The sequence below is a fragment of the Xyrauchen texanus genome, chromosome 39 (assembly GCF_025860055.1).
Source record: "Xyrauchen texanus isolate HMW12.3.18 chromosome 39, RBS_HiC_50CHRs, whole genome shotgun sequence".
Taxonomy (NCBI): domain Eukaryota; kingdom Metazoa; phylum Chordata; class Actinopteri; order Cypriniformes; family Catostomidae; genus Xyrauchen; species Xyrauchen texanus.
The window spans coordinates 7,383,955-7,456,043 of record NC_068314.1 but is presented as its reverse complement, the minus strand read 5'-3'; the positions used below and the strand labels follow the sequence as shown (position 1 = coordinate 7,456,043).

The 72,089-nt window shown below is 38.0% G+C and overlaps 2 protein-coding genes across 4 annotated transcripts in view; one reads left to right on the top strand and one right to left on the bottom strand.

Moving 5' to 3' along the window:
* LOC127632859 (EF-hand and coiled-coil domain-containing protein 1-like) overlaps nt 1-14,998 on the top strand; it is a 16,590-nt gene extending 1,592 nt beyond the window's left edge. The window contains exons 2-8 of one of the 2 annotated variants that reach the window (XM_052111670.1): nt 715-1,282; nt 3,796-3,908; nt 7,003-7,123; nt 7,221-7,368; nt 7,441-7,557; nt 13,128-13,197; nt 13,279-14,998. In XM_052111670.1, coding sequence (XP_051967630.1) covers nt 715-1,282; nt 3,796-3,908; nt 7,003-7,123; nt 7,221-7,368; nt 7,441-7,557; nt 13,128-13,197; nt 13,279-13,430 — 1,289 coding nt within the window. In that variant the 3' untranslated portion in view covers nt 13,431-14,998. Of the gene's footprint in view, nt 1-714; nt 1,283-3,795; nt 3,909-6,999; nt 7,124-7,220; nt 7,369-7,440; nt 7,558-13,127; nt 13,198-13,278 lie in introns of both variants that reach the window. The other variant, XM_052111669.1, reaches the window with a different exon arrangement.
* A 3,101-nt stretch (nt 14,999-18,099) lies between these two features.
* LOC127633043 (solute carrier family 41 member 1-like) lies at nt 18,100-58,641 on the bottom strand. Of its 2 annotated transcripts, XM_052111910.1 has the most exons (12): nt 58,474-58,641; nt 56,874-57,382; nt 56,325-56,797; nt 41,669-41,776; nt 34,209-34,280; nt 33,738-33,882; nt 32,246-32,392; nt 27,095-27,242; nt 26,837-26,916; nt 25,633-25,767; nt 25,290-25,444; nt 18,100-22,557 (listed from the first exon to the last, which is right to left on the bottom strand). In XM_052111910.1, exons 3-12 carry the CDS (start codon nt 56,787-56,789, stop codon nt 22,372-22,374), a joined length of 1,641 nt encoding a protein of 546 aa, XP_051967870.1. In that variant the 5' UTR covers nt 56,790-56,797; nt 56,874-57,382; nt 58,474-58,641; the 3' UTR covers nt 18,100-22,371. The 2 variants fall into 2 exon arrangements, with proteins under 2 accessions (XP_051967870.1, XP_051967869.1); XM_052111909.1 differs by having other exon boundaries at nt 56,325-57,382.
* Nucleotides 58,642-72,089: the final 13,448 nt, after the last annotated feature.

The following is a 72,089-nucleotide window of genomic DNA, read 5'->3' as shown; positions in this document are numbered from 1 at the left end:
CCTCAGCATCTGAGACCGTCAATCCGCGGTGGCTTGTTGAGTGGAAGCTTCACGCTAATCTCTGCGGCATCCACGCACAACTCACCACGTGCCCCACCAAGACCGAGGACCACATTATTGCAATCACCAGGAGGTTAACCCAACATGATTCTACCCACCCTAGCAACCGGGCAAACTGGTTGCTTAGGAAGCATGACTGGAGTCACTCAGCAATCCCTGGATTTGAACTTTGGTAGTCAGTGTCTTTATTTGTTGAGCTACCCAGGCCCTCAGAATTAAATTATTATTAAATAATGTAAATCAATTATACATAAATACATTTTTGTAGTTGATTCTAATTAATAATTTAAAATAATCATTAATTTATCTGTGTAATCTTTAACAAAATTAAATTAACAAAGCTTAAATTTATTCAAGTTGTATTAATTTAAATTTGTTACAAAATTACACAGTTTTGTGTACTTTGAATATTTAAAATTACATGTATTGTTTTTATATATTATATTATAATAACCAAATTAATGCAAAATCTTTATTTTAGTATTTTGTGTTTAAAAATACATATATATTATATTATATTATATTACAGTTAAAATAGAAAATTATTTCAGATCATTGATTAATAAATAATCTGTGTTTTTTAAGGTACTTTTTAAAGTATATTTTCAAATAGTAAATTTAGTCATAACTGAAGTTCTAATTTTACTATTGCAGTGTTGGATATTAACCCTCAGAGTAGATGGCAGGACCAGCTAGAGTTGGAAAACGGCAGTCTGAGAGAGCTGGTGGAGGACTTGCGTTCAGCTCTACAGAGCAGCGATGCACGGTGCATGGCACTGGAAGTGGCATTACGCCGAAAACAAATTCCACCACAACCAACTGCTGCAACCACACCTGGGAGAAAAGACTACAGTGTTTGGGCCAAAGCAAAAACCCAACAACCCAAACATAAGGAATGGGACTACAGAAGAAGCACGAAAGACCTCCAACGAGAGCTGGAACTGATTCGAGCGTCTCGTGATGGACAACTTGAGGAAGCCATTAGGTTCAACCAGAGGTTAGAGGAAGAGCTGATGGCTGCTTATAGAGAGCTCAGCAGGATGTGGGAGATGGTGGGTAGTGTCAAAAGAGAAAATGCCCGAATCAAGAAGAGGGCAGAGGAGGCTAGAGGGGCCCTGGCTGCAGGACTTGAGGGTGTAAGGGCCTTACAAGACCAGGCCCAACAAGCTGATCTGCTTCGAGACAGAGTACAGAATCTAGAAGTCCATCTGGAGAAGTTCAGGTTGACCTTTCATTTATTCACTGCCATAAATTCAGTCACACATATATATGTTAAAACTATGTGTTTTAAAAACAGACTGATCTCACTGTAAATTCAGCCTCAGGCGGTCGAAAGTTTTGCTGCTTAAAGGGGTCTGTGTTTACCGAAATTCAAACCACTGCCCCCAGTGGCCTAAGCTGGAAGTGTTGTTGAACAAATGGTGTGAGCTTTAGTTTTCGGGCAAAATGTCCACAGGGTGGCACCAAAAGCGTGTTGCTTTAAGTTGTAAATGATTTCATATAGCTTATTTTATTAAACCTACCCCCTAACCCAAACCCAAAACCAAATCATCAGTGGAGTAAAAATGTAATTTTAGAGGGAAAATGCAACCTCCGAATCACACTCACTTTGTTTATGTGAACGTGATTACTTCCTTATTTTCACTGGACCAATTACTAAAGACCATTTCATAGGTGGCCCCTACACTTTGGGACCCTATAGACAACTGCCAACTGCAAATATGAACCAATGCAGACCACAAAGGCGTTCCCTGCAGAGAAACCATAATCTACATGTAATCTTGAACAACTATAAGATATTTGACTACACTGATACTCCAAAGTGGCTCCTGGCTTTAGTTTGTGTATGATGAGTCAAGAATCAGGGGATGGTTACAAACATATTAGTAAAGATTTTAAAGCTTTGTAGGGCATGTTGCAAACATGTTTGATTTTCCATTGACAGATGTTAATGTCCTACCTTAATGCCATAGGACTGCATGGTTTCTTGCAGTTATTAGTCATTTGCTTTCAAGTGTATTACTGTAATCATAAAAAGCCTATATTACATTTTACTGTAACCTGAGCCTTAATATATTCTATTGTGTGTTTTGTGTGCTATATCCTAGATGGAAGTATTTGTTACACAAGTTAAAGCAGGAGTGTTGGACAGTCAAATCACAGAGTTTTTTTCAAGTCTAATTTTTGTCTCTTACACCTAATCCAGTTAAATAATGTGACAATCTAAATTATGCAGGCAATCCAAGGAATTATATACAGGAGGCTTACGCATACCAAACACAATTGTATGTGTAATTTCTGTGCAACTAGCATAACCAAACGAAAAAGCAAAAATAGTTTTGTCAAGCAGGTTTCCCAAACCCCCACTCTGTCTGTCACTGGTCAGCTAAACACATAGCCCCGCCCCAAACTCAAGTGATTGGTTGATGCGTTGAGCCATTGTTGCTATGCTAAGCAGTTAAAACGAACAGATAGATGTTTTGAAAAACACAAATCCAATGTTTACTCTTTTGGGAGAAAATAACTTACAAATGCCTTACTTATCTCTTCTGGGATAGTTCACCCAAAAATGAAAATTCTCACATCATTTACTGACCCTCATGCCATCCCAGATGTGTATGACTTTCTTTCTCCTGGTGAACACAAAAGAAGATTTTACAAGAATGTCTCAGCTCTGTAGGTCCATTTAATGCAAGTGAATGGTGATCAGACATTTGTAGCTAAAAGTAATCCATATGATTCAGTGGTTAATTCCATATCTTCAGAAGCAATATAATAGGTGTGGGTGAAAAACAGATACACATATAAGGCCTTTTTTTACTCTAAATCTCCACTTTTACATCTGAAAGTCACATGTGGTGCATGTTTTTTTTACGTTCACATCTGAAAGTTAATGTGAAAGTGGAGGTTTAGAGTAAAAAAGGATTTGAATATTTTTCTGTTTCTCACTCACACTTTTTATACCGTTTCTGAAGATATGGATTTAACCAGTGGAGTCATATGGCTTACTTATATGTTTCCTTTATGTGATTTTTGGAGCTATAAAAGTCTGATCACAATTCACTTGCATTGTATGGATGTACAGAGCTGAGATATTCTTCTAAAAATCTTCTTTTGTGTTTTGCTGAAGTAAGAAAGTCATACACATCTGAGATGGCATGAGGGTGAGTAAATGACGAGAGAATTTTCATTTTGGTGTGAACTATCCTAAGTTTGACACAGCTCATTATTCTCTATGTTCTGTGAGCTTTAAAGAATCCTAGAACCAAAATGATAATCTGAATTGAATAAGATGATCTGAAGAACCTATAATGTTACAAGTTTTTTAACCTCCAAAGAACCATATAGACAAATATTGTTAGAAACATTTTTCCTGGCCAGATGCCAGTGCTAGTAAATTCAGTTCCCATTTATCCTGCAGTCAATCATGTAAATAGATGGCTTTCAGTAGATGCTTAGCAGATTAATGACTGGGTTATTATTTCATTATTTCCTACTCTCTGTGTTGTGATGTAATACTCATTTCCTCACCTGAAAAGGCACGTTGAAACCTGCAAGATTCCTTGCTAAAAAAAAATCCACATAGTCTGCAGGGGCAATATCCAAACTTGTTCATGCGTCATCATCTTTTGCCATGTGATCATCAGGTTTTAATTTCAGGGTCCTGGCTCACCTGATAGAAGTTAATATTTGGTTATATCAAAGTAACTGTGCATTATTTTGGTTTGCTTTTAGGGCCATGTGCACCTGCAGGGAGCTGAATATGAACAGAACAGACATACTTGTAGAGCCATGTGAGTCTGGATTTCCTTCCTCCACCAGTCTAAATGATGCCTTCATCAGAAGAGGTATGAAGATTCTAAAATAAAATGTTTGTCCACTTACAGTAGCATTGGTAGTCAACCCCTGATGGTAGATGCTGTAATTACCTTCCTAGTCTCATAAAATCACATTCTTTTAGCAAAATTATTTTTACATGGCTTGTTGTTCGTATATGAATGTAACCAAAAACGGAAGTCCTTTTCAATTGTTCAGGAGTGAGAACTTTATTTGTTAAATGTGGTTAACCAGTTAATAACTGGTTAATTTAGTTCTGATAACTTTTATCATGAAACCAAAGTCTAAATGGTTTGTCAAAGTTAATTTTAGGAATTACACAACTTCCTGTTGCCCAAAAAAATAGGCTTCTTTCTTTTCAGTTGAACATGATAAGCATATGCTTTGATTCTGAGGAAAACTCCTGCAACACACATTTCTTTGCCTTAATGCATATTGTGGTTAGCGTTCTATGATTCATGAAGGCCTTTTAGACTACTATACATGATTACTATGTATACATGCATGGTTAATCCAGATACAAAGAAAAATATCAAGTAAAAAGTATATTTCTCAGTTGTTTCCGAGTCTTCACTGAATTATTGTTGGATATGATGCATAAATACAGATTGATGCTGATGGATTGTAGCCTAGAAGCATATTAGTCTTTAAAAAATAATAAAAATAATTAAATAATTATTCAATGTTTAAAATAAAATAATGTGGTCACTTTGGGAAAAATCAAATGGCTTATTTCCACTTATTTTGGTTGAGGCATGTCCCTTAATTTGAACATGGCCAGGCTAGGTCCTTTTTTTTCTTGAGAGATCTGGTAACACTGCAGTTGGTATGTCACCCAACCTTAGCACAGTGTACTGTCATTTACAAAAAAAAAAGAATGTTATTTGTCGTTCTTTAATTTCGCTCGTACTGGTTACCAATTAGAAATGAGGCAGCGGAATGCCAGAACTGGAGCAAAACACTTATAGTTTCTGCTCAGATGGACCCTTATGAAAACATAGTTTGTAGTCCCTGCACACAAATCACAGCTAAAACAGCAGATTCTCAGTTCATAAACACATACTTTTTTGCCCTGTCCCTTACACAAAGCTATCTTATGACATCAAAGCACTATAATGTATAGCTTGTAAGATGATACATTTAATGTTTGCATTAGAAAACCAACTACATTTACAAGCTTGTTCATGTGTAATAGAAAACTGCACGCTAGCTGAACTGATAGAGTGTGTGGAAAGGACATGGGTATGAGTCCCGAAAAGCACGCAAGTCGACACATGAGTTAAAAGTGTCATAGAAGCAACACAAAATTATGCGATTGCTTCAGCAATTGCGTCTTTCATCTCACATTTGCTTTTTATGACACTATCTTTTAGCTTTAGGTTTAAGGTTTAGGGTAGGGAGGAAGGTTTTGTTGATTTAAAACTCGAAAGAGCATTAAAGAGATTAAAATGTTTACTTCTCTCATAATTTACTCATTCTCATACATTCCAGATGTGTATGACTTTCTTTCTTCTACAGAACACAAATTATGATTTTTAGAAGAAAATTTCAGCTCTGTTGGTCCATACAATGCAAGTGAATGGGTGCCAAAAATGTGATGCTCCAAAAAGCACATAAAGGCAACATAAAAGTAATACATATGACTCCTGTCTTTTTATCCATATCTTCAGAAGTGATATGATAGGTGATAAGAAACAGATGAATATTCAAAGTATTTCTTTGTTTGAAAAGGTTCTCCCTGCCCAGTATGGGGCGGTATGCATGAACAATGTGAATCACCAAAAACACAAGAAGAAGAATGTGAAAGTGACCTGTTTCTCACACACACCTTTCATATCGCTTCTGAAGATAGTGATTTAACCACTAGAGTCTTTGGATTAATTTTCTGCTACCTTATGTGATATTTGGAGCTTCAAAATGTTGGCACCCATTGCATTGTATGGACCAAAAGAGCTGAGAAATTGTTCTAAAAATCTTCATTTGAGTTCAGCAGATGAAAGAAAGTCATTTACATCACTGGGATGGCATAAGGGTGAGTAAACGATAATGATAATGATAATTAAATTTTTTAGGTGAACTAGTTCTTTAACCTAAAAATATTATATTATATCTGTTTCGAGAAAATATAAATCGCTTTTAGTGCCACACATGGGAAATGTCACCTTGGAACTGGCGCGGTATTTGTAAGGAGCCACGCAGTATCATTTTTCATGAATGTCATCACAGTCATGTAATTTGCTGGTGTTAACTGCACCATTATGCCGGCAAAAGGTATGTTTTTCCATTGATGGCAATTCAAAAGTAGCTGTGCTTTCTGATTAAATAAATTCTTGCATACAACATAAGTCACAAAATTTCATTATATTCTGGTAGATATTTCACCATTACTCGATTTTTGGGAGGGTTCTTAACAGTGTGAAATAGACTTGTTTATTTCCTGTTTGCTTCAGGGGGTTCTGAATAATAAAGGTATCCTTGTTGTAGTCCAAAATCTCAGAAAAGGATTAGAATTTACAAACTTTTGGGTTCCCTTTGGATTGTACTATAGGTTTTTATAATGGCCCTTTTTGATTTATAAGTAAAATAACGTCTGTGGTAAAGATTTGTGAAGATACTTTGACATAGATGTTTTTTTCTTCAACATAAATTACAATCGTAACCCAAACGTGAATTTTAAAGCCGTGGTGTGTTTTAAAAAAGCTTATTCTGAACAAGTTACTAAATAAGGACTACAATGGTTTTCCTTTTTTAGGCATGTCCTCTCATCTGCTTGCGCTAGTTGTAGTCCTTATTTAGCAACTTGTTTTATTAAACCACGTGAGCTTCAAACTTTTTTGAGGTATGACCGTGTGTAATTTATTTTCTAGGACAAAATATCCAAGTATCGTCATGTAATGTTTACCAAAGACCTTATTTTACTCATAAATTATAATAACTGGAAATCCAGATGGAACCCATGGCAAATTAGCCTATCGGGGTGGCCTACAAATTGACATCACGACTGAACAGATCTATATTAGTACTGTATTAGAATAATTTGGTTGAGGCATTAATGAGAGTGGTCATGTGATGTTTATGTGGTCATGTGACATCTCTTTACAGAAGAGGGCCTGCAGAGGTCAGTTGAAGGTCGGGCTGCTTCTGATGAGGAAGAGGAGGAAATAGGGGTGGATGAAGGACAGTGCTGTCTCCTGGAGGTAAAACGATTGATCAACAGATTGCATGGGTGAATATATTTTTGGTTTCTTTTCCCCTTTGTCACAAACACAAAAATTTACGTTTGGGATCATCCGATGTGTTCACATGCTCATGTTCTCCTACAGGTGTCAAAAAACTGCTATTTGTCACTGGCTCGTTTCTCAGAAGACTTCTTCTAACAGCAGAGAACTCCACGGATCTCCTGGACTGAGAGAAACCAAAGGACAAGTGTGGATTTCTCAAGCAGATGAAAAGGCACACAAACCTGTAAAGGTGAGAGCTGAAAAGAAACGAATACTATAACGTCTACACTGTCTTCTCTAATGCCTGTCTGTCCTCTCTCAGATACAGCAAAAAGACAGGAACAGTTTAAGACAGGAAGTTCAGATGGTGGATACAGAGAGAGAACATAGATCACTGCTGGATGAGAGACTCATTTTACCACTGCATCTACGAGATAAGGTAAGAATGAAAGGAACAGTTCACCCAGAAAATTAAAACTCATTATTTACTAACTCTCAAACCTGTATGACTTTCTTTTTTATGTTGATTTTCTGTCTTCCGGATCCCCTTGCATAAGTTTAAGCACTCTGAGTATACTCTTTTTACTGTGAGCAAATATGAACACGTTATGAATATGAATCTCTCAAAGCACTTCATTGTGATGGGTGTGAGTGCCACTGCCCTGTAGTCAACTGCCTTTATGACTACAGACCAGTGCTTTGACAGGCTGGTGCTTAAGCACATTAAGGACATCACCCCAATAAAGCTGGACCCCTTACAATTTGCCTACTGCATAACAGATCTACTGAGGAATCCATATCTCTTGCATTGCATACCACACTGGCTCACCTGGAAAACAGAAACAGCTATGCCAGAGTACTTTTTGTCAATTACAGCTCAGCATTTAACACAGTCATTCCATCAAAACTCATACAGAAGCTGCTTAATCTAGGACTCTGACCCACTTTATGCAACTGGATACTGGACTGTCTCACTGGCAGACCCCAGCATGTGCGAACAGTCCTCATCTCTTATCCTCAACACAGGGAAGTGTGCTGAGCTCACTACTGTACACCCTGTACACCCATGACTTTGATGATGACACCACCGTAGTAGGCTTGATCACAAACAAAATGAGACAGCCTACAGGGAGGAAGAAGTGGTGCCAGAGTAACAACCTTGCTCTCAATATCAGCAAAACAAAGGAGCTGGTTATTGGCTTCCGGAAACAGGGAACATTGCATGCACCCATCTACATAGGAGATGATGCTGTTGAGAGGGAAAACAGTTTTACATTTCTTGGTGTCACACTAACTTCTAACCTTAAGTGGACTGACCATGTAAAGGATGCCATCAAAAAAGCTCACCAACATCTTCACTTCCTCAGACGTCTGAGGAAAACTTGGTTGTCCACAGCAGTCATGACCAGTATCTTCAGGTGCGCTGTTGAATCCATTCACACCGGAGGCATTACATCCTGGTACAGCAGCTGCTCATCACAGGACAAGCCTGCTCTACAAAGGGTGGTGAAAACAGCTCAAAGAATAATAGGTACACGTCTCTGCGCAATCCAAGAAATCCACTCTAAACGCTGTCTCAGGAAACATGAAAGCATCATGAAGGACATCATTTTTCTCCTTTCTCCCCTTATGGAAGCGGATCAGGTGCATCAGCACACTCACATAAATATACAGGAACAGCATCTACCCCACTGCTATACCTCCCTGAAATTTGTTTTTTCAGGGTGGGATGTCTGGCAAATAATCTTCACAGATATAGTGTAGTTATTCGCATTTACATTATACAATTTAAAAAAAAAAGCATGCATCAGCTCCATAGTGCCAATATTTTAGAGAGTTGAGATGACCGTAATTTGACAGTGCCCCACCCATCAATATTTAACAAGTGGGTGCATGACATGAGGCTATGAACTGAGGTGAACTACATTGATATCATAAACTACTTTAAATTGTTATGACAGCCAGCAACTGCACAAGTTGAGCCTGAACTAATTTTTACTCCAACTAACTCTTAAAATGGTTGTTATTCTCTGTCTGGAACACTTGTATCGGTAGTTTTATCCTGCTTCTTATGGTGAACGAAACCAGCAGAGATTAGAATTATCATGGCAGGTAATTATTATCGGCAGGAAAGCTGTCAATACTTTGGTCTTTATGCGAATCACAAAATTAGATATTTTAATGAATAATCGCAGGCAATCAAATAAATGCAATGGCAGTGGAAAGTGACTCAATTTAAAACTTAAAAAAGGAACCAAAATTACCTGTGACAGGGCAGAGGGCGGGGCGGGGTTGTGCTTATACACACCGGTCCCTTATCAGGCTAATTAAGCCTCCGAGAGGGATAAAGGCAGATTGCGGACGGTGGTGCGACGAGAGAGAGATAGTTTACGGATATGTCCGTCATGTGTGTGTGTTTGTCTTTTATCTAAGTTAATCATTCAAATATTGTTTATATTGCCAAGCTGGTTTGCACCTCCTCCTTTCCATTGAACTGCTTTGCAGTTTAAGCAACTAATACGCCACATTTTCAGTCCTCTGAAGGCATACGATAAGTCTTGGTGAGAAACAACATGAAATGTAAGTCGTTTACCCCTATTAGAGAAGCTCGTTCGCAGTGAGCACGTTCTTTATTGTTCAAAACAACTCACATATTGCCTGAAATTAGCTTTTCCCATAGTGCTCATGAACGTGCCACAACATCAAGATTTTCGCTGAATTTTTTTTAACTAAAAAACCTATCATATGTCTTTAGGAGACTTGGAATATACTGTAATGCACAAAAGCTACAGTTAACACTCAAAAATATATTTTAGCCTATTTTTTAAATTTGTACATTTCAATTTCATAATAGTTCCATAAAATTAACAATTTGTTTTTATATTATTTTAAGGATTACTCAATTCAATTGATGGAATTTTGTTATGTGTGATGATGCTGATGGCAGTGATGAAGATGATGATGATGATGATGATGTGATGAACCCAAGTGCAATTTATTATCAAAAGTGAAATCCAACAACCCTAACTACAAACGTGAAACTTAAACATAAACATGAACTTGACTAAACTAGACTTAAACCTGACTTGACTTGACTTAAACCTGACTTGACTTGACTTGACTTAAACCTGACTTGATTTGACTTAAACCTGATTTGACTAGAACAACAAAGATACTCACAATACCTGACAAAAGACAAACACAAGGGCAAACACAAGGGCTTAAATACAGTGACATGTTAACAAGTAAACAAGACAACCAATCACAAGACTAAACTATAAACAAGATAACAAGACTAAATGAACTTAAACCAATAAAAAGACAAGACTAATAACAAAGTAATCAACCAATGAACAGAATAAAACATGACATTATAAAATTGAAATGTGTAAATATTAAAATGATGATAAAGTGATAGTTAGAGGTTATTTAAGACCATATTGATGTTCTTAGTTATATTCTAGGCCACATACTGTACATTATAAAAAGTGTGTTGTTGATTTTCTTCTTCAGGTAACCTAAAAATAATGTGCTTCATGTAGTAACAAGTAAATTAACTGGTTTGTGAAAATTCTTTTTATTTAATATGGCTAAATTACCTCACAAGTTAAGTTACACCAAATAAGGAACTTTTTATGGCTTAGATCAAGTATAGGTACTTGAGGTAACACTTGCAGATTGCTTTTGTGATGAAATGACTTGTCAAGCAAAACCACACTTGCTAGCTTGTACCATATATGAAAACAATGAAGACGCTATCAAAATTATTAAATTTTATCCACTTCTTTTACAACCAATTGATGATAACGAAAGGAAGCAAAGTACAAGTGTTAATGCAGTTAAATAAAGACATTCCGACTCACCATGTTTTGCTACTTCCTTTTGCTAGTCAGTGACAGATGGTAAATTTAGAATTTATGGGGAAGGGGTATTCTCATTCAAGAGAGCATAATATTACATTTTAATACACCAGTGGATCTAAAAATAGTCATCAATATATTTCCCAGAACAGAAAGACTGTACATGTTAAATGTTTACACTGTAATTCACTGTGAAAAGGGGTAACCAAAATGTTTTTTACCATAAGGAGCTAATTGTACTTACGTAATCTTACCTTTAAAATGAGTTCAGCCATGACAACTCTGGAAAGATTTAGCATGGTAATGTGTGTGTGGCACATTAATAGGATATTGGTCTGAGTGGACTATCGACTGATAGAACATTCACTGACATACCGAGTCCTGTTATTTTACACTTTCACTCATTGGTTAAAGCAATCATGGCTGATTGTGAATGCTAAATTTCTACAATATCAACTGAAACTGAAAACTATTGATTTTAAATGTTGCTGCATCCAAGCTACTAGGTGTCAGTATAAGTCCAAATTGACATAAAGACAAACACAAGACATAGTGCATCGAGCATGTATGACATGCTGCTGCACAATCAGATATGAATACCATTCCCATGTAGCAGATCTAGACAGATGGAGCTGGGGAGGTGGAGGGTTTTAGAGAAAACGGTCAGAGTGCACTGCATTTAAACTGGCTTTAAGGGGATTCAGATGGGCAAGGAGGAGGTGAGAACCGGCTTGGCAATATAAATAATAGTTTTAATGATAAACTTAAAAAGACACAAACACACACATGACGGACATGCCCGTAATTCTCTCTCTCTCGAACGGTCGTCACCGGCCGCCTTTATCCCTCGCTCGCCCCATCAGGCTGATTGGGGACCGGGCGTACGACATTCCAGCCTGGCCCCGGCCCCCCTCGAAGGAGTGCTCGAGGACCGTCGCGTGGTCCTCGAGCACTCCTCCACCCTCTTCGGTGGACAACAGCCGCTCCTCCCCAGGCGGACCGGAGTCAAACCTCCGACCCCCAGTGGACAGAACGCCCCTCCGCTTTTCTGGTGGTACATGAGGACATTCCTCTGCCCCTGGCAGCGGCCCTACAGCTCCAGGCGATCGGGGAGCTACTTCCCTCCTCCCCTCGCGGACGGCGGTCTTCCCTCGACCCCTCCGCGTTTCTGGGGACGGCAGGGCACTCCTCCGCCCCTGGCAGTGGCTCCATCGTTCCAGGTGGTCGGGGAATCCAGTTCCCACTCACCCTGCGGACAACGGCCGTTCCCCACGTCCGGGAGGTCGGGCTACTCCGTCACCCGGCAGATGGCAGCGGCGCTCCCCGGGTGGACGGCAGTGTCGAGGAATCTGCGACGGGCATCCCTCCTCCTTCCCGGGTTTCGACACCAATGTAAGGGGATTCAGATGGGAAAGGAGGAGGCGAGAACCGGCTTGGCAATATAAATAATAGTTTTAATGATAAACTTAAAAAGACACAAACACACACATGACGGACATGCCCGTAATTCTCTCTCTCTCTCGAACCGTCGTCACCGGCCGCCTTTATCCCTCGCTCGCCCCATCAGGCCGTTTGGGGACCGGGCGTACAACATTCAAGCCCGGCCCCGCCCCCCTCCACTCCATAATAAATGTTAGGCAAAGAGAGAGTACACAAGTTGATTGGCTACACGATTACACGTCAAAAGACCAAACAGCTTACACCATGTGAGCCGATTATCTTAACATGTCACATGTGATCGAGCTGATAACAATTTCAAAGAACCTATCATCTTGCACCATTTAGAGTTACATGCCTAAACTTAGTTATATTTGTTGGTTTATATAATGTGTTCAGGATTATTTAGTGGTGTCAATTTATATTTTTTACTTGAATCAAACCATTTCATTTAGATGTTACCACAGTTTTATTTTCAGTGCTGCTAAAAGTAAATGTGGTCAGCATTTTGGAGTACACTTACATAGATGACCGCAAAGCTAACAGACAAAAAAAAGGTATAACTCAACATAAAATAATCTCTGAAGCATGTTTGTTTAGTTATTTATAAAGAGTTTATACACTTAGGGGAATGTCCATTCTGCCACCTTGTGGTTTAAACTGCTTAATGCACCTTTCTTTCCTAAACAAAGTTTGTTTTGATCCCTCACAGAGAGTCTCTCACAAAGTTTTGGGGAAAATTCTAATCAACACGCTAGACCTGTGTACCAGAAAAGGCCCCGGTAAGCTCCTTTCCTTTCTTTTATTTATACTTTTATCCTAAAGTCCTGGATAACACACTAATTCCCCTCTTTGTACTATAGACTGCACCCCAGTTTTCATTGTAGTGGACACGCTGTGCCAGCAGCTCCTTTCCAGTCAACTCCTAGATGGAGAGGAGTTCAGCGCCGGGGCTCGACCTTCTGTGACCCTAGGTCACCGAAATATGTCCAACCCCCTTCTGATGTCCTGTTGAGAGTGGTACAGATGTCACATCACCGACAAAGATCTTCACTTAAACCATTGTACGTCTGTGTTTGTGCGTTTATTTACATAAACATCTGCTTCAGATATGAGCATGTGCTCACATGGTACTTCAATTGTTTGAGAAACAGTTGACACTTATGACTTTCTTACAAAATCACTTTATGTTATATTGATTGCTAAGCTAATAACAATAAAACATTTTGTACAAAATTAAGAAATAAGCATATTTATTCCAAAATTACAGTATTTCAATATTCTTATTTGACCTATTTTCGAATTATTCAGCTTGTAGATAAATGTGAATGAGTCACTGATATCTGTTGAATGCCACTGAAACTTAGATATGACATCACTGCATGTGACAGTGTCACATTTCCATTCCCCACTGTTACAATGCTTCGGCTCATTGAGACAAGGGAAAAACCAATGCATTATATATAAGACTTTCCTTATAAAAGTCAGACACACTCTGTTCAGGACACAGCATTTCTATGTGGATGTCAGAGGGTAAACTATCTAAATCATTAAGATTCTTTAAGAAAAATCTGGAAAGTTTGTCTCCTTTCATCTCCCATTCATTGTCCAGACAAGCTCATTGTCAGACATACTCATTGTTATCCATGTCAATCCCATTTATTCCTCCCAATCCGACTGAGCCTCTCTTGTTCTGGAAACATATCTGCTGAGTTATGCATCTGGTTAATTCACTTAAATCATCTGCACTGATTGATAAGGTTCTGAACATTATCTCTTTAATACACTCTGATAGTAAAGAGCCAATAGATTTGGTGACATTGTGATACACCGGAGAAAATACCTGATGCAAGGCCATGGAAAATGACGTCAACTGAATTGGTTCTTAATGTGTGAAACAACACTTTAAATGGAAGATTACAAGTTTTCTCTTGTAATCATGTTGAAATGTTTAGTTTGCACGGCTTCCTGGAATATTTGATTTGGATAGGCTAATATTAGCATTATGTGGCCAAATATTTGTGACTGCTGGACTGTACCCAATGACTGTTGTGTCCCCACTGTAAAAAAATATTTTGTCAGTGAACCTAAAAATGTGTCTCATGTGGTAACGTCTAAATGAACTGGTTTTATTCACATCAAAAATGTTATTTAACATGATTACATAAACCTCACAAATTAAGTTACACCAACAAAAGTAGTATTCCACAACTGCAGTTTACTTCTTTTTCCAACAGGCAACCAATTTCCTGTATAATGTAGCTGTGCTATTTTAATGTTTTTCATATTACTCTGAGGACTTTTTCAAACTGAATATTTTAAGTTGTTTTACAGTACATCTTGCTAAGTAGTTGTGTAATAAGCAGAATAATACAGTCAGTCGGTCACAAAATCACAAAATAAAACCCTTCAGACCCTTACATTGGGGCCTATGTAATTATTGATCCCTTAACAATGAGCTGTAAATATCAGTAGGATACATCCCTCTTTGTCCTAGTCAACTTTCATGAAAAGTCTGTGGCAGTGTTAATTTTCATTAAAGTGTTTCATTAAAGTCATAGTTTTTGTCTTTTGATGAAACTGTCTTTAAAATAAAGTCAATATTTCAGCACGTCGTTTTCATTTGTCAATTTTACTTGGCTAAAATGGCATATCATTTTAGTCAACAAAAATAACATGTTTTAGTTGACATAAAAATGACTATAACATGTATCAATCTGTAGTAGATGAAACTTTAACCAAATATTGAAATATTTAAAAAATGTATAAACACATTTTGTAATAATTAAACTGATTAGCACGCTAAGCTAATGCTGCCTACAGCTAACCACTTGTAATCAATTAGCCTTAAAGGGGTCATGACATGAGGCGTAACATTTTACATAAAGGAGTTCATTGTGCTATAAAAACTTACTCTAAGTTTCAGAACTCAAAACTTTCTTCTCACTGCAAAAAGAGCATTTGTTGAAACCAAACTGCCAAAATGACTTTTTCTCTACTGCATCTACATTGTGACGTCACACTGTGGTAGATATTTCAATCTGACTGCCTCCATAACAAGGCAGTTTGCATAACGCGGTGGCTCATTTCAGCTCATCGGCCCGTTGTGGCAAGAAAAATGCCTGGTATGCCAGATTACCAATCCAGCCCTGGATGAACCCTGACTTCAGCGAGTAGCCTCATTTCATTTAATTCCTAGATGACGTGAACTCCAAGCATAAAACGGAGCTGGACATTTAAGTATTTTCACTGCAGGATATGTCTGTATATGCAATATACAATAAATGTACAAGAGGATGTTAAGAGGAATTCTTTGTGTATCAATCAATGGCTATGATTTCACAGACCCTAACCACATCCTCCACAGTTTTAGCCTTAAATGTGTTGAGTTAATATGTGTTTTTAATAAAAATTGTATGCCCTTTCTTATATGCTGAAATTAGAATTTTCCTGACCACTGACTTATATTTTTTTTTTTTCTTTTTGATAATTTGTCCTTTATCTTATTTATGTACACATTTTGGTTGGTTTATATGTATTTATTTTTCCTTCCTTCACCTGTAGTTGATTTTATGACTGATTGTATTCATACATTGTTTGATATTATCGAACATTAATATAGAAAAAAATCCACAGTTTTAGCCCATTTGTGGACTTTTCGGTCCTTTATCCACCATAGGCACATTTTCCAACTTATATCAATGTTAAATTAGCGATCTGGAACGATTTCAACCTGAGGCCATCTGACCGGCTTAAATACAGGACTCATAATTTTATCTTTAAATACGGGACAATCCCATATTTTACAGGATGGGTGGCAACCCTAAAACACCCTACAGTTAGCATGCAAACTGACTGTGATGTATAGCTATCATAGCATGTGATATGCTAACTATGCAAAACAAACCATTTTCTTTTGAACTATTGGTGGCGCTGTCACAAATCTGCTTGGGTTTCCTCAGAACGTGATGTCGATGAATTTTCGTTTAAATTTAACAAAGCGTCTAAAAGATACTAAACTTGATATTAAATTTCAAAATGGTGGAAGGCAATATGGCTGACTACTAAAAATTGTGGTAATGCCGAAATCCTCATGACCATGACCCTCATAACTTCATGATTTTAGGCAAAACTGTTCAAAAGTTATGTGGAAATATTTTTTGCATTTCTTGATGAAAAAAAGTGAATATTTATACTTTATACCTTTAAAGGCTTTGGTCAAGAGGCTATTAATTCTCACCTCTATCAGTGTGCCAACATCATCATTTTCCAATGAATGGATCATAGAGCTGCCATAGACTCTCATGGCAGAGGAAGCTAAGAAAAACACTAAGGGCCTTAAGTCCCCATATGTTTAAAAGATCAAATTTAACATCAATGAGACATAATATATTAACTGTCTAAACATGAGGAATTCACAGTAGAGTAACTTCTAAAAGTAAATAATACTTAGTTATATTCATAATATGCTATTATTTCAGGAGCGTTTTCAGGACAGTTTTTTCATTGTCCTCTCATTTATCCTTGATGACAGTGGCAAATTCTACGGCAATAGACAAGCAAAAGGCAGTGGTATGAAATATAATCTTTTATTTCCAGCAATTTACAGGTACCTCTGGTTAAGTCTCTTTGACAGTGTAAGATTGAAGAAGCTGTGGCAAAATTGTTGGGGTAGGGTTGTAAAACATGGGAAAAACGATGTACATGCAGTGGAACACATCAGATAATCAGGCAGCTACAATTTCTAGCAGGACAGTCTGTAACTTTCTTTGGATATTTTTTTCCACTTCTTCTAGTTGGTCATAAAGGGGCTCAATTTAACTAAACGAAGGTTAAATGTTCTTTTAGGATGTTCAAATATCATCCATTTTAATCTGGTCTAAATATAAATTATGTGGAAATATCTGACAAATTAGACAACCCACAAGCAAACAATCCTATTTTTATAATCCCTCATCTGGGGTTTTCAGTGGTGTTGCTTTGAATAACTTTACCACCGATACATTTGCCCTACGAGAATACAGCAGACGGTATAATTAAATCAAATGAATACAGTATGAAAATCAACTCAGTTAATTAATAAAGCTCAAAAGAAGAAACCACTAATCAGAATTTCTATAAAGTCTATGCGGCAAGCCTTGCTTCTGAGTGGTTAAGGCATATTAAGCTCAAATTCACTGAACCAGGTTTGAGTGTGAGGTTGTGCTGGAACTTAGGCACCAAACTTGTATATATTTGTTAAAGTTTACCAAAGAAAAATAATTACTGATAAACAGACAGTAAACAACTCTAGTGGTCCAATGCAAAAAAAACAAACAAACAAAAAAAACACACTGAACAAAATAAAACAATAAACAACTTATTTATAGAATAAATATATTATGTACAAATAGCTTTGTCACATCTATAGAAATAAATAAAACAAAGCCTCCCATCCCCTGAAGAAATATTCTAGAGAGCTGTCATTATACAATGGCAGCACCAGTTCAGTTGCACAGTAATATTCAGGATGTTTGAATGAATAATTAAGAACATTTCTATGCACACAACACACAGAACTTTGCACAAGTGCGACCTCTTGTGGCAATTTATGACATTAAAGTACATCTTGTGCACAGTGATCGTCTGTATAATGAAATTAAACATGCCTGTCAGAATGGATATGACACTAAATCTCCCAAAAAAGAGAAACCAAAAAAAAAAAAAAAAAAAAAAAAAATACAAATACAAAATAAAAGGTCATTTCAGACAGTTTTTGAAAGGAACAAACAAGGATTTGTCTTTACAGTAAAAATAAAGTTAAATTTAATTCAAACAATTGCATTTTTAATGCTACGTGCCAAGCGCAATCCATTTTGCTGGCCCCGTATACAATATCAGTCTAACGATGATGTGCACTAATTGGTGAATACCAACCAAAGGAGCATTTTTTCTATTCAGCTCTTTAACAATGGGAGGCTAACATGACACAAACACATTGAACATAACTAGAGGTAATTTGCTTTTATAAGGCCTGCCAAGTTTTTAAAAGAACCATATTAGCGTACTTGCAGCTTCTATTTTTAATGGCCATCTATACTAACAAAGTACAGATTAGCTGTTAGTTATTCTGTTAGCCATTCCAAGTGTTTCAGACGGGCATTAATGTCATAGAAACATTCAAACGCAATCAACTCTGCCCTCTCCTGGTATGAAAGGAAAACATTTAGGGCTTTTATTCCAGCTTTGTTTCAAAATCACATTCTGAGGGAGTTTAAAACAGCATTTCTGCAACTAGCATGTAGCATGCAGTGGTACAGTGGTATAAACGTCAAAATAGCCCTTTTGCTAAAAAGCATTTTTGCATAATTAGTAAATTCTTCATTCTTGATTAAAAAAAAAAAAAGCTTTTAAAGCATTGTTTCATGTTTCTAGAGCCAGTGCTTTTTGTTCCAAGTAACTCAGGCCTGTTTCACAACGCATACGTAAGCTAGCCCGCAAGTGGTGCATATGTATATTGGTAAAGAAATGCACTCTAAACCTATTTATTTACAGATTATTTGCAATATAGGCTTTAATAAAGCAACATAAAGAAGTATGGAGTAAATTACTCACCATTTGAAAACAGACATCTGTCAGGCTTGATGCAAGTTACACATGCAACGACATTGCTTATGAGAGCGGTGTGAAAAGTTTACCAATCGTAGGGATGTTCTCCCTGGAATAACCTTCGAAGTCTTGCTTAAGGTTATGATGGCAAGAAGGCCTCAGTAACGTTTTATTTCATAAACTATCCTTTTAACTGTCCCAGTATTTTGAGTCCACAAAAGATTTTTTTGAGATTTAACAAACGCAAACTTCAAAATAACAGCCTGAGAAGCTTACAACTACCATGCTGACATAGAAGGCTTCAGAAAAACTTGTGCATACATGACAGAAATGTACCTATGCATTGATGCAGTGTCTGTTATTTTATCCTTTAGGAGGTGAGTGCAAACAACTCAATAATGTTTCTTTTACGCAACTTGAGGATTTTAGGTATTTATAAAAACCAGTGAAGCACTTACAGAGGTTTTGGTTATTATTTCTGTCTCTAACTGCAAGCAATTTTAGATGACAGGGCTGTAGGATTTCTACTGTACTCATCAAGAGAAACAAACATCTTGCAAGAAAGGTTATCCAAGTATATTCAGGTTACTCTGTGATGGCCAAGATTTATTTTTTTCTTTCTTTAGTAAATGGTGAAGTGTGTAATTTCTGTGGCATCAAAAGGAATTGGAAAAATAATGACCATTTTCAAACAGATTTCCTGGAACATTCTCCTTGTTTTCCAGTGGTTGTAATATTTGCTTGTTTTGGGGTGACAACACATCCTTCCCCTCTGAGGGTCCTTAAAAAAGTAAAACCGGGATTTTTATTTGCCTAAAATGCCCAGGATTGGCCTGTTTTCATATTGAAGTGCTCTCTGGATTCATACATGGATACATGTCATATCCTACATTATGTGTTCGTTTGCCATTTGAACCTAGCATATCAGTTTAATTTCAACCAGCTTTGCTTGTCTCCCTCAATCTCAACACCCACTGTGTGTGTGATAGAGTGAGAGAATGTGTGCTCTTATTCAAGGGACCTCGAGAAAAAAGATACAAAAATTAAAAAGATGAAAACATAAAATAAGTAATTCTGAATAAAAACTTGGATGCAATAAATATGTCTGATAATGTCTGCTTGTATCTTACCTCATGTTTCAGTGAACTTAATTACATTATGCTGATCTGTTTGCCACTGAAGTTTGTTAGAGGTAGACTGTTTGATATACCTGTACATAACTCACTCTGGATTTCAAGTAACCGGAAATATTCCTGACTTTAAATAAATAATTACATGTGTGGGACTTTTGCATTGTAGGGATGTACAGGCAGATTTCCGGTGATTGAATGACTAATGTTTACTCACTGAAATGAGATGATTTTATATTAAGCCAATAGGCACAATGGAATGTTTGAGCAAATCAACATGGCGGCACAGTGGCTGCTGTTATGACGCTATCAGTAATACAGTTCTATGTTAAAAATCAATGGTTAATGCACTTTCTCTTAACATCCATTAATCCCTTAAATGGCTGCAATCAATGTTATATTACATTTCAGAATGCTGCTTTCTGCAAAACCCTGAATAAGTATTTTTTTAAATGCATGAAAACGTGGTCAAAGTGTTGACAGAATGAAAATATTTATTGAATGAAAGATAAAGAAGCCCAGGGAAGTCAAATGATGTCCACATGGCAAACCCTTACAAAAACTAACTGCAGTTTTTTAACTGTAGTAAAAGTGTGGTAATTTAGACGCAGTATTCCTGCAGTTTCCAGTACTGCAGTAAAAGGGTGTTCATTTGAACACATTATTCCTGCAGCTTTCTGTACTGCAGTAAAAGTGTGGTAATTTGGACAAAGTATTCCTGCAGTTTCCAGTACAGCAGTAAAAGTGTGGTAATTTGGATGCAGTATTCCTGCAGTTTCCAGTACTGCAGTAAAAGTGTGGTAATTTGGACACATTATTTCTGCAGTCACCAGTACTGCAGTAAAAGTGTGGTAATTTGGACGCAGTATTCCTGCAGTCTCCAGTACTGCAGTAAAAGTGTGGTAATTTGGACACATTATTCCTGCAGTCACCAGTACTGCAGTAAAAGTGTGGTAATTTGGACGCAATATTCCTGCAGTCTCCAGTACTGCAGTAAAAGTGTGGTAATTTGGACACATTATTCCTGCAGCTTTCTGTACTGCAGTAAAAGTGTGGTAATTTGGACACATTATTCCTGCAGCTTTCTGTACTGCAGTAAAAGTGTGGTCATTTGGATGCAGTATTCCTGCAGTTTCCAGTACTGCAGTAAAAGTGTGGTAATTTGGACGCAGCATCCCTGATGTTTCCAGTACTGCAGTAAAAGTGTGGTAATTTGGACGCAGCATCCCTGATGTTTCCAGTACTGCAGTAAAAGTGTGGTTATTTGAACTCAGTATTCCTTCGGATTTCTGTACTGCAGTAAAAGTGTGGTAATTTGGACGCAGCATTCCTGCATTTTCCAGTACTGCAGTAAAAGTGTGGTAATTTGGACGCAGCATTCCTGCATTTTCCAGTACTGCAGTAAAAGTGTGATAATTTGGATGCAGTATTCCTGCAGTTTTCAGTACTACAGTAATACTGTGTCCAATTGATCACACTTGTACTAAAGTTAAAAAACTGCAGTTATGTTTTGTAAGGGAACTAACAGGAGCTATGCTTCTCCACAGGTTAAGAGCTGTTGTTCCAACCACACAAATTTGCGATGTTGTTTGTGAATGTTTGTTGGAACTACAGTTTAGGGTAACACCAAATCGTTGAACTATGTTGGTAACGATGGAACTTACGACCATAGTTGACTAACAATGCTTTTGGGAAATGCACTCATGGTCAGGATGCTCAAACAAACAGAGCAATGATTTGAAAGCTCTTCAGAGCCTTTTTGGGGAAAAATTGCTTAATTTTGGCTGTCATTTTATTTATGTTAATTATTTTATTGTTGGAAAAATTACACACATCACTTTTAACAAAGGTTTTAAGTGCTGCCCTAAAAACACATTCTTCACATTTTCATTTATACCACTAAACCATTTTATAGCACTTGGTGATTAAGCTTTTTGTTTTCTTTTTTTTTTTCTGGAAAACTTCAAGTTTAGGTTGATCTCGTCTTTACATGCAGCCAACGCGACTGGCCATAAAACGGAACGAACATCCCCATTGAAAAATAATGAGGATTCTTGTTCTCCTAGTAACTAAACAACAATGTAATTACATCTCAATACTAAAGCAGTAATCTCTTAAGTCATCAATAGAATAATGGTAGCCCATTGTGGCCATAGTAATATAGATATTATTTCTCTGTATCTTTATAAATAAAGACTTTTGTGTTTCATGGACAGAGTCAAAGGGAAGCAGTGTGGATCAGTCACCCACATCTCCATCTCGATCTCCAATTAACCACAGGACGTGGAAACACAGAGCCAGGAAGCCCGTCCCCAGTAGGTCTCCCAGGGCCGTCAAGTAGGGGATGGAGAAGTTGTCTGGGTCCATCCCTCGACGCCACATCCAGTTAACCATCCAGTCTGCCAGGTACAGCAGAATGATTACCTAGAAGAAGAGCAAGAGAGAGAATGTGTCAATGTGGCATTATTCCTGCAGGCAATGCAAGAAACTTGGAGGGAGATGACATTTAAACTGGTAGCAACATAAGAGTTAAAATAAACACAATAACAAACAACTATGACAAGTGGTTAAATCTACAAAAACAGTAGCTACATTTGAACAAAAACTGTCATGAAAATTCAGGGTCATATTTCACTGTATACAGTGTTTTTATATATATATATATATATGTTCAAGCAATATCACACAAGCAAGAGTGCGATATGGTCCTACATCAGCACTGCTGTGATTAGGCCGCAGGCTCAGTGCCATAAGCAATCAGAGCAGTGCTGATTTAGGGCCATATAGCACGATTGCGAGTGTGATATTGCTTATATACTACATTTCAATGAACAAGTAAATTTAAAAAAATTAGGAAAAACTGAGTATGGTCCTAAAAACACATTTGTGCATGGAACTACTTTCTTACGCTACGGATCAGAATCTGCCTTTGCTGGTTAAAACCAAATGATGTGTTCAAGCCTTCATTAGTAATTCAAAAATGTCACTTCAGAAATAGTATCACAGCTTGTGCTGTTTCTACCAAGTTATTGGATAAACAAGGATGGATGAGTGTGTGTGTGTGTGTGTATGTGTGTGTGTATGTGTGTGCGTGAGAGAGAGAGAGAGAGAGAGAGAGAGTGTGAGAGACGGAGCGTGTGAGATCACCTGTTGCCACACCCAAGCAGAGATGCTGTCAGCTTTCTGAAAGTCAGATTTCTCAGTGGAAAAATAGCCGTCCAAGAGGGGGTATTTTTCCCTATTTTGCAGTAGCCGGTGTGCAAGAATCATTCACTATAGAAACCGTAATCTTCTCCGCCATTTTGAATAGTAGTTTCGAATGTGGAATCTCTAGTAAGAGGTATCGCCTTTTGTAATTAATCAGTCTACTGTGTCTTTCAGCTGTGATAAGCCTTAATGCTGAATTTGTTAGTTTAAACTGTTTAAAGCTATTTTCTAGCTTTAGTAGCGTAGTAGTAATTCAAGCGATCACGGAGCACAATTGTATGTTAACACTGACTGACGCGGATTCACTTCACGTCATCTAACTGGCTCATATTACACACAAAAATTATCTTTTGCCACAACCTGCTAGCGAACATATGTAATGTAAAAAAAAAGATAGCGCTCTGAACATGTAAGAGACGCACAAACAATAGCTCTTAACATATATGCACTGCTCTTACACTTTAGTTTAGAACAGCACTCGGGTGAAGCGTCGGAGTCCTGATGATGTGAGACCTTTTTTTTTTTTATGTGGCATGGAGTGTAGATTGATGTGAAAAAAATATATATTTCAAAGTAATTTTAGCATAAGGCTATAACATAACAAAATGTGAAACAAAAATGTACGGTGTGTGTGTGTGGGTGGGTGGGTTAGATGAGAGCAAAAGAGAGAGAGAGAGAGAAAGGTAGGGAGCCCAAGAATGCTTTCAATTACAATTTAAATACATTTTAGCTATTATAGACAATGTTTGTCATTCTTATCCGATGTACTTAACCAATGTCTTTATTTTATTTGGTTACTTTATTGTTGTCACCTGCACAGCTCTTTGAAATAACTGAAATAATGTGGCAAAGTGATATGGAACTGTCATGTGGTCAAGAACTGGAACTACTTCATAGCTGTGCATATATTTGAAAAATAATTGCACACATTAGAACCTCCGTCAACCAATCAGAATCAAGCATTCAACAGACCCATGGTATAATGATTATTAATATTATTATTAATATAAAATTAATATACCAAAAACACTTTATATAATGTTATATCGGACTGTCAATCAATTAAAAAATTTTATCAAATGAATTACATTTGCAGATTAATTAAATTAATTAATTAAACATCAATATTTGCAGAGAAAGGCCCTTAAATAAAAATAATTCAATATATAATGATTAAATTACTATATCTAAATAATCATAAATATAATATATATCTATGATAAGTAAAATGACAATTAAAATATGTTACATTATTGTGGCAAACAAGTAAATCATTTATTAGACAATACAAAAAGTGGCTTTCGAAGGCAATATTTTTGTATATTTTCATATATTGAACATAAGCCTATCATTTCAATATAGTATTAATCAGAGGTAGACTTGAGAGATGTTCTCACCACACACGTTCTTACATTCTGTCAGGTGGACACTTTATGTGCGTCTCACAGTGGTTGTGTTGTGTTTCACTGGTTTTCAGTGTCTCAAGCCATAAATGCTGTGTTTTGTAAGACACTGTGTCAAGTTATATTTAGTTCAAAACTTAAAAAACACATCTCAAAACCACTGCACTCTGCTCTGTTTAGCCGTTTTTTATCAGCTGTCAGTTTGTTGTTTGTATAGTTGCGTGTTGCACTCATTGCCCCATGCTGACTTACACCTGCAACAACATGAAGCACCTCACGCTTGAACTGCTCTGTTGGTAGGGAACAGGATCAGCGCTAGCTAAAGGCAGAACACTGTGCACTGGGTCCCGACAGAATTATTGTCATTACTGTACTACAGTAATGAGAATAAGATTTTTTTCATATCGCAGCACAAATTATATATTTTTTTGCAATAAGGTAATGAGAATTTGGGTTTAATTAAAAAATTCTTTGTAAGATACACATTTTCATTTTATTAGGTCACAAAACTTATTGAGCTGTAACAAGATAGATACTCAGCTATACCTGAAGCAGAGCTGCAGCTAGGTAAAATGCAATGAAGACATAGGTGAGAGTGGTGTGTCCACCCTGCCCCTGCATAGAATTAATGGTGTACAGGAAGACCAGGTGACCAGGAGCGACCAATAGGAAGAGCACTCTCGCAGAGCGTGAGTTGACACCTGATTAGAGATAAAATGAATATGTCATTCCGGTGAGTCAGAGTATTGTTGTAGAACCATGATCAAAGTCACAGAGACACAATACAGGCAAATACACCACTATCAATATTTAATATCATCTTTGCCAATAAAAGTGCATAGGTGTGTTCAAGGTGTGTTTACTCTGAGTGCTATTTCCTTTCACTCACCTGACCCGAAGAACGTGCTCCAGGGTGTGGGACATTTTTGTGGAGCTGGGTTTGGCTCTGCTATGGGCAGTGCGTTCATATGCAGGTAGGTGGAGATTCGACTGGCTTGTACCGCCACCAAATTCCCTCCCACACCTGAAGCAGGGCAAAACAAACACAGATAGTACACAATGATCATCAGGGTCAAAACTGGCCTTGTGACTCTGGTATCAAAGTGTTGGCTAGGGCTTGGCTATATTGCTAATGTCTTAAAAGTGTAATTTTTAATTTTTCAATCAGAGGAACCATCATTTCAACCAACGGTCATTGTTGGCAAGTAGATTCAAAATGTTTAATGCATGTAAAAGACAATAAAAATCAAGTTAAAAACAACCAAAATTACAATAATTATTTTAACTGCAATATTAACATACATTTATTTTTTATTTAAAAGCATGTTCAAATGCCACACAAGAATGATTTGAACATTTTGGGGTACTGACACAAAAGAATAGTTGAATCAAGTGTTTTGAATTGATTCATTGAAAAATGGACATTTTGAATTTTCTGAAAATAAATTGAATTTACCAATGCAATTATTTCTTAAGTTTAAATCTAGGTTGCTATTAACCAAGAAAAGCATCTCTAATTGCTACTAATGTTTAAATCAGAGACACTAAAACTTAGCAACTCTAGCTGCATTTTTATGGCTAATGTTCAATCTTAGATGCAGTTAACTTAGCAACACCATTTTTGCTTCTAAAGTTTAAATCTGAGACACTATTAACCTAACAACACTAATGGCATTTTTGCATCTCAGATTTAAACTTTAGTTGTAAAAATGCAGCTAGAGTTATTAGCAAGTCTAGCAGCATTTTTACGACAAAAGTTTAAATCTGAGATTAACTTAGCAACTCTAATGCCATTTTTGCTATTAAAGTTTAAATTTGAGACACTACTAATTAGCAACTAGATTTTTGCTACTAAAGTTTAAATCTGATATGCTATAAAACAACTTTGTCTTAATGCTCCGGTAAGCCGTGAGGAAGAATCCTGAAACTGTTAGTTCATGTTAACTAATGTAGTAAACTTATGTTAATGAATACAATCTTATTGTTAAGTGTTTTCTGAATATTTGGATATATTGGCCACCCCTATTGTGGGCTAGTTTAAACAACCAACGGAAACATTGGATCATGTGATGCAATGTCATAAGTAAACTCACCGTTGATTACGGGAGTGAATACCGCCATTCCAGCAAAGTTGGGGTTGGATACAGTCTTATCCAGAATGAGGCCTCCAACACTATTTCAAGACCACACAGAAGATACATATTACAGTGATACAGATGTTCTACTTTAAACAACACAAAGACATCACAGTTATGTTTTAAAAACAAATTGCTGATGATTGACAGATTGCAGTCAACCACAACTCAATATTACATTCATCATTGAAAAACAGTATATGGGGTTTGTCCTACCTGCTGATTGCCATGGCGATAATGACAGGCTCCCAACCCGAATAGAGCACTTCCCTGGTGGAAGGTATCCGCCGTGCAATTAGTACCCAGATGGGCGTCAGGGCAACGAAGAAGGCAAACACCATTGGGCTGGCATAATCGTTGAATTCTGTCAGAAAAGCAGTCAAAAGTCTGCTTAATTGAATAAGCTTTCATTTAGCCTGATCCAGCTATGTTTACTCTATACACTTCAACATTCTTGAGGAGCAACTGTTTCTCAACATTATTTTGGGTGTAATTTTGCACCCACATTCTGGTGGAATTGGCCAATATGAAAGCTTGGTTCACTGACTATTTTCACTTCTGGCAATGGCAAATGTTTATATCCAAAGCATTTGGACATTTGAAGATTGATAATACATGATCAAGAACACAAACATGCAATTATTCTTTCCCGTAAAGGTTTCCATGTGCTAACTCTCACTAGTGTCACCACAAAAACTCAAAACAACCATAGATGCATTCCTATGAACATTCATTGCAACGCATAATCAAAGAGAACATATTTTTTCAAGATTGTCTCTTTACAAGCCATATCACATTAAAAGATTTGAGCTTGCAGACTTGTGGCATTTGCTTTCGAAGGTGTCCCATATCATTTCATGATTCTGAAAAAAAAACAGCCTTTGGCAAAGCCCAGTGGTGCAGACTTCAGAGCAGACTACTACCCAATGCAGCATTATTAGTCACGGTACTGAAATAGTCGGCATAAATACCAGTGAAATCCCTGATTGTCGATACCAATTTCAAAACCACAGCAAAATGCCTATTGTTATATGCTATTTAGAAAATATTTTAATTTAAAAAGTTAAATGTTGCCACAAAAAATAATTTCAACTCTTTAAAAAAAAAAAAAGTCGCACAAATCGAAATGACAGTGAGGAACTTACAGAACAATGGAAGTGAATGGGGCCACATTTTTGAAGAGTTTAAAGGCAAGCTTATAATTTTGTAAAATCACTTAAATATAATCTGTTAAAACCTGTATATTATTTGAGCTGTAATTTTTTTTAAATAAGTTTATTTAAAATTGTTTTGGCCCAAAGTATACTTTGGTAAAACGCGAACGATGAGTGTACAAGACCCGTGACGCAAATCTCATCATCAGCAGAGTGCGTGAGCACTGAACGTACGCAGCCCAATTTTTGTAACCGCACGTCATTGAACTCACAGAACGTGCATGCATCTGGAATTATTTGCATGAATTAGTAGATCCATAAGGTGGCAATACTCACATTTCAGCTGTTATTGTCACAAAGAAATGCTAGACGAAGATGTAATCGCCGGTAAATAACAAGAGACGAGGATAAAAACAACAACAGTTGTTTGCGTGCATCGTCAAATGGAGTATACTTTGACAGGCTCGTGTTTGACTGTACGCAGATGCTGACCGTTCACGTCAAAATATACTTTGTGCTTTAGGGTTAATGCTACCTATGGAGCACCTATTCCAATTCAGAGTAATTAGTAACCTCAGTGAGTCTGGTTGGGAATTCCTCCACAGAAATCGCGAGCCAGAGAGCTGGGGCGGAAGAACATCCAGGGAGCAGGAATTTGAGGACTCACTTAGGAGTAACAGCGCATGTGTTTGCCTCAGTGGAGGGGAAAGGCACTAGCGCAAGCGGTATACCTGTCAGTTGTCTGACTCAACCTGGATATTGTAGAATCTCGCAAAGGTACTGGGTGTTGCCCAGCCCGGTGCTCTGCAGATGTCTGCTAGAGAGGTCCAGAGGTCTGGGCGCGGGTGCCAGAGGGTGCCCCATCCCTGGGAAAGAAATTAATTTCTTGAGGTGTGGTTATGAGCAGTGCCCTGACCCGAGGAACCGATCAAGTAGTGGTGAGTGGGGACGGAAGTTTCCAGTCCAGCCTCGTGCTCACGGCGGCCCGGGAAAGCATAGCGGACATCCGTGCGTTAGCATCAGACGCCGCTATAACGCTCTACGATGCAGCAGCGATGTCGTCATCCAATTCCGGGTGCTCAAGGGAGAATGCTGGCTGGCCGTGAGGCGATCGCCAGCTGGAAATGCGCCATAAGATCCAACAGCAGTGCTTCTTGCCAGTAGATGTGAGTGGAACAGTGGTGAACTCTCAACTTGCTGTTGCAACACAACCACTCGGCTCCGAAGAAACAATCTGACTGATAAACACACGCCTGCTTCCCTTTATACCCGTATGTCCGGAACATGCAAATTCTGTCTGCTGATTTAACATTGGCCTTTTCTCAAGTTCAGAAGTACACGAGGCTCCCAAGTAAGACCACTTGTGTCACTTCATTCGACACAACGCCGAGTGAGTGACAGAAGGGGAACTGTTTGCCAGTGGGGTAAGAAAAATAAACTTAATTCAAAGGGAAAACAAGTTTATTTTTCTTACTCCATTGGCAGATTGTTTTATTTGTTTTGTTTAAGTCTAAAGTTCACTTCATTTTGTCAGATTGCTCTTAAAACAAGTCATAATATCTTATGCCATTTTGCTTGACAAGTAAACAAATCATGTTTTAAGAATGTTTTAATAATTTTACAGGAAACAAGACAAAAATTTATACATTTTTTGCAGTGTATTAAAGCATATGGTACAACAGTTGTCTTGGAGAACAGGTGCATGTAAAGTGAGGTCCAAAAGTCTGAGACCACACTGAAAATCTGGGACTCAAAATTGTATTTAAACCTGGAATTAAACAGAAAGTTTAGCAGACATGACATGCAGTAAAATTAATAAGAAATATTTAAGATTCAGCACTATTTCCAGGTCATTTATCAAACAAGCAAATTTGTGACACTGACTATGTTAACTCTCTTAAATAAAATGCCAGATTTCTTTGCTTCTATTAAAATACACAAGATGATCTTTTTATATTGATGATATAGTTTGTTATGAAAATGTGTATTACATTGGAGAATTGCAAGAGCATTTTCACTTGTGGTCTCAGATTTTTGGATTCCATTGTATGTAAAAGGACAGCTTTGAAAGAGTTATGTAAGAAAATGTATGATACTCTATGTTTGAGTCAAACGTTGACACTCCTAAATGCTGTCCTAGGTCTGAAATGTTTTCTTCTCCCTGGGACATTTAGGTAAATTAAACAGTTATAACCACGGGGGAGAGTTTAGGGTTTCTAACTAAGAAACAGAAAAGAACCACAGTAAAAAGCTAGGTGGGTGAACGGAAGTTTTAGCATGAGCAATAAGGTTTTGGCTTGGTGGGTTAAAATAGGTTATGGGCAGTTTGATTGTCTACAGTGATTGTGATAATAAACAGTCTTCAAGTGGGTTTACTGCAGTTAACCTGTGAAAAGTGATGGTAGTTTCTAACAGAACTGGAGGAAATCTAGGCAGAAGCCACTGTAGCAAGAACATATTATGGATGTGTCAGTACACATTCACATAGGCCTATGGCATAGGGCATTTCTGTGTCAACTTAAACAGAGGTCCCTGGCTCAAAGTTGTTTTTGATAAATAAAATGTACCATTGATTAATATCTACAGAGTAATCCATTATTTTGTAGGGGTGGGTCAAAATGACAATTTGTTTTCGAGCAAAAATACAGGTTAAAAAAGACCTTAGAAAGGTGGCAGAACGTCACTATTTTATGTTTACACAAAGAGGGTTAGGTCTATTAACAAAATTAGATGGCCTGAGCAAGTTACATAATATGCCAATAGTTTGGGTCAAACAATTGGAATGTGCACCTTTTTGTGTTGGTTTTTCAAAGTTGGATAGCCTACAACTCCAGAAGAGATCTTAATATCCTTTAAGATTCTAGTTCAAAACAAACTTTCCCTATATAAGGCCCTATATTTTTAAATCCCAGTGATATGGGGCTATCAATGTGGTTCCATCTGAAAATTGTTAAATTTGGCCAATTTTCAATGGTATGAAGCTAGTTTTTGATTTTCAGAAATGTACCTCTGTACAGCTTTGGAATGCATCATTAGGGGTCCAAACCCCAAAATACCTGAAACTCTACTGTATTTGTACTGATTTTAATATTTCTTTTTCAGCCTGAAAATGTCTGGGTGTCAGAGACAGTATATCGTAGAGATCCCAAACTTGGTTGAATGGTCCCAAATCCCCCACTATTCAGTTGCATACACAAATATCCATCCAATGCAGGTACCGCTTTAATTAGCACATTTATAAGTTTGCTTATAACCCTTATTGGCCTAGAATGAAAATTATCACAATTTTGAGCCGGGGAAATGAAATGTATTTAATTTGACAAATAGTTAACAAATAATGTCATTAAGTTGAATGATATCTATGATATTTTAAGATGCAGAAATTATTATACTTAAGTATTGTTATATCTTAGAGAAAAAAGGGCAAGTTTTTTGATACAGAAGGTGACATGAAGTTTCTCAGTCCCTAAGGTTACATTACTAAAATTAGTAAAAATAATTATTTAGTAGACAAGTCAGCACAATAGTGGATTCCCATCCACAAAAAAACATCTTAAAGTTAAGCATGCTCTATTTTGACTTTATTTTCCAAGTATTAAAATGGTTAATATTGGTTTTAATTTAAGCTTTGGTTTACACAGCATCTCATAACTTTCTGTACCATCAGTATATTACTCACTTTCTGGCATCTTCATTTGGAAACTTCTTTGAACTCAACATGTCCCAAGTATAAAATAATTATTTTCTAGGTCACTTATTTCATAAGGTACATGCTTTTGAAATTTGAACTGCTGGTGGTGCTACAGAGGTTTAGAGAACCTCAAATTTGCAAAATATATAGTCAGACAGACCCCTACCAATGTGACAAATTTCACAACTTTATACCATACATTTCTACAGGCTGCTATAGACTCCCATGGGAGTGGATGCAAAATTATAACAAAACCAGCAGAGACAATAGTTGCCAATGAACCTTCATTGCTTAGCCCTCAAAACAGTCAATGATGCATACTTTCTCAAGGGCACCAAATAAATAGTTCACCGATCACCCATTACAGGGTTTTAAACTATAACCTTTGGAGTATTGGCCTAGATATTTAATGACTAAGCTAGATACCTTCCCTAACACTTCCATAAAATGGATTGACAGTAGATATCTGAATGTTCTCATGTATCTGAATATCTGAGCCAAAGATTTGAAACATCCACTCACCAAGTTCTTTATACAGGCCTGTACTAATGCCAGCCAACAGGGCAAGGGTGATCAGGTCACCCAGGCTGGCAGCGATGGGTGTAGCCACGTTGTCTGGGTTGATGCCAACCTTCCTGGATGCAATGATAACCCCAATCATGATAAGACCTGGGTTGAAGAGGAAAGGACATATTTGCAGCGTTAGTGTTGAAATGGTAGAATTAACACAGGAGATTGTGTTAGTCCCAAACAATACAGCTTTTTATACCTCCTGTTTGAACAATATATTTCCACTAAAGTGTTGAAATGGGACCTGGAAGCCGCTTTGTCTTTTCAGGTTTAGAAAATAACATTAGCCTATTAGTTGGTATTCATCTCAGTTAGCACATTGTAAACAGTAGTGTGAAAAAGATTTTGATTAGCCTACGTCCTTAATCTGACTGATTGTCAATGGTTTTTTTTGTTTTTTGTTTTTTGTTTTCATAGTAAAAATACATTATTGCATTGACATTTTGGGGCTACCTAAAAAAAAGGAAGGTACTTTCACAACATTTTCTCAACATTTTATTTTGGTATAAAAAAAAATAAAACAAATTGGGCCCCACTTTATATTAGCTACTATATACTTTCATTAAAACACACAAACAATAAAATGTATTTATTGTGTAACTACATGTTGTTCTGGAAAATTCCCACAAGGTTCACACTTGCTGCTACTGAGGTTGAGGTACGGGTAGGTTTAGGGGTAAGAGTTAATGGTAAGGGATGGGGTACGGTTAGGTTTGGGGTAAGGTTAACAGTATAACTACTGATTTGGTTTTCATTATTTAAATACAAATCATATAGATATTTTGAGGCTACATTACATACAATATACCAGGAAGATATTTTCACAATATTTTCTTTTGGTTGCATAAAATATAACTGTTCTTAAAGATGCGGTTTGGTCTTTTATGCATGCACATTGGACATATGTAAACTGTACGTTAAGAACACATGCAGACTAATCCGTTTTTATTTGAAAACACTGTTTTCAGTTGCCTAACATCATAATTATCCAAAGTATGCAGTAACAGAACGCAGGTGTCACTAGATAAGTTTTTGAAACAATTTAGTTCTTATTAGACGCTGAAAAAAAAAGAAAGGCGAGATGAGGCACAGCGGTCAAAGATGTCCATCTAGTGCAAACCCGGGCGAAACAAGACAGCTTATCGGGTCCCATCGGCCGCAGGTCGGGTTTCAGTCCTCTATTGCATGTGTAGAATAACCAAATAGCTTTTTTGATAGCTGTTTTGGTATTCAAATAGAGGCACTTCTATTTGTCAGAATGTCGACTATTTGTGCATATCGCTAGCATAAACTAGCAAAATTAATGCATTTTCAAAACATATTATTGTGGATGTGGCCTAAATCATAACTTCAGCCAAAATGCAATATGAAAATAGTTTGCACATGCTATGTGGACGTTACTTTGTTAATTGTGATGCAGGGGTAGAATACCCAAACCTCTCACCTAGCAGGAAAGAAGCGATGAATGCTGTGGCCACGCTGCTAGCGCAGAGCAGGATGGCATGACCAATCTTAAAATTGCCCTCTGGAATCCAGCCAAAAATGACTGCGGCGATGGAAGCCAGGAAGCCGACCACAGTGGCCTGAACCTGAAAACAAGAGGGTCACTATGAACTCAGACATCACCCAACCCTTCTAAATATCAAACTCTTCCATTCTGTTTCTGTCAAGTTTACTTTGTTCTCTTTCATCATTAGTGCACACATGCCGTTATGGTGCTTCAGGGTCATTTCCGAGAAAAAGGTCACACAATCGTTATTGGGCTTCAGGGTCATTTCCGAGAAAAAGGTCACACATCATTTTTGAATTAATTCCACCGTGCCATCCGAAAAAGACAAAGCTTGCACAATAAGAGACTCAATTAAAAAAGGATACAATACAAAAAGAGGATTGATATTTTTAGAAGGTCTCCAACCTGAATTAGTGCGAGGTTTCCCATGATCATTTTCCCCATGTCCTTGGCTGTATCCATATGTCCAATATTAGCCTGGTGAGAGGGGGGCAGAGAACACAGGAAGTCCAAGTTACAAATGTTCCCATTATAGCTTAACTACTGCACACTTTTCTCTGAGTAAGAAAGCACTGGTCTGACTTAAGTGTTTTTAATGACTGCAATCAGACATGATTTTAAAAAGTCAACCTGAAGACAGCATGAAATAAAAATTCACCCTATTAACTTTCTTAATAAATTACCTGTGCACAATTCATCAGTGCATGTTATTGTAAATAATAAAACAATTGTTTTCATATTTCTCTGTATTTTTATTCTAATGTAATGACCTTATGTAATAGGAAATGAGAACATATATTAACATTGAAAGAATTACACACATCAGCTTGGCGAAATCATAACAAAGAATAGTGCTGATTGAAGAACATCATGAAGCAGTAATCTCTCCATGAGCAAAAAACTATGAAAAAATTCAATGCAGGCCATAGGGTGGATATCTATGTATTTTGCTGGTAGTCAGAATATCCTGTACTGGAACAAACAGTGGTCAGTTCACAAGACAAAAAAGGGTTTGATGACTGGACTGATGCATCTCATCCTCCTCTCTCTACTTATCTCATCCCTCTCAGTACACACACTAATGTTGAGTGCTTATAGCCCTACACAGGGACTCTTTGCCATGGTTGAGGCCTGGCCTGACCTGGACCCACTCAGCTGTGCCCGACACTACCTACCTATAATCAACAGAATCTTTTCCTTAGACCACTAATTACAATAATTAAAAAAAACCAGAAGACAACTAGCATTTTTGAGTTATGGGTCGCCTATGGAATTTCCAATGTATTTTTATAATGGCATTTTAGAACAGATCCACACAAATATGTTTTTGTTTGAAAACTCATACATTTTGCTCCGTTTATGCCTCTCATCCATACTAGAATGGTGTTTTCCTGCACCGAAAACACCATTCTAGTATGGTGTTTCAGAGACACTATAGCGAAAGTTTCAGAGACACTCTCCATTACCCCATACTTTGGAAAATTATGTTGTTACAGGAAACAGAAAACTGAGCGTTCAAACAAAAAAGGATTAATGTGGATGTGGCCTTAGATTTATGAGTATGTAAATTACACAGTTATACCCCGAATGTAAATTTTTAAGACTGTGAGCCTGTATACATACACTGATACATACACTGATAATGCCTAAAAATCTGCTTATTTAAAAAATCTGACAAAGTAAGAAATCCATGAATAAAAATTTTAATAATTGTGTTATTCTCTGCTTTTGAAGTGAAATCATGAAAAGGCATGCACACAAAACATGCACATTGGATAAGCCGGTAATTAAGGACTACATCTATCATGAGCATGTGAGCAACTGTACATGTTGACAAAATAGACAACTGTTGTAGTCCTTATTTAGTGCCAGGTTTTCAACATACATTTTAGAGCAGAACATTTTCACTCGATGATCATGCACTACACGGACAGGTTTAGCCATTGCACACCCTCTCTTTGTTTACATTAGCGTCCGAGAATGGTGATGGGAAAATTTTGCTTAAACTACTTTATCTTTTCTTGACTCCACTGGGAGTGGAGTCAAGACTCCGCTTCTGTGGGACCTACGGCTTAAGCCTAGGTGAGCCTGCGCGTTAATGTGGCACTGGTAGGGTGACCATACATCCTCTTTTTCCCGGACATGTACACTTTTTCGGACCTTAAAAAAGCACCCGGCCGGGATTTCGAAATTTGCCACGATTTGGCTTTAGTTGCATTATGATGTGCATCTTTATTGTGAGTGCGTGCATATTTGCATTGCCTTAACCCCTCTTTGTAAGTCCTGCCTTCTCGCACAACATTTGGTCGATTATAAGATGCTTGCAGCAACGATTGACCAAATTCCTGCCTGTCCAACAGTTGCTTGACAGTAGCAGCAAATGACAGCTGATTGGAAATGCCAAAACGAAAGGGCAAATTTACAAATATTTGCACAAAGTATTCCCACACTTTCATCCAGGTTGAGATCCGTTGGAAGCAGAATGTATGACATGTAAAGCTGGCACTTATGGTGGTGAAGACTGGGTGGATGAATCTCAGTTGCCTTGTGTTTATGTTTTAGTGTGGCTACTTTCATATTTTGTTTCCAATTCACTGCATGACAAGCCATAATAATGAATGGAAAACTTGGACGAAGGATACCCTGGTGTGTGTGTGAAGGCAGAACTGGTCTTCCAGGTTCACCCTAAAATTGACATCACTGCTGAAAAGCTCAATTGGCTAGCAATAGCATGTAGCAAATCATTGTTAGCTGGTGCTCTTAGCTAAACATTAGGTTTTTAAACAATACAAAAGACTGACTGAGACTGCCACTTACTTCCAGGTATAAATTTTGAATTTAGAACTTCTCAAACGCATATTTTTTGGTACATCAGCCTTACACGCAATTGTGGAGGAACAAGTACTTTTCCTAAATGAGACAGGAAGTAAAATAGCCGAATACGTGCATAGAATGCATTTCACAGAGGTTGACAGACCAGCCGTTTTGTTTAGACATTCAGCCCACCTCTGTAGCCTTTCAGTGTTTCAAAAGAACTGTAGTACTTCTGAGCTTCCTGTGAACTCTGCCACTCAAATGCTTTAAATAAAAATTACACATTTTCAGAATGACAAAATAAATGTCATGGTTACTGATGTAACCTCCGTTCTCTGGTGGGACATTGTGTCGATGAGTTGACACTAGAGGTTCACTCTTAAATATCCCAGACATCTCTGATCTTTGAGAAAAGGCCAATTAGTATTGGCGTGTGGAATTTGCATGCCACTCCCCCGGACATACAGGTATAAAAGGAGTGCCGCTTGCAAACACAAACTCAGGTTTAACACTGAGGAGCTGAGCCAAAGACCCGGCCATTTCAGCAGTTGTTTCAGCGTTGTGGCAAGAGGGACACAAAATCTCGTTCCCTCCATCAGGGAACGGAGGTTACATCAGTAACCATGATGTTCCCTATCTGTCAGTCACTAGTTGTCCCAATGGAAAACGCCACAAGAGCTGAAGCGAGTTACGCAGACTGGCGGTGCGAGACGGGCAGAACTCTGTGTTCCTTGTAGCCAACGCAGCAAGCCGTCGTGCAACTACCCCAAACATTGGCCTTTTCTCAAAGATCAGAGATGTCTGGGCTCCCAAGAGTGAACCCCTAGTGTCAACTCATCGACACAACGTCGAATGAGTGACAGATAGGGAACTATTTAGAAGATTTCTGATTCAAATGTCAGTGGTGCTTGTCCTTGCAAAAGTCACAGCCACAATATTAGAGTACAGTTGGAGCTGTGGCAGGACATTGCTAAGAGGTAGTTAAGCTCTTCTGAGAAGATTTTAGCCTGTTGCTATGATGTTGCTTTTCAGGGTGGTTGCTAGGAACTTTCTAAGTGGTTGCTAGGGTAATCAGGGTGGTTACTAGGTCCTTACAAAAAGGTTACTAGCAGGGGTGGGCAATATAACCAAAAAGAGTCATTTTATTTCACGTTAATGGTACCTCACAATATAGATTTTTTTATTTCTAGAAAATCAAAAAATCTAAGTGTGGTAGGGGTGGGTGATACAAGCTGAACATTTACAGGTATATGCTAATATTGTTAAATTTTTTGGTTGGTAACAATATTTATAACAATATATCCCACTCACATTTTAATGGAAGTGATTCAAAAGCATCTGAAGCAAACCCTTCCATCACATATTTGTTTTGGATTTAGTCTAACATTGGATACTCAAAACCTTTTTGGTGACTAGATGTACTAGATATAAAAGAATGGTTGACAAATGTGTTATTTAATAATTCCTGATGTAATTTACTCAGTGCGAATGCTTCTCTCTCCATGTTTGCAGGAGAACAGATGCTGGTAGAAAAGCCGGCCATCTACCTCTTATCGTTTTCATACTTCTGTGTTTTCACGCCCCATTTCACCTCATCTCCACCAGTTTAGGTCCCGTCCCTGGGCGGGAGTAAGCTCCGCTCCCCTGCCGTCTTTGCCTCCAGCAGGATCTGACAGTTCAAGTACTAAACCGAAGGACAGGGCATACGCCAAATTATATCAGTATCGTTTTGTTTGTATTAAATCCAATTATCTCAAGTCTTTCTGATACAAATAACTTTAGATAAGGCTAGTAAGCGATCACACTAAAATCATGTTTACACAGAAAAAAAATAAAATAAATATATATATATAAAAATTTGAAATATTATCTATTTTAACATTTATGGACTGCTGTCAACTGAGCTTAAATTCTATTGAACCCAGAACATTCCTTTAATTTTTTCTTAAGAAGGCTTTTGTGAATCTGGCCACTGGTCCCTAGATTTGGCTTGGACCCCTCCTTCAATACAAGTCTATGGGATTTTCGTATGATTTGCCATGCACCAAGTAAAAATTACTAATCCAAACACTTAAAAATGTAGTAATGCAACTCTCCTCAACAACCTACAGGATTTGAGGTTCTGCATCATTCATGGCTAAAGCATGGCATTATGCCCGAAAGTTCAATATTTATGTTTAGAGGTTTGTTCAAATCCCTAAACCGAAGTTTGAGCATTATAAGCTCTCAATAAGTGTTCTTACATAACATTCTAGTCTGTTCTGTGTTCAAGGAGGAAAAAACAAAAGTTGCATTCTTTCTTTTTTCTTGCAATCTGATTTCTGTTTTGGCTCAAACTACAATGACAGCAAATTAGCAATACTACTCTATCACATATATCCTGCACATCTGGATAAGGAAAGAAAAAGACAGGAGAGGCCATAAGCAGGAAGGTAGTAGTCTATGTGTAAATAAAGTAAATACGTTTATGAGTGTGTATGTGCTGGCACAGGGCTCTGGGAGGAAAGAGCTCTTGGGTCAGTGCCAATTGCCTGCTGCTCATCGAGGTGACCCAACTCCGGTCACTGCGATACTGCCGCAGTGCAACCTGACTTGTGTAGCTCTCACACACACATCTTGAGGGGAAAAACCGAGCTGGCTCGGGACTGCAACTACTTCTAATGCTGATGTCAGGTTAACAGGCTGGGCATTACTGATAAGTTGGGGTCCAGTCCACAGTGATAAGCTCTATGCAGATCATTTTATGCAAAACAAGGCAGGGATCACGCACACAACACATTTGTAGGCCGATAAACCACACAATTCTTCAGTAGACATGGGAGAAACACCTGGAAATGTACAGTAGCTGGAGCCATGTAGCATTTCGTCTGGTTTTTTGTCAAAATTCGGAGCTAAGATAAAACTGAGTGTGGTAGATGATACAATGCTTTTGCATTGTGGAAATGTGATCCACACTCACATGACCGATAACGATTTCACAAACAAGCTGTCAAGGTGATGAAGGGTTTACAGGATTATAATATTTAATAGGATGAATAGCTAACACCCTGACTCACAAGTGACTTATCTGGAATAATTTATACAGGCAGTGAGTCACCTTCCAGTGATTGTAGAATGGCAAACAATGGCATCATTCTGAAATAAACTTGTTAATATTTTGGAATATTCAGACCCAAGCCCAATGAATTCTTTTAATCTATATATATCACAAAGAAATGACCCAAGTTCAGCCAGGAAACTCTATTGGGCTCAAGCTAACGTGACATGTTAAGCCATCAGTTTGCCTGGTTGGTTCATTCAAGTATCTTCAAGTAGCCAATAAGTTTGCATCTCTCTCTTTGCGTAACATTTAAATAGCTCAGTCTTGCGATAGCAGTTCACCGGCATTTTCCAAATTGGAAAACGCCTTCTTTGCAATGTAGTATGAACAGGAGACAATGGAGACATTGGAAAACAATGACTTATTTGTTGTTATGTGATGCAGTCATGTGATCCACCCAAAAACAATCAAGATGGCGGCCCATGTTTTTGGGGCGTTGTTGTGCCTGCTATCAACTTTGATAGTGGTGTTAAAAAGATAAATGTTACTTTACACAACTTTAACATTGCATTCCTTTAAAGGCGACGGTAAGTTTACTCGAAATTGTTGTCCGGCTGCGAAACAGCAGGATAACTGCGTTTTAGACCATACATGTAATGGAGAATTTTCGCAAGCACAGAAAGTGGATTCAAGCGTTTTTATACGTTTCAATGGGGACAAGCAACTTTCTGATAAAGGCAGTGTGGACGGAGAGCGTTTTGAAAATGAAAACAGTGTTTTCAGATTTATCTGGATTTATGTTGACGTAGCCTAGGTTGTTTTGAATGGTGTTTAGCTTGTTGCTGTGTTGTTGCTAGGGTGTTCTGGGTGGTTGTTTATTAGACCTAGTCAAAAGAGCCCATCCCCAAGCCAATATAATATTTTGGCCCCTAGAAATGGCTGGGGTCACTCCTTCCCCCTATGGGATTTTTTCACTCGTTTTATCATCTGCTAAAATAAAATTATAAGTCTGATTGCTTAGAAAGATGATAACATACTTCTACTCAACAAGCCACACGTGTCTGTAGAACGACTGAAACTGAATAGTTTTGAGCACTGGTATTGTAAGTGTGAACATCAATAACTGTGACAACTCCCTTATCAATAACTACTAATAGATAAACAAAATACAGTACAATTGCCATCAAATTACTGTATAAATCAACTAAAGGCTTGTTATCAAAAACACTCTAATCACTCTTATACTACTATTTTCCTTCAAATGTGTGTATAAGTGCCACTTTGGCACCAGGAGGAATGATGCTTCGTGATTCTAGCTGAGGTTACGTAAAACTCAAACACACCTTTCAAAGCTGTACAACGACAAAGCTAAAGCAAACATGAATCACCATCTAGACAAAAGAATGAAAGCGTCAATGAAGTTACATCATACACCTTTTCAATGAAGACTGTATTATCAAAGTTCAGAGTTCTGTATTTTAACATACCATACCAGTCACCAATAAATATGTTGCTGTACATAGACTTTTGTTTGATTAAGTTTATTACTCCTTTACAAGTTTTTCTTAGTTTTATTAAAATGCCATACTTTAATATAGGATTATTATGAAGAAGTAGAAGTAAAAAAAAGCATTTTTGAATGAAAAAGCTTAAACTGCTTTATCATAAATAAATGATTAAAGGTGATGTGTTTGATTTTTTTTATGTTTCCTGCCCCAGTTTCATGTACATAAATATTTACAAGTAAGTCATTCATAGGTTCACTACCTGAAGACTGTAAACAATGTGGCTCTCTCTAACACTTTAGTTTGAGTGACCCTACATAGACATATTGTCCCAACCAGTGCCGTAAGTTTGTGACAGGATCATATTTTTTTCAGACCAATGGAAGATTTGGGGAATGTTTGGAATTTTTTGCAATTCCATTTGGTGCCACTAATAATACCAAAAATTCACACATCATCCATCATGCTTCAATCCCATTTGTTCAGCATTGCACCATACAACTTACTGCGGTAGACAGTCTGGATGCAAGTGTCATCTCCAAGTTCCCTTTCAGGCCCAGAAGAGCAGGAACCAGGATAAAGAGTTCAGTCACCTCTGTAAACACTGTCCAATGCTGTTGAGAAAGTGATATAAATCAGTTACTGTACAACCCTTAAACTAAACAGTGACACGACACACATCCTAGACATGTTTTAAATTAGCCATGTTGGGACAGGTGCTAGGAACAGGGATTTTTTATTAGTGCCATTTGCTATCTGTTGCTTTTGATCATGAATTGCAATTTATTAGTCTTATCACTTGGAAAATGTATTCCTCAAGTCTAGATGACATTGGAATGGCTACGAGTGGCTGCAGCTTCAAAACAGAGAAAAATATCAATGTGATATTGCTCATACGGAGGAAAAATCACAAATTAAATCTCTTTAATATCTCAAATTTTTCTTGTAGACAGCAGTCTGATTAAATGGATAACAAATGGAAACTTTTGCTGAAGTTTCCTGCTCCTCAGATTTATCTCCTGTAAAAAAAAAATAACCCTAGTAATCTCACATGTGTCTCCTCTAAAGTTTCAGAAGACATATAAACAATTAAGGTAAAATTCAGAGATCGAGATATGAACTCAATTATTTCTCATCATATTCTTCCAAGATCAAAATTATCCAAGCTATAACCATATTAAATGTAAAGCTCTATAGTCTTACTATTTTCAGAAATGGTCTCATATAACTTTAGGACAAACAGCTGAGGCAAAGTTGAAACTTAAATGAAAAACTAACTGAGAACTCAATCAACCAACAGATGAATAAGCAACCTCTGAGCAATATCAATAAAAATATGCATTAATAAATCATATTTATTTCATGTTTAAAATGTCATTAAACGTAGCAATAAATTAGTACATGAATGCAATTTTTAATGGTGGTGACTCTCAAAACAACATATTTAATTTAAGTCATGTATTAAGTCATTGTTTTCCTCATTACAAATTTTTACTTGATTAAATGAACTTGTCATTTTTAAATATATGTATAAATTCAATCACTCACATGAGATGAAGACTGCATTTTAGTAACCTTATAAAGTTGTTTTATTCTTCATTCGCAGGGTCTTTCTGTTTTTCTTTCTGTATGTTTTTCTGTCATCTGTCTATCTGTCTGTCTGTCTGTCTTTTTCTTTCTTTTTGGAGGAGGTTTGGCACAGGAATTAACATGTCACTTCATGTCAAAATTGTCAAAGACCCCTGCTGTCCCTGCTGAAAAGATCAGCTAAAACCAGCCAAAGCTGGTCAGTTAGCTGGTTTCAGAGGGGGTTTGAACACTTTTTAGCTGGTCAAGCTGGGAGACCAGCTAGCCGCCCAGCTTAAACTAGCTTGGCCAAGCTGACCAGCCAACACCACCCTGAACAGCTAAGACCACACTGACCAGCTAAGACCAGCCTGACCAACTAAGAACACCCTAACCAGCAAAGATCAGCCTGACCAGCTAAAAAAAGTGTTCAAAACCCCTTTAAAACCAGCCTGACCAGCTACTGTATGACCAGGCTGGGCGACCTGCTAAAACCAACCAACCAGCTTATGCTGTTTTAGATGGACTTTTCAGCAGGGCAGCATTTATGATTATTTCAATGGCTTTGCAATGCAAACATCATGAAGTATGTATACTATAATATGGTATCATACCAGACACCTTTTATAGGCATAAAACACTACACTCAATTTTATACAATATGTAATGGGGGTCCTGACTCCGTCTCTACCCACAAAGGGGTCCTTGGCCTGAAAATGCTTGAAGACCCCTGGCCTATGCAATTACATAAACACCGTCAATGCAAGTCATGCCAGCTTCTAGCTAAATTATAATTAATAAAATAAAATTCAGAGCTGAATGTGGCTGTTTACATAATATTCGGAATAATTAACCTACAGTATATAAACATTTACAGCTTTGTTCAACAGTCTCACATATACCCTATAAACAAATCATTATTTGCAGCACAAACACAATTTTTGCTGTTGCATTTGGAGTTTGATGGGCTGAAAGTTTAAATCTTTGCCAAAAAATGAATGCTTCAATGATATCAAACACAGCAGAAACCAGAAGCGAGCACAAACAATGGAGACAGGTGAGAGTGATTGATATATTTTTAAGATAGATTTTTAAGCCTGCGTGACTTAAAAATCTATCTTGTTTAATACAAATAAAGGAATATGTAGTGATATTTCTTTAAACAGCACTAATCGAGCACAAACGAATGACACCGGTTTGGAGTGATTAGGAGGGACGCCACTTCTTTTGAAAAGTTTCTTGCTATATCTAAGGAAGGGAAATAGCTATTTTTTTTAATGGCACAAATCCAGCACAAATGAGCGGCACCGGTTCGGAGAGATTTGGAGTGGAAATTGACATCACAGCAAACAAAACTTGTCTATCTCAAACACTGAACCAGCACAAACGTTAATTTTTGAATGGTATAGATTTGGTAGGTTATTATATGGGGTGCCAACTTCACAGAATTGCTTTAGTACAGGCTCTGGTGGTATTTTTCATTGGCTCAGTACATCAAGCGCTGAAGTAGGGCTGGTTCTTTTGACAGCATCATGATTACCATCTCCCATCCAGGACACATATCACTGTGCATGCTCAGGTAGGGCTGCGTTCAGAATTTCACAGCAACTGTGAACAAGCCACCATTAAAGGGTTAGTTCATCCAAAAATTAAAATTATCCTAAAATGTACTCACCCTCAAGCCATCCTAGTTGTATATGACTTTCTTCTTTCAGCCAAACACAATCGGAGTTATATTAAAAAATATCCTGTCTCTTCCAAGCTTTATAAATGAAATGAAATGAATGGTACCTAAGATTTTGAAGCCCAAAAAAGAACATCATCCATCAAAAAAGAAATCCATATGGCTCCAGGGGTTTAATAAAGGCCTTCTTGAAGTGAAGCGATACGTTTTTGTAAGAAAAATATCCATATTTATAACTTTCTAAACTATAATCAATGGCTTCCGGTAATAGCTGTCCGCACGTTCACGAGAGAGTTGAGTTCCGGCGTATGATATAGGCATAGGAAAAGCAACAAAAAAAAAGAAAAGCTATTGGCAAATGGATGAGGAAAAGCAATTGGCAAATTAATTAAGAAAAGCAATTGGCAAATACCGTTTTAAAATGCAATTTAAAAGGTGCTTTTAAAGTGTATTAAATGGTGCATTTAAAAGACTAATTAATGTACTAATTTATTGCTACATTTAATGGCATTTTAAAAATGAAATATGATTTATTAATGAACATTGTTCATTATAATGACGTTTTTAACGTCATTCTTTCCTTCATTCTTTTTTAATTTGCACTCCCGGGCTTCTGCAGGTATGGATTGGCAAATGGTAAAAGAAAAGGAAAAGTCAAACAATAAAGAAAAGCAATTGCCAAATGCTTTTTAAAATGCAAATTTAAAGGTGCATTTAAAAATGACTAATTACTGTGCTGTTTTATTGCTAAATATATATATATAAGTACATTTTAAATCATGAATTAAATAAACGCATTTAAATATGTCTATTTATTTTTCAATTTATAAATTGGTTTATTTATTCACATTTAAATGCTTCTATTTATTTGTCCATTTATAAATTGGTTTATTTATTCACAAATTAATAGATTGATCATTTATTCCTTCATTCTTTTGTAAATGGCACTCCTGGGTTTCCATATATTACAGTCTAAAAAAAAACATAAATAAAAAAAAAGCTTTACAACTCGCTTTTGTCACACCTCTGTGGACATTACACCCGGAAAATAACAATACTTACCACTTTGGCCACTGGGGGCAGTGTTTCACATTTTGGAAAGCACAGACCGATTTTAGCTAAAGAAAAGTCCACCTACTGTTTCCGATTTCACTGTGAGATCAGTCTGATCTAACTCAAGAATTTATACAGCCTATACATCTTCAAAAAAATACAAAATATAATGGAGATTATAGTGGGTATAATCACAATTATAGCTGATCAACCAGAATCAGTGATTCGCTTCTAAAATGACAAACATTGTCTTAAAACAAACCTTTCTAACTCTAACTTTTTAATTTTTCAAGCGTAAAAAGTGTTGATAACATTGCATTTAATGATATCCTTGCCAGTGTTAAATCCAGACCAATTTCTATTGGACTATTGATGGCTGCATCCTATTGAACTTCTTCCAACCATCTTGCTTAAGACGTTAGGAGTTGATGACTCCAGTAACTGGTAGGCTGTTTTTTTTTCCATTAGGCTGCAGTTCTCAAGATGCAATACAGTAGAAGGCACTGAGGATCAATGCATAGGAGGAGTGCTTATCTTTAGACCCATTCCCACTGGTACACAGCAATTACAGGCCTGAAACTGACTAGCTAAATCAATTCTAGATCCCTGTCAGCACACAGAAAGAGGGGGAGAGTGCACATACGTTGCTAACTTAAAGGTGATGTATGTCATTTTACGATGTCCAAATACTTACTACAAGTAAGACATTTATATGTTGATTTCACCTAAAAGCATAACACTGTGGCTTTGTGGCGCTATCAAATCGTGTTTGTTGAAGCATCCTGACTAACCCAACACAGCAACCAGAGCCGGCCATAAGGGGTGAAAAAGGGGACAGCTTTCAGGGGCCCAAGAGAGATAGACCAACACCCCCGAAAGTGCTATGACATCTGGAGATTGCCCGCTGGAGATCGCGCTCCAACATATACCGTATAGTCATGTAAATAACTCCAAACTGCGAAACAGGCATTTATCTGTGCGGTCAGCATCTCTTCCATGAGATGCGCGAATGTCCCGATCTAAAGGGGAGAGGCTGAAACTGCACCTGGCATACTCTGTCACACGCTTAATGCAGCTAGATTATAACATGATGGCTCGCAACTTATTGAATCATAATATGTATGTCAGTGTGTAGTCCTTATCGTGAAGAAAATTGGCAGTATGCAGCCTTATTAATAAGAGAGAGTTTATTTTTGAGAGTTAAAGATGGATTGAAGTGAGCAGGAAGGTGAGAAAGGGTAGACTTCGCACCATTACACACTGACATTTTTTTAATATTATATAATATTTTGTCTTTACTGCACTCACAGAAGTATAACCATGTGAAAAAATACACTTATATTTAACATACATTCTCTTAAAGCAAGTCTAAATAGCTTATATGTTGCTTCTCAAGTAAATGTATCTTGTTTGAAAGATTTTTAGATAATTTTAAATGGAAAAAAAGACAAAAACACTTGATAAGAATAGGATTTTTTGCAGTGAATTTCTTTACTGAATTAAACTTAATGTTTTTTTTTTATTTTATATAGTATTTTTTCCCTTTAATTCAGTGAATGTCATTTAGAGGTATTTTTAAAAGATGTTTTTGTCCTCTTTATTGTTAGTAAGCACTTTTAATACAATCTTTTCAGTTGAATACAATACAAGCGTAATAATCGGTTAAGAGCTAATGATTAATCGTTGCAATAATCGCCGAATAGTCGTTCTAATAATCGTTAGACATGAGGCATGAGGGTGAGTAAATGATGAGAGAATGTTTGTGTGAACTACCCCTTTAAATTGACACAAACAATTCAACACTCCTGCACGAGATGAAAAAAAAAAAGTTTGACACAATAGTCAAATACGTCTTTTCAAAATTCAACACCTTTCCTGACACAGCGTTAAAAAATGCATTGCTTATACTGTGAGATCCTGATAATAGAACCAGTTGAAAAGGCCAAAGACCATTACCTTGGCACACATCTAAACTTCACATACACAGTTTTTGCATTTGAATGTGCATTTGTCTCTTAAATTTGATGAATTTTCGTATTCCAAATTAAAATTTGACATTTATACTATATATACTGCAGCAATAGTAAGCAAACTGTTATAATATGGGATTCTGAACATAGCCATGACTTCTACAGTTCCGTTGCCGTGATGTTAGTGGTACAAAAATTACACACTTCAACTTTAGCTATAGAGAAAAAAAAAAATGGTAAACATATAAACAGCAACAGAAATTCTCTAAAAATAGCAGCAAAAGCAGTAGTTTAAAGGTTTGAGCAGCGCAGCTCCCAGTTTTAATGTCTGTTTCTTTTCCCTTGTGTCGTTGGCAGTGCAAGGGCCACTTTAAAAAAGTACGAACATCAATTGAGAGTTGTTTCCTTTGAGCGAACCTCTCTACACTCTCTGTCTCAACAGTAAGATGTTGTCTTCAGGGAACAGTGCAGTCTTGGCCAGTGCCTCCATGTGCCTCTCAGAGTTCTGCGAACTCGACGCACAGCAGTGCAGGCATGCCACCGGAGGGGGGCTCAGATTGCAGGATTGTGTAATGTTGGCTGGCAACGCTCCTCGCTTCCAGTACCTTTGTCTCCAAGGCTCAGCATATAAGGTCACGGAGGAATTCTGAAGACATGCTACCAACAACTTACAATGGTGATCATGATGCACACTAGAAACTTTTTGCACAATAAACTTAATCCTATGTAGGCCTATACTTTAAATACTGCAAGTTATTAAATTAATTAGAAAATTGTTAAATATAATCTCAACTAAATTAAGAAAATGTGGGTTGTGTTTTCCTATGTGAAAGTCGCCGGCATGATGCCAGGGTGTTGCTATGCAACTATGCAGTTGCTAGGTTGTTCTGTGTGGTTGCTAAGGCGCTGTAGGGGGTTGCTACATGGTTGCTTACTGGTCAGGTCAGATATGGGTCAGGATTTTTCTTCAATGTACTAAGTAAATGTTTTTTTTTCCTGTTTAATTGTCTGGCAGGTGAACATTTTAAGTCCAATAACTTATTTATTATTATTTTTTTTACTTTTCAATAAGCCACATGAATTGAGATATAATTTATAATAATGTATTTTAGAAGAATAAAAATTTAGATTTAAGAAGAATATTTGCCCACTGTTTTCCTTTATTGAAAGTAAACTGGGGCTATCAAGATGAAAAATAACAAAAAGTACCATAAAAGTGTAATAAATATGGCGTTTTTGGTGCCTTTGTTGTTGAGGCATTGGTCATTCTACAACTTGATGGTCCCAGAATGACCAGAATATTCTTCAAACAAATCACCCTTGGTTTTCCACAGAAGAAAGAAAAGACAGGTTTGGATTAATATCAGAGTCAATACTGACAGAGTTTTCATTTTTGCGTGAACTATTCCTTAAAGATTTCAGCTCACGGAGGGTTACAAATGACAGGGCAGGTTATATTTGTCTTTCTGCACCAATTCCTGTCAGAATAAGATGATAGTGTGGATATGGTAAAGCCTGACCATCTTCCTGTCAGTCTGTTTTCCTTGCGGTAAAAATAGTTTAGCTCAGACTAGTAAGAAACAAACAGGTCTGACTAGAGATTTTCTTTCATAACGGGTTCAGCAAAGTCTATGAGGTAAAAGGTAAAGTTACCAAGCCTCTTGAAAAACAAGTTTCTCTGCAATTTTAAAAGGAGCTTGTTCATCTAGGTCTGCCAATCATATGCCAAGGATATAGAAGCAGCTGTTTCCCTCCACCTCTACCTATATAATGCCTATACACATTATTATAAAAAAATATATATTTTTACTTCTTGCTTTAGTCAGATAGGCCAGGGGGATGTCCTTGCAGATATCCTTACGCAAATGGGCCTACACCCTTTCCACAAAAAACAATAGTAACTACCGAACCAATATCTCAAACAATCACTCTGTACGTTAATACAGTACATTTGAAATATGTGATTTATATTTTTACCATGGAGACTGCTGACAAAGGGCATTTTTTAAGTGCTAAGGACACAATGAGAAAGAAAGGAAAGTACGTAGGTATGCTGGTTTGTATTACCTGGAATCAGACTTCCTCTTCATTGACGTAGTACTCACACTGAATTAGGAAAGCCACACAAAACTGATTATGGTTAGCCACAATGACATTTTTGCCTCTACCTAGAACACAATCTGTCCTTCTGTATGTGTAGTATGTCTGTTTGTATGCCTCGCTCTTTCAAGGAGTAGATTATCCAACTTAGTTATTATTAATTATGGTTAGAGCAGTCAAAAGTTATTTTTGTACAGAAGTTCTAAAAGCAATGAGCTAAATGCTTTATGAAAGTGATATGACTGTCCATAATGCCACATCCAAACAAATCTGTTTTTGTTCGAAAACTCTTTTCAAATGCTTCATTTTCAGTGGAGAACAAGGCTGTTTCAGTGCCCTCAAAAATATATTTTTGCAGGTTTTTCAGTTTACTTAAATGAACTAAAGTAACACAATTCTTGAACATTTTGTCACAACTTGATTTCACTGTGTTCCATCAAATTAAATTTGTCAAATTGTTGAGTTGGGACTACATTAATATTTCTTGTAGCATTAATGAAAATGGGCTGTAGATTTCCATTTCCCAGCATGCTTTCTATGGGACTGGATGGGGTGAACAAATGTTTAAATTAAGTGTTATTTTATGCCTGTTTGATCAAGATGAGAATAGGAGGAGATTTGTTCACATTTAATGTTCTATTATATTGGTATTTAAGTTTCGGTTAGGCTGGAGTTTTGGGGGTTACGAATGTGGTGAAGATTGGCGTTTGTGCTTAGTATGAGGATGGACTTCCACTTTCAAGTGAGTCTTGATTCAAAAGAACTAGCAACTAGCTCCAAAAGAAGTTGCTATCAAATTGGCAGTGCAACTTTTTCACTGTCCTTGCACTTGCTCACCTGGCATTATTAAGGGTAATGGCTTCATTTTTTGAGTGTGTGGATTAGAGGTGTTAACGTAGTGATATCAATGCATTTGTTTTTAAACTAAAACAAATTAGTGTTGAAGTGGTTTTAAGTTTCCAAACTGTCACTCACTTGGCGTTGTGTCGATGTAGTGACATAAGGGTTACTCCTGGGAGCCCGAGACAGCTCTGATCTTTGATAAAAGGCCAATGGGAATTGGCGAGTGGTATTTGCATGCCCCGGACATAGGGGTATAAAGGAGGGGGCGTGCACACTGCTCATTCAGATTTTGTGAAATAAGCGAGCTGAATTCCCACAGTTTCCATTCACCTCTGCTGAATACTTATGGCGCATTACAGCGGCTCACCTCTCTGCACAGGTGCACTGCAGAGATCGCCCCTGGGCGCTTCAGCAGATAATTTAAAGTGTATTCTAAAACAGTTTTTTAACTCCTAAAATAGTATATTCTAAAAGAGTATATTCTAAAAGAGCAGCACACATCGGAACATCTTTTTAAAGATGCGTCTTTTTAAGGTTGTGTGTTATTCCTGGTTGCGGTCGATATCTCTCTCCTTCAGATGGCCACAATCGCCCATGCAGAGACATCTTTTGTGGATGCGTCATGTCCTCATTGCGAGGACATGACCTTGGCAACATTGCAGTCTCGGCTCGCTTTCGTAAGAAAGCAAGCCACCCCAGTGGCTCCCTGCCTCTGTCCTTCTACCTATGGTATGAGGTATGTCCATGTCTTGATTCTACCTCGACACAGACCTTTGCCTTCTGGGGTTGTGTGTACCAGTACAAAGTCCTCCCTTTCGGCCTGTCCTTGTCCCCTCGCATCTTCACAAATGTTGCAGAGGCTGCCCTTGCCCAGTTAAGGGAGGTGGCCATCCCCATTTACAACTACCTCGATGACTTGCTAATCTTAGCTCACTCTCGGGATGTGTTGTGTGCACACAGGGAGCTGATGCTCACGCACCTGAGCCGGCTAGGGCTTCGTCTAGCATCTCTTTTCTCGATTTAGAGTTGGACTCAGTCTCAATGATGGTGTGCCTCATGAACGAGCATGCCCAGTCGGTGCTGACCTATCTGAAGGCGTTCAGACAGAAGACCGCGGTCCCACTGAAACTATTTCAGAGGCTCCTGGGACATATAGCATCCTCGGCGGTGGCCACACCGCTAGGGTTGATGCACATGAGACAGATGGGCATGGCGCCACGGGACACATAGCGTGGCCATCAGGCCAATCTGTCGCTGCCTTTCAGCCCTTGGAACAACCTCGTATTTCTACGGGCAGGGGTTCCCGTAGAACAGGTTTCCAGGCATGTCGTGGTTACAACCGATGCCTCCAAGATGATCTGGGGCGCTGTATGCAACGGGCTTGCAGCCTCCGGCCCCTGGACAGGCCCACGGCTATGTTGGTACATCAACTGCCTTGAGTTGTTGGCAATACTGCTCTCCCGGCGGAGGTTCCGGCCGTTGATCCAGGGCAAGCACGTGTCGATTCGAACAGACAACACGACGATAGCATATATCAACCGCCAAGGCGTGTTAAGCCCCCCTCGCATGTCACAACTCACCCGCCGTCTCTTCCTCTGGAGTCAGCAGCACCTCAAGTCGCTGCGAGCCACTCACATCCCGGGCGACCTCAACGACAGGTCACTGGTTGAGCCGGTCTTGTCCCATATCTTAGCAGAAACGAACGGGTAAGTCATTTCTGGGGAGAAAAGAAAAAAAGAGGGAAAAGAGGCACCACTAGGACAAGCCTGTCCCTATCCTTTTGGGTAGTCGGCTTGTCCCCAAAAGGGCTGTTCGACACTCACACTAGCGTCAGGGGAGGTTACGGGCCGGCCCGGTGCGTTGGCTACGCGGCACACAGCAGTCTGCCCATCTTGCACCGCCGATCCACGTAACCCAGTTCAGCTAGTTGTGGCATTTTTGTAGGGGATCACTCATGTCACTACATAGACACAACGTCGAGTGCGTGAAAGATAGGGAATGTCCTGGTTACGTCTGTAACTTCCGTTCCTCGATGGAGGATGAGACGTTGTGTCCCTCCAGCCACAATGCTGAACTACCCGCTGAAATGGCCGGGACCTTATTCTTGACTCCTCAGCACAAAGCCTGAATGAGCAGTATGCACGCCCCCTCCTTTATACCCATATGTCCGGAGGAGGAGCATGCAAATACCACTCGCCAATTCCCATTGGCCTTTTATCAAAGATCAAGTGCTCCCAAGAGTGACCCCTAGTGTCACTACATCGACACAACGTCTCATTCCCTCCATCAGGGAATGGAGGTTACGGAAGTAACCAAGACGTTTTAAATGGAAAATAAATTGATTTCACCACATTTACACCTTTAAACAGAAAACAAATTAATGTGGATTTCCACACTATTAATACATTTTCGCTTAATAATTCATACATTTCTCTGCATTTATGTTTCTCATCCACACTAGAACTTCCACCATCGAAAACAGCGTTTTTGAAAATGCTTTTCATTACTGCATTATTTATTAAGTGTGACATTAGGAAACAGAAAATGGAGCTTTCAATTAAAATTATTTAGAGCATATGTACACACTATTAATACATTTTTGATTGAAAACACATTCATTTTTCTACGTTTAAGCCTCTCATCCACAATACAGTAGCAGTTTTGAAAACGCTCTCTTTTACTGCATATTTTGGAAAACGATAACGTTAGGATCCTGAAAACAGAGCTTTCAAATGAAATCAAATTAGTGTCGATGTGGCATAACACCCTGTCTACACCGGGCGTGTCTGTTGATGCAACGCAACGGTTTTAGGCTTATTTTTCTGATCGCATAGTAGTTTTTATTCGATCAACGAATTAAGATTTACAACACTGCGTGTGTGCGGCACAAATTACACATGTGCAACAAACCAGCGTGGATGAGAAGTCTTCTAGTAGGATTAATTCGGGAGTGTGGAAGTATTTTGGGTTCCATAAAAACTCAGAGGACGTGATGGATTCCCTTTTTGTGAAACATGTGGCAGAAAAATGGCTGCAAAACACATGAACACCTCATCATTCTGTTAAATTCAGCAAGATAAAGTTAAGTTGTGACAGTTCTAGTTGTTTTTCCAAACTGTTTTTGGAAACTGAGAGACAGCACTCTAATGGCAATTTTCCATTGCACGTTACGGTTCGACGCGACTCTGCTCGCTTTACTTTTCTGTGATTGCTTTTCCACTTCAGTTTTGTGCCACCTCAACCTGGATGGGATTATAGGCATAGATGCACTGCCTCTACTGCCGTGACATATTCTTAAACACAACACAAACTTTACTGACCATAAACAATAACACGACCGTTAGCTGTTAGCTACTAGCTCATTCTGCTGCATAAAGCAGTTGTTGCATGGTGATTTTACACATGTGTAACAGTTAAATTGGCCTGGTTGATTTAGAAGCAAGCTTTCCAGTAGCTGGTCAACTAAATAAAGTGAAGCTTTCAAGCAGAATATAGAGTTAAAATAACAAAACGTACCATCATCCATCGTGGACTCCAACAATACCGTGGCCGAGTTCAGGACACTCTCCCTCCCATTGCTATTGCCTTGATAACGTCCATTTGGTTGAACCCCATCCACTTTCTTCTGTTTGAACCACTCCGGCTATTGTGGTTCTTGATGGTTCTGTAGTCCCTTTTATATATATTTTTTATTTCCATACACTGTCAGTAGGTCCAGTGGTTGCGTGTGCGGCCAACAGTGAGACACTTCCTGAAAGTCTTTTTTGTTTCGTTAATCGCTAACGAGAGGAACGTCTGCACCTCGTTTATTGACCACAGCGTGATTTTGCGCACAGCCATTTCTTTTTACAATTTGAAAGTCACGTGAACAAATGATACTGCTATTGCTGTTGCTAACTTTTAAACTAGCGGGATGATGTCCCGTGTCGCAAATCCAGTGACACTGGTAGTGACGATTCTCTCTGACTTATCAGTGATCTTCAGGGTTTTGACATCCCATATAGTATCGGCTCGGCTAGCTTGGAACCTCGACCGAGGTGGTAATAAAAAAAGTGCTAGGTACCAGGTACTATCCACAGTCAAATCGAGCTGTACTGTGCAGTGGAAAAGCCCCATAGGAGACAACTAGCTAAGTGAAACAAAGATGACAATCAAAGTGAACTGTTGTTGCCATTTGCAGATGTGTAGCTTGCTTTCAAGTGGCTGAAAAGCTGTTCGCTAAAACCCTGCTAGCTACAAAGTTCTTTTTAAGTTCTTTAATTAATAACGGCAATGTGGCACAATGATGTTTTCTATATTAATTTAAATTTAGAAAGCAACGCAAACGAACGTTGCCATACAGTGTGTGTGAACTTGTGGTTATTACATTTGTAGCTAGTGGCCTAGCGACTAGCGATATATTAGCAACTGGCTTGCAATCCAGAAAAAAAAAAAAACATAATTATTGCAGCTTAGGAGTTGGCTTGATAAAATGAGTCTAGCCTTACTCTGAAATGATCAGTGGGCCTGTGGCATAATGACCATTTAAATATTAAAACATCAACAAAATGTTAGATTTGGCTAGATTTCAATGGTGTTCATGGTTCTTTACAAATTTCTTCGTTATTTATTCATTTAAATGCCAGATTTGTATTGAAAAATACTTAAACTTGTTATTTATAGAACAACAATAAAGTTTGTTTAACTTTCAACCCATTTGTATTGTAATTCAATACTGTGATAATACTGTATACCATGATAAAAGCTTCAGTTTTTGGCAGTTGTAGCGCCAGCGCAAAATGGAATGGGACAAGCTTTCACTGTTGGCGTGATGCAATGGACACTTGATTATAATGCATCATTGATTATAATGAGTTCTGTTGCTTATGATGCATCGCGACATTCTGGCTCTTAATTCTGTATTACACTGGAAGGAATTGTATGATATGGGAAAAGAAAATGGTCTAGTACCAAAGCAGCAATTAGTTAATACACATAATTGAATCGATATCACACCAAGTGGAAGACCTGAATGAAGAAATGCCCCTCATGCTTTACTGATATACATTTTCCTTTTTTATTCCTATACTTTTATTGCAAAAATTCACTGGTTTCACACAGTGCAGCCTATAAGGTTTTAAAGCCAACTGAATATGTCAGTTTCTGGGCAAGAGACAGCTGACTTTTTCTTTATTAAACTGACCTTAAACAAAATATACAACCTGTCAAACAGGCTTTAGTCATAATTTAAACAACATCAACACCTATACGTGCAGAATGCATGCATATCTATCTGTCTGTCTGTGTGTCTAAATAGACACCAACAGATCTCAACTCTATAGATCCCACAAACAGGAAAGGAAAAAATTGACTAAAAACCAAAACTCCAAACTGACAAGACTGGAGACTGAGCACACAAAAAAAACTTGAGGAACAATCCAGCACAGGGCAGAGCACAAGAAGGGAGAAGAGTATGTGTCGCAACTGAACAGATAATCAGGGAAACAAGGGGGCAGGGAATGAAAACTGAAACAGGCATGGCAGAGAATAATCTCATGGTAGACAACAAACACACAAAACAAAACCAAAAGCCTAAACAACACATAACCAAAACTGGGACGAGTTCTGCAACTAAAGGGTAAACAAACAAACAAAAAACAAAAAAGGCAGGATCCTGACAAAAAGCCTTAATGAATCAATTAATTATTTACTTTTCAAGATAAGACACTTTATCTATGATGCCTAAACTTAAGTTAGTAAACAACCTAAAGGGGTCTGGTGTTACTTTTTTTTACAACCAACATTATATCGGATATTTACCAGAAAACAAGACAGAATGTGGAATATTCAAATACTGATATATTTTCCTGAATTATAATAATTTTTATTATTTGAAATTTTACACTGCTAATTTTGAAGTAACTCCAATAATTGGCAGTATACTGCAGGCAATGAGATTTCACTCACCTGAACAATGTCCAGAACCATGCCAGCTGCAACTGTCCCAAACCCTGCCAGCAGGAAAGGGAACAGAACTTGGAGTCCAATTGTGAAGGACGTTTCCTTCAGCGGAACCGGCGGCACCGGGCTTTGGTCCGTACTAATGTCATCACTCTCATTACTTTGGCTGGCATTCTCCAGGAGTGCGTCCTCTTCTCTCTGGCCCTTTGCGTTGGCCCGACAGTCAAGGACCACCATGTCTGGCACCTCATTAACCTGATCACCGTGGTTCGATAGGGAGGTAACCTCAGTGAGTTCGTACTCCCCGGTGTTTGGGGGCACCTCTTCGGGGGTGTCGGGAAGTATAACCGGATGGACTGACCCATTGGAGTGGTGGTATGCCGGCAGCACCCCTTCCTTCTTCATCTCTATCCTCTCTGTCCCGGTGGACATGTCGGACAGTTTGTCTTGATCTTTCGACCAGAGTACCATGCGGAGGCCTTAAGATGTAAAGTGTCAATTAAAATGAAATTAAGATGCTTTAAGGCTTTAGTTTAGTTTAGATCAGCGGTTCACCTGATCCCGAGAGATAATTTATCCCATTAAAGATGGTTGGTGCCAATGAATGAAATGGTGCGGAACATCTACAGGTCAAGGAAGAGAGGCAGGTGTGTTCCCCTTCTCCAGGCTTTCGTAAGATCCTGCCTGAACTTGGGTAGCATGCAAATTATGTTCTCCATTCAAAGCGACTTTCCTTTAAGACATGAGAATGACAGAAAGCCACATTTTACTCTGTGTGTAAAAAAATCCAAGAGAGATATTCTTCACAAAAGGCTCGAAGCTGACCCCAAAATGTCACTGAAACTCGGTTTGAAGGTCTTGAACGAACGTCCACTGCTTGAGTCTGTTAAAGGCACTTAGCAAAAACTTTCCAACCAGCTCTGGGCAGTTGGAGGGCTGGAGGCTTCTCACTTTACACCACGTGGCAAATTGGTTTTTGAAATGTATTTAAAGGCCCTGGAGCCAGGATACTATTACAACTCACAGAGGTTCCCGAGTGTGATAAGGTCAACTTGCCCATTCACCTGCAAAAGAGAAAGACATCTATTAATTTACAATATGAGATTTTGACTGTTAAAACTTTGTACTTTTTTCCATGGAAAGTGTTAGACTGACAGATCGTCGTCATCTTCAATTGATGCGCTTTGAAATATCTTTTCACCATGGACAGCGATTTTTGCGCCGCTTGAAAACCGGCTTCGTTATTTGATTTCAATGGAAAACACCATTAAGGTAAATTATGAAGGCACTCAAACGGTTTAACTTATTATTATTATTAAAGCACTTGTGACATGATACTTTCAAACATGACGAAAATCCTTTCTGGCGTTTATATACTGAAAATCCCTCCAGAGACGTCTTTCAGCATGGCAGAAGCAAAAGCGGATACGAGCCAACAACAATTTGCTCAAGACCTCCTCATTGAAACAAAATCTCTACTTAGTAGTCCGATCAAATCCAGCCCAACATGGTGCGACGTAAATTAAACGGCTCAGGGTTCGCTTTGCATGAACACCTCGCTCGTAAATGTAAATGTAATTCAGACTTAGGCTACTTAAAAGTTCACATCATTGGAAAAAATGGCAAAGTAGTTTAAAGATACTTATTTCAGGACCAAAAGATAAAAAAAAATTGCGTAATAGTATAAAAAGCTCTTAAAAATAAAGGTTTCTCAATGGTTCATCACATAACTCTCTTTTATAAAGAACTATTTTTCACTTTATATGGTTCTTGAGTTTACTGTAAGTTTTTTTTTTTTTTTGGAGATTAAAAAGTTATTTAAGTTCTTTTAAAAAAGTTATATTGTTATAACAGTTGTTTTCTGTGCTATTTAAATCACATAGTTGGTTCTCTGAAGAACTACTGCGTAAAAAAATTTATCTGTTGAATTGTGAAATGTTCTCACTAGGCTATACATCCGTATTGCTCTAATTACATTTTTCAGAATGGTGAATGGTTAAAATATTACATTGTATTTGTATGAATTTAAATGCACAGCATTGGAATGAAGCTAAAACAAAATGATCATATACATTTCGTAATCGTTCCAAAATAAACAAATAATTGAAATTAAAAAAAAAATATTTAAAGACCCATGTGAATCTCTGGCTCCTACCTTGAAATAAAGACAGAAATCTTCACTGCTGACCTGCTGTCATTGTTTTCTAATTCATGCACGCGCAAAGCCTGAGGCTGATCTGCCGGTTCGCATGCCCTTATCTAGGGTTATGGACCTGGACCTAGATTAATCAGTAATCTCCTCGAATGAGGCTGTGAACTCCGATCCGTTACATTGTTCCATTTGACACACACGCTCAATCCTCCGCATCTATATGATAGGAGGAAGTCGCGAGGCGGGCAACTCTGACGTGCTCGCCCCGCATTCTCAGTTCTCACTCACGAGCGAAAGTTACCAATCCTACTATAACAGGGGCTGCTCTTATGTAATTAGATCACGCCGACGTTGCTTGGTAACTTTCTCGCTGCGCCAGTTAATTAACCTAATTAATATTCATGAGCAGCAAGCCTTAACCATAGTAGTATTCGCTCTTTCGCGAGCTGACTGACTAGAACCAGAGATTGCTAGAACACTCCGCAATTTCCCAACGACTTCCTTTCTGCCAATCAGCTATCCGTGCATCACTTTATATAATTAATATTAATGAGGCAAGCCAAACCATCGTAGTGAGTTTCGTTTCATCTGGTGAACTGAAATTGAACCGAAAAGTAGAAAAGTACTAATTTACATTAAAAAAAAAATATTTTAGGTTATCATTTTTTTTTTTATGTTAAGGTTTTAAACACTCTTGACAATCATTGAAATTAACTATGTTTTTATTCCTGAAATTGTTTCGAAAGGCAGTAATACATTAATTCAGTGCACCTAATGCACCCATACTAAAATTACTTTATAATATCATGAATTAATCTTCAGAGGAGATTAATAAAGTTTTCGCTATTAAATTGCCAAAAATAACGTTGCAGTAGGACTTTTCACTTTTTTTCATGTAGGCTTTAGTAAATTAGGTTACATGCAGCAACAAATAGCATACAGGACAATAAATTGGAATAACTTTTTGTGTTGAGCTGATTGTTGCAGTCATATCATTTGATCCATTATTTGAACAAAGAAAGTGGAATTTTCCATTCAGGTAGTCCAGTAAATTCAGAAAAGAATATGAATATTAATATATTTATGGAATACTAATGAAATTTGTATCATAATTTGGAAGCAATTATGAAGGGATCAATATAATAATACTAATTATAATAATAAAAGATGTCCATTCATATTTTAATATATTTTAATTGATTCTAGATGGATTTTTAGAGGATTTTCATTAGATTAAATTAGAACTGGATTTTAAATGACTACAGAAATTCCATTAGCATTCCTTTAGGATATATATATACAATATAAACTGTTCTGACTTCATGTCTTTTATTTTGGAAATTTAGTTCTTGTTTTATAGTCATGTGTTTTCTGGTCATGTGATATCCTGTTTCCCTCAATGTTCATGTGTCTTGTTTTCATTGGTTTATTGTCTTGTTAACTTATCAGTTCTAGTTTGTCATTGGTTTAAGTTTATGAACTTATTCATCTTAAATCTTATTATCTTGTGTAAAGATCTGTCTGTTCATTGGTTGTCTTGTTACCATTGTCCATGTAGTTATACCCTTATGATCGCCATGGTCTTTTGTCAGGTATTTTTGGTGTAATGTTTCCATGTCAAGTCAAGTCCATGTTTATGTTTTGTTCCTGCTCATGTTTTTTGATTATCACTGATGTAAATAAACTGCCCTTGGATTGTTCACATCATCATTGTCGTCATTTACTTGTCATTGCAAGACACGTTACAGAATACCTGTCCCACACTATGGACCGAACAGTTCAGCTCATGCGCCTACGTCAGGGGAATCATCCCCTGGAGTAATACGTAGACTTCTGAGCTTTGGCCAACCAGGTTGCGTTTAATGGGACCGCCCTCAAACACTTTTCCGGGCAAGCTTGAAAAAGCCAGTGTTCTTTCTGATACCTGGCGGTCGGAGTACCTTCAGTCTGGCACAATGCATCTACTTCGCCCTGCGGATGAGTGGTTCTTCTCTCACTGTAGGAGAGGCTGATGAGGAACTATGCACTCCTACAGTGGTCGCCAAGCCAGAGTTCCCCATCATGACTGCCGAGCCAGAGTTCCCCGTCTGGCTGTCAAGCCAGAGTTCCCCGTCATGACAGTCGAGCCAGAGTTCCCCATCATGGCCGCCGAGCCAGAGTTCCCCATCATGACCGCCGAGCCAGGATCCCACGTCATGGCTGCAGAGCCAGGGTTCCCCGTCATGGCTGCCGAGCCAGGGTCCCACGTCATGGCCGCCGACCCAGAGTCCCACGTCATGGTCGCCGAGCCAGTGCCATCTTCTGCCCCGGATCCTGAGTCTGCTCCATGCCATGTCACAGCCACGCCAAAACCTGCTCCATGCCATGTCACAGCCACGCCACAACCTGCTCCATGCCATGTCACAGCCATGCCACGGCTTGCTCCATGCCATGTCATAGCCACACCTCAGCCTGCTCCATGCCATGTCACAGCCATGCCTCAGCCAGCTCCATGCCATGTAACAGCCCTGCCTCGGTCTGCTCCATGCCCTGTCACAGGCAAACCACAGTCTGCTCCATGCCCTGTAACAGGACAGCCTCAGTCTGCTACATGCCCTGTCACAGCAAAGCTTCAGTCTGCTCCATGCCCTGTCACAGCCAAGCTTCAGTATACCCCATGCCATGTCATAGGCCCTCCTCTGCTCCACGGCCCAGGCCTGCCTCTGCTCCACGAGCCAGCGACCACACCTGCCATGATCCACGAGCCAGCGCCCGTGCATGCTACGGCTAACTCCAGTTTCACCCCTCGAGCCTCTCACGGCTCCATCTTCCATGGCTCCACCAATTGAGCCTATCATGGCTCCATCATCCTCTGGCTCCACCCTGGTCTCATGCTCTACACCCTGTTTTTGTCAGGCCAGAGGGTTAACTCATTTTTATGCACTATGGATGAAATAAAATGTTATTTGTAAATAAGCAGACCTGCTTCATGTAATTTCAAGTCAAGTCATTTTTATTTGTATAGCTTTTCACAACACACATTGTTTCAAAACTGTTTTAAAGAAAATTGTGCTGTAACAGAATCATTGTGTGGTTTAAACAAATAACGCAATTGTCTTAAAAATTATTGTCTTAATGCCTCCAGTGAGCAAGCCAAAGGTGACTGTGGCAAGGAACTCAAAACTCCATAAGATGTTAGTTTATGGAGAAAAATAACCTTGGGGTAAACCAGGCTTAGCTGGGGGAGACAGTTCCCCTCTGCCTTGCAGGTGCAGCATGAATATAATCATAACATTAGTTACCTCTGTGTAGTATAAGTCTTGTTTAAAGGAAACAATATTAGTGGACCTCAAAAAACAGGGTTTTCTCCCCCAATACATGCAGTATAAGCCAAGTCACAAGACATGGCTTTGTTGTCAGGCTGAAGGTAATCTGTTCTCGGCTGGCCAATCAGGACCAAAACATGCACAATCCCAAGGCATCAACACAAGCCACAAACTGACACCTAACAAGATCCCCTGTTGCTCTGTGCTCAGTAGTGCATCTCAGGGGGCTTTGGGTTACAGAGAAAAAAGTTGCTTTGAGTTACACCATCTTACTGTGCTTGCCGATAAAGTCCAAAGTAGCTGATTAAGAGAACATGAAATTTAAACCATGTTTGCTGATAGTTTATAATAAATACATTTCACAAGAAGATCCCAGCCTGGGAAATGTATTTATTAGAAATCAGAAGTTTATTTCATTATTATCTCCCCGTCCTGATGATTTGATTGATTAGGGGAAAACACATTGTAAACATGAGTATACACAGCACTGTCCAACATGATACAAGCTTGTTGTGACTTTAAAATGACTGTCGTGTAATCATAGATAGCATAGTTATTTGTCTGTGAGTCAGAGCGTTATCGACTGATATATGACATGTTATTTATAAAGTTTTGGTCCCAAAATCTAAATCCACTAGTTGAAGTCTTTCTATATAGCATTTTTCTAATTGAATAAAACCTTATACATTACAAATGATATTATCAGCATAACAATTTGATAAAAAAATCAAATTGAAAAATAACATGAATTTAATCATTTCTTAACATGTGGTATGTCCCCCTTAAGCTTTAATGACAGCTTGCACTCGAGCTGGCATGGACTCACTTCACAATGTGCACAAAACTTGATCCATGTTATCACAGCATGATTTGAGAATGCTCCAAAGAATATTGTGTGCCTCAAAGCAAGGAAGTAATTACTAGTCTTATGGATTACTGGAACTCTTAGAAACAACATGCCAACTTCCCGTGTGATCATATTGCTTTTGGACCCCACTGTATATGTCAGTTACTATAAGTGTTTTTACATATAGTGAACACATATTACAATGGGTGGACCCTAGTTAAAGAGCGCTAGTGCAAAGTGCTGTAAAATGCCATCATTCATAAGCGTGAAGTCAATGGGCATGGCCATGGAGTTTTGCTATTTTCATGCCAGCATGCATTAAGCCTAGGCACAAGTGGGCTGGCGAAATCGTGCATGCAACACACTAATTGACTGGATCAAGTGCATTTTAATTTGGAGGTTCTTTTCCAGTTATTGCAGCGTCTGCATCCCATAATATAGTCCATTCCCTCAAGCACCAGGGATATCATGAAAGACAGTGTATTCATAAGAAGTTGGTAGTGTAAATGGACTACATAAAATGAATTAGAGGAATAGAAATATGGACACACTCCTTTCATATGCTTATAAAATGTTATTCTCATCAGAATTTGGATATACGCTCCATTAAATTATAGGGAACTTGAGAATTATTAAAGAAGCCCTATTATACTTTTTAGGATTTTACCTTTCCTTTGTTGTAATACAGCTGTTTGTGCATGTAAAAGGTCCGCAAAGTTACAATGCACAAAGTCCATGCCAAAGGAAGTTACTATCTCCCACAGAAAACACTGCTCCTGAACTGCCTGAAATGCCTGGTTTGCAGTCCAGCCATTACTTCAGTGACTTAGCTATGTCACTATGTAACACATTTGCATATTGCCCACCTAGAGTGGTGGTGGCGTAGTGGGCTAAAGCACTAAACTATTAAGCAGAAGGTTGTTGGTTCGAACCCCACAACTACCACTATTGTGTTCTTGAGCAAGGCACTTAACTCCAGGATGCTCCGGGAGAATTGTCCCTGTAATAAGTGCACTGTAAGTCGATTTGGATAAAAGCGTCTGCCAATTGCATAAATGTAAATGTAATGTAAGTGTTTACAGCTGCTCAGGAAGACTCAGGAGCTGAAACTCAGTTATGGTAAGGGGCGTTACATTTTCAACACATGCTCTAAGTGGTTGACTAATCGCAACAGACTTGGCCAGCTGACCAATCAGAGCAGACTGAGCTTTTCGGATGGGGGGGCTTTAAAGAAGCAGGAGCTAAAACAGAGCATTTTAGACAGATGGTCAAAAGAGGTGCTTCAGCAATGAACAGTATGAGAAAAAGTATGTGTTTTTGAATATTAAAGCATGTAAACCTATTCTAGTAGACCCCCAAAATAAATGATGAACCTGTAAATAATATTGGCTTTTTAATAATTTTCATCTACTGACACACAAATCATGGCTAGAATTAATAGTGTTTGTATCAGCACACAGTTCTATCGGTCGATTTGGATTTAGAACAATAACATTTTGTTATTTAAACACAAATAAATGAAACCAAAAAGTGCACTTCAAATGAAATGGAAATATAATAAAAATAACAAATTTAAAGCTTAATGCAGATGAATGCTATTCATGTCATTCTCATGAGAGTGGACTAAAACATGCAGATAAACAAGTAAATACATCAGAGGAACTAGGTGGGGTTTGGAATGAGGTGCAGTCACAAGTTTACATCAGCTGATAGATGGTGAGAAAATTATTCAACTGGGCTGATGACTGGCCCTTATTGCTATATATACTTATTGATGATCCATGCAGATCTTTGTTTATTTTTTAGTTTCCTTTTTTTCTGTAATTTCTCTGCAGTGGTTTTCAGTATTCAGGTGTATTTCTACAAAAAGAAAAAATGATCTTGACCTTTTTTATGCTCAAAGTTCACATCACAAAATTAACCTCATAGAATGAATGTCAGGCTGCATAAAACAGTTGGAATGGAAGGGCTGGAATATTGAGGTAAACTCATTTGTTAATGACTAATCACAATTAAAATAACATATACTAAGAAGGTTTTTGTCGTTTGAGAGCCACATTCTGTTCTAATTGCTAAATTAACATTTTCCTTTTCTCTTGTTTACTGTGGTTCAGTAAGTGCCACACAACTTTGGACACACAAGCTTACCTTGCAGTCATCAAGTTCAGTCTCAGAACATTGCCCTATTAAAAAAGAACATGCAAGGAACTTTCATGTGTAGGCTGAGCAAACCTAAATGTCCTTAAAAGGATAGTTCATCCAAAAATGAACATTCTCTGATCATTTACTCACCCTCATAACACAGCACACAGTTCTATCGGTAGATTTTGATTTAGAACAATACAATTTTGTTATTTAAACACAAATAAATGAAACCAAAAATTAAAAGTGCACTTCAAATGAAATGGAAATATAATAAATATAACAAAATTAAAGCTTAGTGCAGATGAATGCTATACATGTCATTCTCATGAGAGTGGACTAAACCATGCAGATAAACAAGTAAATACGTTAGAGGAACTAGGTGGGGTTTGGAATGAGGTGCAGTCACAAGTTTACATCAGCTGATAGATGGTGAGAGAATTATTCAACTGGGCTGAAGATTGGCCCTTATTGCAATATATACTTATTGATGATCCATGCAGATCTTTGTTTATTTTTTCTTTTTCTTTTTTATGCATTTGGCCGCACACCATGTGGCATCAATTCACACTCATTTGGCAACAACACGTTTGTAAAGATGGATTGCAATATTTTAAGAATATTTGTAATATTTTTATTACACCATACTTTCTCAACACAGTATTTTTTCACACATATAGCATCCCTTACAAAAACATGGGTTATTATATCAGTTCTATTTTTGTGTTGTATACATGTGGTACTGCATATTCTTGCCGAATAATGCTTGGGGCGAAACTATTGTGTCCCACAGTAGTAACTTACCCAAACTGGAACTAAACTCACTCACTATCAAGACTTATTAGTTACTAACTTCATATTGATCATTTTTAAACATTGGATCTCAGATAAAGGCTGACTGTGATCCTCAAAAGATAAACCATATGAACCTAAATCATCTGTTTGCAAACTTTGCAATCTTAATGGATGCTCAGAATGAGCAAGGAATGTTTTCACTCCTTGTTTTCTTACATGAAGTGAACTAGCAATGAGCCAACAAAACAAATCTATCCACAGCAACGGCATCATGACAACCACTCTCTCCTGGCAACTCGCCGAATGTTTCTGCCAGACCTATCCGCTGTGCCCTGTGTTTTCTTACTCTTAGGGACTTTCACTCAGATTTGGACAGTCAGTAACAACAATGTACAATTGTACACTGTCCAAGTACACATCATTTATTAGATCAAAAGTGTTGATGCTTCTTCAATTTTATACACATAGTATTTTGAGGTTTTATGCTCCTGTAGCTCAACTGGTAGAGAATTGGGCTAACAACACCATGGTCATGGGTTCAATTCCCAAGGAACACATACTGATAAATTGTACACTTTGAAAGCATTTGGATAAAAGTGTCTGTCAAATGCGTAAATGTATGCCAAATTATTATGTAAGAGATCTCTCTATTTTAGAAGTCCATACACCTCACATTTGACATGACATTTGGCACAAGGTTCAATGAAACAAAAGAACAGAAATAATTGATTTTACAGATTACAGCATATCTGTTTATTCTGGGCTACAGTTCACAGATAGACCCGATAATGCAGTCTCCTCTTGGAGACACCTTTGGATGCTTATAAATGTATGACATTTATTGCAATAAATAACACAATATCAAACCAAGTGGTACCTGCAAAGAAACAATGGTAACACTTTACAATAAGTTTCTATTCATTAACATTATTTAATCCATTAGGTTTCATAAACTATTTTTAAAGCATTTATTAATCTTAGGTACACTGTATAATATGTCATTCTCATGAGAGTGAACTAAACCACGCATTGCTCTTGGAAGAGCCATTATTGATGAACTTCATGTCATCATGTGCTCTTCTGTAATTACTTCGGTGATTAACAATACCTTATAAAGTGAAATGCAGATTTTTACAGTTTCAGAAGGTTAATATATTAACTTTATCATTAATATTATATATATTCTGCACTGTTATGCAATTGTACTGCACTGCATTATGTACCGTAAAAACAACAGTTTTAAACTTTAAAACTTTCAGGTTGTTCTGTAAAGTTGTTTACATTTTTACTGTAATTTTTTAAATACATGTGTTACCCGTTGGCCTTGTTGACATGCCCTGCTTTTAGTCTTTAGTGACCCATGTTACTGGAAACAAGATCAGTTTACTTTGCTTACCTAACAACCAATCAAGTCACTACCCATATTTCTGCTTGCATTATCTGATCATTAAGAACTCTGCAGTGGTTTTCAGTATTCAGGTGTATTTCTACAACAAGAAAAATGTCTCTTGACCTTTTTTATGCTCAAAGTTCACATCACAAAATTAACCTCATAGAATGAATGTCAGGCTGCATAAAACAGTTGGAATGGAAGGGCTGGAATATTGAGGTAAACTAATTTGTTAATGACTAATCACAATTAAAATAACATATACTAAGAAGGTTTTTGTCCCTCATTAATTGTCGATATTAAAAAAAAAGTGAATGTGGAGACTTATAGTAAAAATGTAATATTTATCTGTTTTTCACTCACACCTATCATATTGCTTCAGAAGGCATGGATTCAGCATCTGGAGTCTTATGGAATACTGCGACCTTTATGTTATTTTTGGTGATTCAAAGTTCTAGTCACCATTCACTTGCATTGTATGGACCTACAGAACTGAGATATTCTTCTAAAAATCTTCATTTGTGTTCTGCAGAAGAGAGAAAGTCATACACATATGGGATGGCATGAGGATGAGTAAACGATGAGAGAATATTTTTATTTTTTGGGTAAAATATCCCTTTAAACATTTCAAGAGTGGCTTTTTCAATAACTGCAAATATGCTTATACAGAAGAACAAATATCCACAGTAATTAATGTAACACACACACACACACACACACACACACACACACACACACACACACACATATATATATATATTTAGCTAGAGACCCAATTATAGTTGCTCAAATCATTTCATGCATTGTGAATCCGGTTAATAACCTGTTAACCATGTTAAAAGAATGTGGCCCCATAGACTTCTACTGTAAGTGCATTGCGGTACATGGATATTTTTGTTTGCTTTTACAAACTGAGGGACGTTTCAAAATTATTCTGTCTGTGGAAATTTACACAATGCCACAACAAATCTGTCTATAGAGGCACTTAACTTGTGTGCAAAAATCACTGATAGAGTAAGGCACTTAATGAATGTGAATGTGGCCAGTCCATAAATATTAAAATACACACTTTTTCAAAAATAGGACTACAAGATGTAAACGTTTTATGTGTTAAAATGATTTTAGTGAGACAAAATCAGGGATTTACTGATGTTATGCTTCCAATCACAGCCAGAGTTGCATATCCGATTTACACTTAAAAATCACATTACCTGATTACAAGTTTCAGTGAGTTCTATTAGGAATAAAACATTTTGTAATATTACACCATTCAGTTCATTAGCAAATATAGCAGAACATTGTTTCAACCCTGCCTGTTGCCATGATCTCAAATGTATTCCTTATTCTGGGTTGTAAGCATACTAGTTTGCACAGACGTCTGCTAAATCTTACCCCATTATTCTTACACTGCAACATTTAATGTGTATTAAAGCCTCTGCTTTAATACATTCAGGGCTGTGCCGCAGATAGCTTAACAACTTAATGAAGCTTAACGCAGATAGCTTAACAACTAATGTGGAAAATTCTCCACTAAAGGCCAGGCACTTGGTGCAAAAGCCATCCCCAATGGCACCCCAAGGGTCTGCTACTTTGTATTGGTGGTCACCCAGTGGTCCTGTGCCCAGAGAGGTCAAGTGATCCGAATATGGTCCAGGTGGATGGAGCCAGGAGGCACCTCGCACAGGAAGGCTTGGTTACAGAGTAGCTTGACTGCTATTTCAACCCAAGAACTTTTCACCTCATGTGCCCTTTTTTCTTCTGCTAAAAATACTTTAGACAAACACCACTGTGTGCCTGTTAAAAGAATAATGCAAGTATGCTTACATAATGTAATTACATGCAGAATTCTGGATGGTGTATATGATATTTTTAGATCTTTATAAGTTTACAATAACTTGAAGCTGGTAGTTCATTTTTAATAGTCTGGCCTGACTAATTATGATATAAAATAACTTCACAGAAAATGAATATATTATTTATAGCATAATGGCATGATACTGCTTTTCATAATGGAATAATTCTGAATTGCTGAAAGAGAGAATAAACTGGTTAACAGTGCCACCAATTGGCAAAAAGTATAATTACAGCCTCTAGGACCAGGAGTCATTTAAAGGAATATTCCGGTTTTAATACAAGTTAAGCTCAGTTGACAGAATTTGTGGCATAATATTGATTACACACGAATGTATTTTCGACTGGTCCCTCCAGTTCTTTAAAAAAAAAAAAATCGAGGTTACAGTGAGGCACTTTACAACGGAAGAGTTTTTGAATTTTTTGATTTATTTTTGGGAGGGTTTAAAGGCAGAAATGTGAATTTTAGGATTTTACAAAAACACTTACATTCATTCTACTGTTAAAAATGATGTATTATTTGAGCTGTAAAGTTGTTTAAATTTTCATTTTCACATTCATTTTAGTGTTTCAGGGTTTGTTGACATTATCATCATGTCAATGAAGTTGTAAAATTGGCTATAACTTTACACAGAAAAGGTTAGTAAGTGATTTTATCACACTAAAATCATGTTTTCAAGCATAGTGTTTATGTCATTGGCCATACTTTTGAAAGAGTGAGTACTTTCAAAACTTGGCCCCATTGGCTTCCATTGTAAGTGCTTCACTGTTTTTCTTTTTCCTTTTTCTTTTCTTAAATTAATTTTTGTTGTAATCAATATTGTAACACAAATGCTGTTGATTGAGCTTAACTTGTGTTCAAACTGGAATATTCCTTTAAGCAAATCGGTTCGTTCCAAAGAACTGCTAAAAAAAGAGAATGAAATAATTTCACATTTAATGTGTTTTATAGCAATATTTGGACACATGCTTTTATATCACTTTGTTTTCAATTAATGTAAGTTAAACTATGGTGTTCCACCATGTTTGATGTTATTTAGTATAAATGTATATGTTCCAATTTGATGCTATCAGTCTAACAACGTCTCCTATATTTAGAGCCAGATAAATTCCATAACTCATCGAAAGCATATTATGTCAACAATGTTTGTGGTTCTAACATGTTTTACTCACCACTCAGTTTCCCAAATGTAGGCCACTCACCTCAGAATTCCAGATGCTCTTCTGTGATTTGCCAATGCTTGGCGAATCGGTTCATCCGAAAGAATCAATTCATTTGTGAGTAGGACATCACCACCACCAGCCATTTCCAATCCAATTGCTAGCCCCCATATGAAGCAAATGTGATGGACAAAGAAATAACACTTGAAGGAAACCTCTTGATTGTTGAACTTAGAATATGTATGTACAGTGTTTTTGATGCAGGTGAGCTCACCATTTTTAGCAAACAGATTTAAGACTTGTTTTACGTCAAAGACCATTTACCCTGAGCTCTTGTACTAAAATTAATGGGAGAAATTGGACCACCCAATATAGTGAGTAGAAAAGGAAGTCCCACTTTACAGGAAAAAATGCCAAGGGACCCTTTTCACAGACTGTGATGAGGTGTTTCCACCTTATTTATTAGTGTAAATCTAAATAATTTTTGTTTTTGCATTTTTTTATTTATAAGGTGTAAATGACTAACATTGTACTTTGTTTTATTTTACCCTGGAATTAGTTTTAAAAAATTAGTTACCGCAGAGATGCAATGAAGTTTTTAATACAGCTGTTTTTAGAGACGTAATCTGGAAAGTCGTAATTTGGAAAGTTGTGAAAGCAGAATAGTGATTTTTTCGATACTGGAGCAAATGGGTTAGCAAAAATTATATTTGCCGTAGTCTCCCGTTCACTCCCATTCACCGCTATCAAGGTTCACCAATTGTTTACTTCTGCATTCCAAACACCGGAAGTGTGAAAAGGGTCCATCAGCTTTCAGACACAGACATTACCTGTCAGTCAACTCAGGAATGCGCATGAGCATTAGCTGGACCAGCCTGAAAAATTGGATTTTTTGAGTGGTCTGAGCTAAGTGCATACTTAAACCATAATGTTTTATGGACATTAGTCAGGGTAAACACCAAAGCTGTTCAGGTTATTGTCCGGAAGAGAATTCGCTATGGGTTATCCCGATGGATTTACCTGTGGGTTTTTTAATGACAGTTTCCCTTCTGTCCCTCACTTGACGTTGTGTCGAATGAAGTGACACAAGGCGTCTTCCTGGGATGCCAAACGTACCTCTGAACCTGAGAAAAGGCCAATGTCAAGTTGGCAGACAGAATTTGCATGCCCCGCCCCGGACATACGGGTATAAAGGGAAGCGGGGCAGCGAGTGTCAGTCAGAATTTTTCTTCGGAGCCAAACGGTTGTGCAACAGCAAAGCTGAGTTCATCACTGTTCCACTCACCTCTGCTGGCAAGAAGCACTGCTGTTGGATCTACATCGCATTTCCAGCTGGTGTTCTCTCTCTGCACGCTGTGCAGTCCATGCCCCTGGGCGCTTCAACAGCGCTTTCATTGCCTGAAAGAGTGTTTTCTCTCCTCCTAAAAAGAGTTTATTTCCTCTAAAAGAGTTTGAGTTCCCACTCATAAAAGAGCAATACACAGCAGAAGTTGAACATCCTTTTCAGGACGCGTCTTTTTAAAGATGCCTTTCCACCTCTGTGTAGTTCCTGGATGCGGTTGATTTCTCTCGACTTTTATGAATGGTTAATGTTCTCAGTGCGAGAACATAGCCATGGCAACATTGCGGTCGCGGCTTTCTTTTCTCATGAGAGAAAGCCACTTCAGCCGCCCCTGTGTCGTTCCTTCTTCCTACGGGATTGAGGATGACCCGGCTGGCGATGAAGGCGATTTGGGGATGACGACAGGCTCGGTTTTGCCTGGTAAATCCCCACGAACCACCCGTCCCCCGGCATGCTTGCTTGCTTCCATCCGAGCTCGGGATGAGTGTGGCTCACCTCGCGGCCAGCTGGCATTCTCCCTTGAGCCCCTGGATTTGGATGACGACATCGCCGCTGCATCGTAGAGCGTCTCAGCAGCGTCTGATGTTGATCACTCATCTGGGCTGCCACCTTGGGGTCTGCTCACCCAGTCAGTGGCTGACGCGCAGATGTCTGCTATATTTGCCACTCATAGCCACGCCCCCCAGATGTGTCGTGGTCACCACAGATGCCTCTCAACAGGGTTTGGGTGCCGTGTGCAACGGGCACGCTGCCGCTGGCACCTGGACAGGACCCCGGCTGCGTTGG

What these genes read in the sequence shown, in the direction of transcription:
- LOC127633043 (XM_052111909.1), bottom strand. Translation starts at nt 56,789, where the DNA reads ATGGTACTCTGGTCGAAAGATCAAGACAAACTGTCCGACATGTCCACC. An exon ending in TGGTTCTGGACATTGTTCAG is followed by an intron (nt 41,777 to 56,324) that starts GTGAGTGAAATC and finishes CTTTCTCAACAG; the next exon opens with CATTGGACAGTGTTTACAGA. An exon ending in CATCGCTTCTTTCCTGCTAG is followed by an intron (nt 32,393 to 33,737) that starts GTGAGAGGTTTG and finishes TCTTCAACCCAG; the next exon opens with GTCTTATCATGATTGGGGTT.